Source organism: Coffea arabica, chromosome 4e (assembly GCF_036785885.1).
Source record: "Coffea arabica cultivar ET-39 chromosome 4e, Coffea Arabica ET-39 HiFi, whole genome shotgun sequence".
Taxonomy (NCBI): Eukaryota; Viridiplantae; Streptophyta; class Magnoliopsida; order Gentianales; family Rubiaceae; genus Coffea; species Coffea arabica.
In genome coordinates, this window is record NC_092317.1 from 36,574,036 (window position 1) to 36,646,124 (window position 72,089).

General features: G+C 36.9%; 1 protein-coding gene and 1 long non-coding RNA gene across 2 annotated transcripts in view; one reads left to right on the top strand and one right to left on the bottom strand.

Moving 5' to 3' along the window:
- Positions 1-41,682: 41,682 nt before the first annotated feature.
- On the bottom strand, positions 41,683-44,368 carry LOC140005775 (uncharacterized). The gene is made up of 3 exons (XR_011813342.1): positions 44,189-44,368; positions 42,585-42,644; positions 41,683-41,865 (listed from the first exon to the last, which is right to left on the bottom strand). It is a non-coding gene; the product is annotated as an uncharacterized lncRNA (long non-coding RNA).
- Positions 44,369-71,471: 27,103 nt separating this feature from the next.
- The window catches only part of LOC113741866 (putative B3 domain-containing protein Os03g0621600), a 6,147-nt gene continuing 5,529 nt past the window's right edge, over positions 71,472-72,089 (top strand). Inside the window, exon 1 of the mRNA XM_027269512.2 lies at positions 71,472-71,625. The gene's annotated coding sequence lies outside the window, so the exon portion shown is untranslated. The remainder of the gene's footprint in view (positions 71,626-72,089) is intronic.

Below are 72,089 nucleotides of genomic sequence, written 5' to 3' on the forward strand. Positions count from 1 at the left end.
CTTGCTTTATTCTTTAGTATACATTTGAGAATTATATACCAATCTCTTGTTTCTTCACTTCTTAAGTGCGAAAACCCTAAGGTTTTGTTTTTCACTTTTATATAAATTTGTTGGTTCTTACCTCAGGACTCGAGGGTAATCAAGGGTGTTATCCAAGAACTGAGACATATCGCACGTAACTGTGAGTGTTCCTTGCATGTGTGTGTGACTTGAATAGTTTTGCTACATGTTTACTTCATATCTCTTATGTGTTTAAGTGTTAAGTGCTCCCTATAATTGCTCCTATGTAATTTTCCATCGTTTTAAGGCGAGTGTGTACTTTATCACACTCGACCTACTCAAATAACAAATTTCTACCGTTTACCGGTTTATTTGATTATTTAAGCATGTTGTAAGCTCTTAGCTAAACTGGGCCCTGCCCTTGGTTGCTAATCTGCTCGAGCCAGGATTGGACTCGGTCGGGTAGGTTGGAACCCTGGGTCACCGTTTCGGTATACTCGAGTATTACCACTGGAGGAATAAGGCGATGGCCAGACAAACCGAGAGAATTATTGGAGTTATAAGGTGAAACTGACTGAAATAGTTCCACGTGAACACCGTATCCTTTTAATGTGTGTTTATTTCTGTAAAATGATAAATGTCTCATTTTAATGTGCCAATGTGAAACCTTGAACCATATGTGCGTTATGCTTAATTTACTTGATTTATTAGAACTGCTTGTGTGTTTTGGAACCTCACTGGGCTGTTTACCTGTGCTCACGAATAGTACTAAGTTGTTTTCTTTTGGAGTACTTTAAATGTATATTGAAAATATTTGAAGTATTTCTAGTTTTTAAATTATGGATTGTAGTGAGTCCCGGCGAGAGTTGGGCAGGCAGTTCGTTGACCCCTCTGGTCTGCCTTTGGGAAAAGTGGGGCTGTCACAATGAATACTTGAATAATTGGGGCCCACATCACGAATACTTGAATACTTGGGGCTGTAAGCCCAACCCATGGCTAGTTGGTCGAATCGAGCAAGTAAGGGCTTGGTCGAGGAGATTGACGAATCCTGGGTACTTGATTGGCGTTCGGGCCGGTAGGGGGATGATTGGTGGACGGAGATTACGGATATTATAATTCCATGGTTGACGGAGAGTCAACGGACCCTGGACAAGCTGCTGTGGTACCTGCTCCTGAGAGCAGACTATATCCTTTAATAGGAATGTGATCTTTACCGTACATTATTGGATGATCTATCTGGTTACCTGCTTTGCTATACATTATATCATACTTGCTAGTTTGCTTGCATGTTTTCTTGGAATTTCACTGGGCTTCTAACTCATTCCATAAATTTGTTTTCCTTACAGGGGTAAGAACGTGAGAATGGGAATTGGAGAAGACATAGATTTTGTCTAAATTTTGTTAGTTGCTCGCGCAGGCACTCCTTAGCTCTCTAGCGAGTTTGTTTGGTTTTATTTTGTAAGTTTAACTCCTCTGCTATATCTAGAGATTGTATAGGCATTTGATGTCCACGATTGTATATGTCTAGTGTTGTAATTGTTATTGCTCTTATTGTTGAGGTTGTTATTTTGTAAATTTCATAGTGTGTGAGTGAGTCCTAACTAGAGTTGGGCAGGCGGTCCACCAAATCCTTGGGTACATCCTAAAGGGAGGTGGGGTCGTCACACTTTATGGCTCGAATTATATGAAATATTTTATTTTTTAATTCTTCATACTATTTTTTTTGGTAGGATGATTCTTGGTACTATGGGTCCGTTTCGTTCATGAAGTGAATGAGATGGAATAACTCATCCTCAGATTATTAATGTTGGACTAACTTACCCAGTATCTGGTTGGTCCTGGGTTGGATAGAATATATTGGGAAATAATCCCATCCTGTGTTTGGTTGGAGATTGGATGAGGTAGGGTTATTATTTTAATGACCAAAGCATACCTTAACTTGTAGACTCTTTTTAATAAAATAATTTAATGAAAATTTAATATTTATAACTTTTATTAAAATAAAGTAGTTTGAAACTTTAGAATTATAAAGTAAATCAAGAATTTTGATATATAAAAATTTGCATTAACTCAAACTTAGTCTATTTGGGCCCTTAAAAGTAGATTTTGACCAAGTTTTTGAATCTAAATTTGAAATTCAATTAAATAATGGGCCGAGTTTTGGCTAAATCAGGGTTATATTGATTAAAATCTAACCCATTTAAGAGCTTTAAGTAAGCCGAACTCAAGTTAATATAGAAGATTTTTCTTTGGACTGAGTTTGAACTTATTGAAATCCTCATTCACAAAACCCAATTGATAATGTTATGTATTTATATAAAATTTGGTTTAGAAACTTAGCTTGTAAGAGTAATTTAGTCCAAGGGCAATATAGTCTTTCTATCATGATGTTAGTATGGCAAATTAGTCAAAAATTTTAAATTAATTAATAGGGGGAAATTAGTCAAAATTTTTAAAATAATAAATAGGGGCAAATTAGTCAAGAATTTTCATATAATTAGTAGGGGCTAATTAGTCCGTTTAAGGGGTGCTATCAAGTCGAATCGAACTCGAGTAGCACCATGCTCGAGCTTGAATTCAATCACTACGAGTACTACTTGAGCTCAAAAAAGTTTATAAATTTGAGCTCCAATTCGACCCGACATAATGGAAATTAAGTTCGAATTCGACTCACTTGAACTCGAGTAAACTACAAGCCTTATCAAGTTTGAGCTACTCGAGCTTGAGTTTTGAACTAATCTTTGATTTTTCTTTTCTTGGTTTTAGTTTTTTACATTTTAGATTTATTAGATTACTATTTTGCTATCCATCACTTTTTTTTACTGAACATTACTTCATGTAAAATTATTATAATACGAACCCATAATAGTTATTCCATAATTAAAATATATAATATAAAAATAATTAAAATATATAATATAAATAATATGAATACTCGATTAACCTCATTGAGTACTCGAGTAGTTACTGTTGATGTTCGAACTCGACTCCTTACACGGAACGAGTAGCTCGAGTTCAAATTTGAACTTGGTCAAATCAAGTTCAAGCCAAACTTTTGACCAAGCCATTCGCAAGTTACTCGCGAGCAACTTGACTTGCCTATGCCCCTAGTCCGTTTATTATCATATTATTAAGTGAGAGTATGGTTATATAATAGTTAATATGAATTTGAATCATTCATGAAGGGATATTAGTCCAAATATTGTTATGTTAGTAGTAGGGGCAAATTAATCCATTCATGTTATATTATCATGTGGCGGGAGTAAAGTTATATAATTATAAGAGTATAAATTTGTATTTTTTGTAAAGATAAATTAGTCTAAAATTTTATCATCCTATCTGTTAGTCATCTCAGGATGACTAATACCACATCTCCCATGGGATTATTTTATCCCATAAATAGGGGATTAATTCGGTTAGGTAGAATGTATCATTCCATGCATAAAATGCAATCAAACATGAAATAATACAGGATGATTAATCCAATCCTATATCATCCCATAAACCAAATGAATCCTATGAGTTTGATGTATTTTCTATTGTACGGAGAATACATATGTTGGTTCTTGTATCTTTTTGTTAAATTTTTTTATTGCTAATAAGTTGAATATAGCGCGTTTTAAATAGTATAGTAGGTATTCTAGATTATTGTACATTAAATTGGTGTATTTAACATGATTTTTTTTTATTCTTACTATAACTAGTGTTTATTTCAAAACTTTTTGATAAAGCGTAATTTAGTTTAGATTTGTGGATTATTTAATTCAAATATGTTGGCTATTGCTTATTATTTTTTTATGTAGAGAAAATTCAGGGTTATAATACTTTCCTTGTGCGTTCAAATTCCGGCTTTTTCTGTTTATTTAGATACAGGCTGAACTCTATAGCGAGTCTAAAAAGTTCTTAGAATTAAAATTTCGATGCAATAAGATGTTGAGAGAAAAGTATGCATCACCATCTAATGTGCAAAAACAAATATACATGCTAAAGTGGCACGAAGTAGCTTAATCAGCTATGGCAATGGTAATGGTAGTTTGGACAACTTTTTTCCTTTCTATTTTCACCTTCTCTTCGAAGTAGCACCACTAAAAAAATGAATTTATTGATGACCAAGTTTCACAGGCCAATTAAATTCATTTAGTTTCTTGACTTTGTGTATGGTTCCCTAGGATAATGGACAATTTCTGAGCATTTTATCTTCTTCTCCAAACCTTCAAGAGTTGAGAGTGTTGCATTGTAAACTTCTATCTAGAAAGTATATTTCAATTCATGTCTCAGATTGAAGTTTTGGGGTGAAAATATAGATATTCATGCTGGTAAAACTCACATTTTTCTATTGTTATGCTAATGAAGAAATAAATTATGTACTTCATTTCAATTCATGTCTCAGATTGAAGTTTTGGGGGTGAGAAAAATAGATATTCATGCTGGTAAAACTCACATTTTTCTATTGTTATGCTAATGAAGAAATAAATTATGTACTTCATTTTGTTTCCAATTTGGAAAATTTGTTTCTTAGCTGCAATGATAGTGGTACAGTGCCTCCCATCTTCGTTGGCTGCAAAATATCCAGCTAAAACCTTTTATTGCTTTAGATTAGAACTAATGAAGTTTGTACAGACTTCCACTGTTTTGTTGCTACATTTTTCAGTTTTCTGGTTTTGACAATAGTACATTATTTTGGTAGTTATGATTTGTTTGAACAATAGATTATTTAAAATAATTTTTTGAAAAAAATATTGTAGCGCTTTTTTGACATAATGTATATAAGATAAAAAGATAATTAAAAATGTGTTGATGACGTAAGCAAATAAATTTTGATAAATAATGCAATATCCAAACAAATATGTCTCTTGTATCTGTTGATTTACCTTGAATACATAAATGCCAAATAAATACTTTCAGCAACCATAGGACATGATACTTCTTGATAATATTTGGCTCTAACGACGTCTATGTGATCTTCAATTCTAAAGTTTCTCGAATAAAATTTACCCGTTTCTAGATGCCTGTCAGTTTCTAGAGGAATTTTTGTCTCTTGCTGAATATTTTTGCATCTTTTTCTTCTTATGCTTACTGAAGTCTTTTAGTTTTTTTTTTCCTGTTATTGGCCTTTTACAAACATTCTAAAATAGAAACTTATTATTTTTTAACAAATTGAACTTGCAAATGTGCTTTAAGATGGCACCAACAAATGGCCTCCCTATTCATGTAACGGAACAATATCTCTTGGGATAATTTTAGAAACCTCCCCTGTTCTTCTTTCTTCTTTCTTCTGATGAGGGGCAATGGTGGAATCATATTATATTCTTTTTTTAATATCACTTTTTAATTGTTAGTTGGATCTAGATATTATAAGATAATGAATCTCAGAAAAGGTTAGTATAATTTTCAAAATCTAGAAAGAGGCTAGTGAAATAATTAGAAATCTCAGGGGAGGTTTCTGAAATTATCCCAAATCTCTTACTTTCTAATAAGATAGAGGCTCACTGTGGAAGATTGGACATTTAGCATGGCACATAGTTGTTAATTTATTTTACTCCCTCTGTCCCATTGAAAGTGTCCTACTTTTCATTTGCGATGAGCTAAATTATTTGTCCTGTTGAGAAAGTCAAAATATTTTTTAGTTTTTCTTTCCAATATAGTCCCTCCTTCTAATTCCAAATGCACGTTACCATTCAAATTCAAATTTTGAGTTTGTGGGGATAAAATTGGAAAGAGAAGCACAAACTTCACAATCAAACCACTATTTTTCAAAAGTTAGATTTTCGAAATAGGACCAAATAATTGGAACGAAGGGAGTAGTAATTTTCATGTGAGTTGCGTGCTTGGGATGTTGTAGCTTCCTCTCAGTTGCCTATGAGGTATAATATTAATTCATTTTTGTGTTGTTTAATAAACATGGAAGATATTCAACAAAAAACCTTTCTTATATCGTTTAAGAATATATAACACTTGTTCTTTTTTCAATTCTATTCTATTTTATGTTATTTGAATTTCATATAAAAAGTAGTTTAGTGATGGCTCACAACACAAGCACCAGATAAATTTTAGGAAAGCATGTTGTTATTCATAGTGTTCCAATGTCATTGATATTATTGAGAGTTTATATAGAAGTTGACCTACAAAATTAATAATTACAAAAGATAAAAACTATCAAACTAAAAATCAAATTATAAAATAAAATCCTATCAAACAAAAGTTCAAATTACAAATCAAATAATTTAATACAACAGCTTATCAAATAAAATGTTGTTAAAATTAAAATCTAAAAGCAAACTAATCTTTAATACTTCCCCTCAAGCTGGAGAGTGTACAAATGTAGCTCCAAGCATCTTGAGTTTCTTCAACTTATTGATTCTTGATATTACTTCAAAATGAGGAGGATTAATGGCTGTGAAAAAATGGCACATCATTAAACGGAAATACCTTGATGGGAATAAAATCCATGGTATAACATATTAATTGAAATGGCATGTAACTCAAATTAGAAATATTGCAAGTGGGAATAAGTACCATGCAATATAAATTAAAAAATGAACACTAACAAAGGGATTAATTTCATGCCCTCAAGAGAAGTCTGCAAGATTACGCCCATAAAAAGGATGGCAAACACCATCAAGAGAAAGACAACCACCCATGATATAAATTGTTATACTTGACATCAATTGGAAAAACTGTCAAATTAAGAAAGCCACGAATGGAATTGAAAAACTGTCAAAGGATAATCATTTTGCTACAGCCTTCCAATACCATAATTGTCAAGAAAGATGATTCCTGTATCTCTATCCTTCCATCAACAAAGCATAGATTTTTTTTTTTTGGCTGCAAAAGTAATTTTAACAGCAGTTGTCTAACAAGGAAAATTTTCACCCGTTAATTTTAGAAAACTAAAACTATACCAAGATAGTCAAATGCGTGAAGATAATAGGAAGAAATATGATCGACAACATCAGATGTTGCCCCTCTATTTGCTGATTCTCCTTGATCACTTCATGACGTTGTAAATTAAGTGATGAAAAAATCTTGAGCAAAAGGTCAACACAAAAATACGGATCTTGCTCTGATACTTTGATAAATTTTAGAAAACGGTGTTGTTGTTTATGTTGTTCCACTATCATTGACATTGTTGAGAGTTTATATAGAAGTTGACCTATAAAGAAAATGATTACAAAAGATAAAAACCAATCAAACTAAAAATCGAATTACAAGATAAAATCCTATCAAATTAGAGTTCAAAGTACAAATCAAATAATTTGATACAACTTTATCAAATAAGATGTTGTTCAAATCATATATATATATAATAAAGTCGTATTCTCATTCTTATCCTTTCATGTTTTCTCTTTCCTACGTGGCTTAACGAGACCGCAAGTAGTTTTCTAATAGATTCTTAATAAATCATATATATATATATATATATATATATATATATATATATATAATAAAGTTTTATTCTCATCCTTATCTTTTTAGTTTATCTCTTTCCTACGTGACTTATCGACATAGCAAGTAGGTGCAACGCGCTCTATGAGTTAACCCCTTAATAACCTACGCTATTCTATCTCTCTTTTTTCTCTTGACTTTACAATTCTAGATAATCCTTCCATAATTATCTCTTTCATTCTCTCACCTTTTTTTCCCTTAACCCTAATCGTCAAGCCTAAATTTCCAGGGGATTAGTATAAATAATTTTGAATTATGTTTTTAACTCTCTCTCATCTTCAACTCAAAAGTTCGAAAAATCAATTCAAATATTAGATTATCTTTATCAGATTATCGCTATCGAAGATACTCTACATTTTTACTCATATATATAGTTATCAATCTATTACTTATCACTTTATCAAGCAGTGCAGATGTTTACACTTTTTCACAATGTTTTGGAAATTTTTTTTTCAATGCAAGGACCGGATTTGGAACTTCATTTTTATTCCTTTCAATGCAAGGACCGCATTTGGACTTTGTTTATACTCGCTGTATGTGGTCTGTAATTTCCTACACCTTTTTCATAGTTAGGTCATTGAATTTGAATTTTCTAACTCTTCAAAAGTTACAGTTTGGTTTTTATTTCTGGCAAGGTTTTTGTAATTAATTTGTTATTTCAATTTATGGATTCACTCTTCAATTTAAGTAGAACACATATTGCTTTTTTGGTTAGTGATTTAGAAGTGGCCTTTTAAACTATGTGTTTTCACACGATTTTTTAATTGCCTTTGACAATTTATTAATTGTCTTCAACAACGTATTAATTTTTTTTATTTTCTGGGTTTCTGGGGTTAAAAAAATTTTGTGCAGTTTTCAATGTTTTTTTTTAGACTTTGATAGAAAGCTTCTAAAGAACAAGAAGGTGTCATTGATTACATAAATGGCAAGGCATCTAGTTCATTGTCATACAGCAGTTCATGTCATGCAATATACATCAGACTATTTAGATTTTTTATATTTTTTACTTAATAGCAAAATACATCTTATGTTTTCGTTTTGGTTTCTATTAGCCATGAACAGATTTAGAAGGTAGCTATATTCTTGTGACTTGATTGATTCTGAATTATTATCTTTTATTAATATTTCACTCGACTTCTTTTTTTTCACATTAACCTTTAAGCCATTTATATTAAGTACCAAAATTGATGTTTTGGTAACGGGTTGGCCATTCTTTTATTTACAGAAGATCAGTCAAGATTTGATCTTCCCTATTTTCAAGTTTTTGAATGTCATCATATTGTCGATTTTTTTTTTTACATTTTGAATTATTAATCACTGAATTAGATGTTTAAATATACATTATAAGACTATTTTTTAATAACAATGTATTTAAGAAAGGTTATAATAGATTATACAATAAGTTTGTATTTTATGAAAATATTTTTATGAACTACACTAAATAATTTATTATTTTTAGACAATTCCCATTCAACGAATGGGTACAAAACTAGTTAAAATATAAAAGCTAACTACATTTCAATAAGCACCCCACAGGCTTCACCCTAAAACTAATACTCCCTCTGTCCCAATACAAGAGTGATTTTTTGGGAATTTAATTTTTTATGCAGACATAGTAATCATTATGTCTAGATGAGATGGCATTGGTGAATTTACATATATATCTTTTGGATTCAAAATATTTCCTTGTTAAATGTGTATCAAAATCTTAAAAACTTGCTTTTTCAAATGACAAGATTGAAAAATATGTATTAAATTTAAAATGGTAGCTCTTATTTTGGGACACCAATAAAGTGAAAATATGACGTTAACAATGGAGAGAACGAGTAAAGAATAATCCTATTATTGGTCTTTTTTTTTTTTTTCTAGTTGAACCTATAGGGTGCAAGTCAACGACTACAATTAAACATAGTCAAGTACAATTACCATGGGCTTCTCCTTCATACATTGTATCCCCAAGCTATTGAGATGATTTCAACAAAATCTTCGAGTGTGTAACATCTATTATCTCTTGCCATCTTAGACTTTTTCTTTTATTTTTTTCTATTTCTCTTCCTCTCATTTCTGAATTTCTCTTTACTTACCCTCCGAGTGCCATTTCCGCTTTTCCAAGAAAATCATTCTTGGAAACAAATAAGATAAACAAGCAAATAAGTGAAGAAAGGATCATGGCTGCTACATGACTACTATAATTGTCAATCACAATTATACCCTACAAGTACTAACACTAAATATATATTAGCAAAATCGGTTTATGCATTAAAACAATAAGTGTAAAATAACAATCAATTTTAGCATACAAAAATATATGAAAAATTGTTATTATGTTACACTTGTTGAAGTTAATACATTTTTTTGTTTGTGTTATTATTTACATTTAGTGGATTACAATAACTTTTTTGGCAACGAAAAGTTTGGGAGGGTTCAATTTCGATCATCATCATAGGTTAAGGCATCTCGTTAGACTACAGGTCGCTTACAGATTCTTATAGATCGCCCACTAATTAAACCCTCACATTAACGGTGAAATTCAAACACATGACACATTTTTTTTTAGAAAGTGGCATATTCTTACCAACTGAGCCAATACATTAATCAAAGGAAAAGACAACTGGGTAAAGATCACTCGACAAAGACCAAACATAAAATCTTCATCAATCAATATATAGTCTAAGAGTGAATGCATTTTCCATAAGGTGCGGTTTGAGGTCTGGACTTCTTAACCATTTGGATAAAAAATCAGATGAGAGAGTAAAATCTGGTTATTTGTTCAAGGACTTCTTTTCATTGCATTGTTCTGTGTGCGTTAATGCATTTACATTAAAGCACGTAGGTAATTCTAGTAATGTGATAGGTGGCATATGTGGTTTACGATTTACCAAAAAAGTCAGTAAAGTTAAAAAAGTTAGTTATGCTAGTCCTAACTCCTAAGGCATCTATTGTAAGTCAAAGAGGAAAAGAAAGACAGCATTTAAGGGTACACACGAAATCAACGAGGGCAAAAAAAATCAGAAAATACGAATTGTGATCAGTGAAGGCATAGAAGGCATCCTCGATGAGGGAAGTTAGTGCTCATCGAAGGTAATCTAAGATCTAACAGGCTTGTACTGTAGTTCTGAGACGGAGAAAGCAGGAGGTAACTTGGCAATTTGAAAACTTGTACATTCTGAGGAAGGTATAAGGTTGAACACTAGGCATTTGTGAAAAGTCTCGATTTCACACTCATGTTTATGGCATTTTAAGTATGGCACTAGTGTAATCAGTCTGATCGTGCCTCCTGTTTTTGCAAATAATTCAAGGGAAGGGGATGGATGATGATAGAAATAATGCACAAAATAACAATAACGTTGGAGTGGAAGAACTATCCAACAAGGGGTCAAAGGGAGGTAACAACAAGCGAGTGGGCAGGAGGAGATTGTACATGGAAGGCAGGGGAAGTGGAGGATTGAAACCGAGGCAGAGAGCTATAAATGTGTAATTGTTTGCTCTTGAATTGTCGGATTTAAGCTATTGCAATGTGGGAGGTTTGGAAAAAGAATTTATTTATTATAATGATTCAATGATAGGCTGCGTACCTTGGCATGAACAATGGAAAAGCTAGTGTCGAAGGGTCTGAAATGGAAAATAATGACATGAAGAAGGAAAGTGGTAGTGTAGATGGCCAGAAAAGAGAAAGCTGCCTCGATGAAAGTCAGATAAATTTAAATAGCCTTGACCAACCATGAAAAAACAACACTGCCACTAACAGAAAACAAAACAATTCATTGTGCTTCTTCCTTCCATTATGCAACTAAAGAAAAGTTTTGCTACTGTTTTCGTAATGCATGAGTTTGTATATGGAAAGTGTGTATGATAGAAGTTGCATAGATAGTAAACTGACAAAAAGATTTATTTAAATTCTTTGAATGACTATTTTGGTCCTCTATGAATTATGGAAAACTTAGTTTTGGATGTACGGCATGTAGATGAAATCAAAGAAACCTAACTTGATCTTCGTCTATCAATTAGCACATAGAATTAGTAGATAGGACTTACAAACGAAACATCCATTATTACTAAGCAAAAGAGACTATCATAATGTGAAGTAGAATCCTCTGTTGAGAAATTGTGAAACATTTGTTTAATATTCCAGTTTGTGCTTTTGTTTGCAGGTGACACATTGAAGCATGCTATGCTCAATGCCAACATTGAAGGTAGGGACCGAGAGGGATTAGGATGAGTTCATGAAAGAAAAATCCAGTGGAGGGGAGCAGCTAAAATGGTCATGTGTATCAGAGGTAAAAACTAATGTGATTTAGTGGAGTGAAATAGTTCTGCAAATGAAATTTGCTAAGGACAACTATTTTAACAGGGGAAAGAAATTTCACATTGTCGACAAGTAGAAGGCGATGAGAGAGAGAGAGAGAGAGATAGAAAAGTGTATTAGGTGAGGTACTACATAAGCTGGCAGCTTTGTCTACTATGTTCTCGGAGAGTTAAAAACTTAACTTGTGGATGTATGCAAGGATAGCGGCCCTGGAAAAGAAGGTAGTGGCACAGAATGAGACCTTGAGATGCTTAACTAAGTGAAGAAAGAGTGCTGATGAAGGATCAGGTTTGTGGCCAAAACTAGATGATAAGAAGAGACTATATGTGGAATCTAGTAATGAAGTGAAGGAAGTGGTTGTATGTATGGGGATGAAGAAGCTGAAAAAAATCCCAGGCAATGATCCTGCAAATATGAAAGTGTGCAATTTGATTAGGATTTACTTAAGCTATTTTTAGTTAGGCTTTATGATATGATTTTGGTGTGTTTTTAAGTTAAAATGGAATAATTGAGTTCTTTTATAGTTACTTTTCATACAAGTACTGTTTTTTAACCAAAATACGCCAAAAGTGTGGGCTAATATACAAATTTATGTTGTTTTTGTAGGTTTTGGTATTTTATGAATTGATCCCAATCAATGAAAGATCATTCTACACATCCAAAAGATGATTTAGAGGAGTTTATATGCAATAGAGAACAAGAATCATTCAAATATGATCAAGATTTAAGAAGATAAAATTGATAGTTTTAATACATTTTGATATTTTGACTATATCTTGAGTTATCTTGAGTTACAAGTATCGGATTGAAATGATTCTTGAGCCATTTTGAAACTAATGCATAGGTCTACAATTCTTATGAAAACATTGAAAATCCAGCTCATGAGTTTTTCTAGTAAAAAAAAGTCAAAACACAGTTTGGGCAAATTTACTGTCAAAAGCTAAAACAGGGGATTTATTAGGCAAGGGTATTTTGGTTATTTCTCAATTTACAAAGTTCCAAATGAAATAATTCTTGATGCATTGGAAAGATAAGTCAAAGGTTTACAACTTTTATATTTTGTAAAAATGACAGTTCAGTTTCCATCGTCAAGAAATTTGCAGGTCAAATTGATGCAAAAATAGAATAATTTCTAAAATAATTAGAAATGTGCTAAACCTGTAGAGAAGCAGTTGTGAGGGGCAAAACTTGACTGCCTACCCCGTGTACATCTCATGTAATCTTATGTCAATGCTGCAACTTGCATAGCAAATTGATCAGATTTCTCACAACTTTTCTAACCCATTTCCAACTCATGTCTGCACCAAATTTCAGCTGTGGCTATTCAAGAAAGATTTGGAGAAGTGAAGAATAACTTTATGACAATATTATGAGCACATTTCTCCTCTAAAAATATCTATAAATACCTTCTTGTATCTCATTGATTTGACCAATATTGTATCATGATGAAATAGATGAAAGAGCATAGAAGTAGAGGTAGAAAGTAGTTTTAGTTCAAGTTTTATATTGTGAGTTTCTTTGTTAGTTTAAGAGTTTTGAGAGGAAAGTGAAAGCACTCTTGTACTATGACATTTGAGAGATCAAACTGTGAAAGAATTCAAGAATTCAACCTTCAAAACATTGAACAAGAATTTTTCTTTCTAAACTTTGTCTCTTGGTCTTATTGGTCATGCTTTGTTACAAGTTTGTTTCATATTTAGATATTCTTAATATGATGTCTAGGTAAACTTTTCATCTCATGGAAGTATAAGTATAATCACCTTAAATAACTTTTAATCTTGGCATAATAAGGGATTCTAATCCCTAAGACTCTCTCACTTAATATTTAAAGCAATCCTAATCTAACATATTCTTCACTTTTATTTATTCTCTTGCAACCTACCATCTACATGGTTGGTTCTACTAGCTAATGGTCAGTTTTATATTTATTGTTTATGCTATATGGCCGATTGTACTGCCTACTTAACTTTCTTAAATTTTTATTGTCCAAAAATTAGAGCATGTGATTAAACTCAAGTGATTGCTACATCCTAAGTCCCTATGGAATCGATACCCATTATACCTTTACTCAATAAATGAATTGTACACTTGCGAAATTAGGATAATAAGGCTTCAATATCTAAAAAAAAAAATGGAGCATTTGGTTTTGTGAAAGTGGCAAACAGTATGTTCAGACCAATGGTATCGAAACCGGTGAAGAAAAATATCGAAGTTTTGGCAATGAGAAGGTCAATTAGGTTGAGCAATGCACATGGTTCTGAATCTAGGATTAAAAGGGAGAGACATAGTCAAAATGCAGTTGCATAGAAATTTGATTGGTAGTCAGCATCGGGAGAAAGATATGATTACCGGTTTGGCTGGCAAGCAAAGTCAGGCAAAAAATTTAAGGAAGAGAGAGGGGAAGGTATAGAACATTTTTTTGTGACATGCATATGCTATACAATTGAAATATATGTATAGAGTGCAATAAGATAATCAACTCTAAAATTGGATGCGGGGACAATTGCACCGATGTACCATGAAAAGCAAAGAGAGTGAACCCGATTCATTAGTGAGGAAATTGCAGGTGTATTAAGTTCTTAAGTTACTGTAAAATGAACATAGAAGTAAAGGCACTATCAATGAATAATGAGGAATTGCAAACTAGTAATTGATGATGGTTAAAGCAATAGAATATTGACATGGATGTTTAGTTGTGATTAGGAGATCGGGTAATGGTTTTAATAAATAAGAGATTTTTTTGTTATTTTGTTGAAGCACTATAATATGCACTATGGCTGTCTAATGTGAAGTGTGAAGATAAATAAGTAATTGATTGTAATGACCAAGGCTTGAGCTTGAAATGGAACACGAAAGTTGTCGTGTCAATCGGTGAAGAAGAAATGCTTCGGAAGGCAATGGTGGCCATCAAGCGGAGGAGATGGCTAAGGAGATGGCTATGTTGCTGAAAGTATTGCTAAATGGCTAGAATTGTAAATACTACTTATGTGGGGAATGCATAAACTTGAACAGGGTTCTCATTAGGCAGGTTATAAGCTGTTATGCCGCTGTGAAGACAGCTCGAAAGAGAAGGAATTCATCTTAACATACCACGCCGAATATGGTACTTGCAGACCATACTGTAGGTTCGATACATATCGACTGCACTTGAAAGTGTTCAATAAAATGAATAACATGCATATTTGAAATGGCATTCCATGGTTCTAGTTGGGAAGATCAATGCTGGATGATTGTAACTATTTGACTGAAAAGTATTATGGTGGACCCTTATCAGAGTGTTGAGAAGGTAGTGTCTTCAATTGATTACATGTGAATTATGTTGTAATGTGATGTGTGCTATATGATTGAAAGCTAACCCATTTTATCAGTTGTTCTAGGTATGTTATCCAATTTGGAAGGAGGATGATTGGTACATGTTTGCAATCGATATGATGTTGGATCCTTAATCCAACATTGGATTTACATGTGAATAATTATGTGATGCAAACTGTCAAATAAGGTTAAGTCTAATTAAAGTGATCAAATATGATTTGGACTTAATGTATCTAATAGGATGTGGGTCTTTAATGTGTAGAGACTTAAGGGTATTTTCTATTTCTATGATGGGCTGAAATAGGAATCCAAAAGGTAACAGGAATGTTATCTATAAATAGGGTTATGGTCCCCAAGTCAATCACATTATTCTTATTGTCGTATTTTCTAGTACCGACAAAATAGCTCTTTCCTGATATCTCATCGTCAAGAAAGATATCAGAGAGCAAATAAAGGGCTCTCTCAAAGACTGGCGAATACGTGTTGATCTGGAAGACCAATCCAAAATCTCTAGGGATTCAAGTATCAAGTTTGTCAACATGAACCAAGGTACGCTTTCGCAATTTTTCCTGTTAATTTATTTCTTAATAATAGCCATATAGATTTTGGGTTTAATAGGTGATGATTTTCACCAAAGGTTAAATTTAAACAACTACCTTAACAAGTGGTATCAGAGCAGGATATGGTTGATTATTAGGAAATAATTTAGATTTAGTAATTCATAGTTTTTTACTTTAAAAAAAACTATGATTAATTTTTTTTTTTTTGCACGGCCAAAATTTTGTTCCGTGGCTGGAGTCATGTGCATGATTCGGCTTTGTGTTTTGGCTTCTTGTTTTGGCTTTTCATGATTTAGTCCTGTTTCGTTGCCATTCGTGTTTGGCCTTCATGTCGTGGAAAGTCAGCTTGCGTGAATAGAGATTTTAATGAAATTCATGTGGTTACATTGCATCCGGTGGGCTCCACGGATTGTTAGACATCAATCTATTACTTTGCTATGATTGCTATGTTGCCAACTCACGCCGTTGACCCATTGGATCTTTGTTTCATTTATTGGCCATTGATTGCTAGTTTCGTGTTTCATTGTTTTGGTCACGTGGATTCCACCGTATCCAAACTTTAGTTGGTTGTACTATGATACTTTGATTGGTCAACTTTTTATGTATAACCAAATTGGAGATAAAATCTTGCACGAAGATCCAGACTTTAATTTGAATCTTTATAGGTTGATTTGGTTAATACTTGAATTTTCTTTGATTTGTTTTTTTTAAGAGCGAATATGCATACATTTATGGTAAGGATATTAGGGTTTCTCTAATTTAAGTGAACCCTAATAAAGTTAAATAAAACATTTAAACCTAATAAAGTCCATATGTTTGACCCACTAAATATATAGTTTTATAAGACATTATGGATTTTAAGAAGATTTTTGGGCTTGTATGATAAATTTGGATCAAATTATGGATTTGGACTTTGGGTCCAATAAGTCTTAATCCAATTGACTAGTTTGACCAGGTTTGATCACGTTTTGACCAGAGTTGACCAAAATTGAATTTGATCAAAATTTTTATTTAATTTGTTTAATTTTAAATTTGAATATTGGTATGATTGTATATATTTTGGAATAAATTAATTGAAACAATATGCCACCAAAGTGACCTCTATTGTGAAAATTAATTTATTTTAAAATATAACTAGTTAGGTACTTGTAATTTTATGAATATTGATCAATCCAAAGGAAGGTCAATATTTAATAAAATTACATGTGTACTTGTGGTAATAAATACGTAATGATTATTTGGATTTTTTACATGTGAATTATAAATTGGCCCAAAGGTAAATTTATTTTTGACATGTTATTATTGTCAATGTTTATTACTGCACCAAGATATCACTTAGAAGTTAATATTTTGTCCAAAGATAAAATATTAATGGAACATCTGTATCTTGAAATGGGATTGTCATTATTTGAATTTATTATTTATTTGGTTTATGTGAGCATAGTTTTAATTATTTTATATTTTCTGTTCAGTTGTGAATGATCTTACAAGTATTATTACCAACATTAATAATATTCCTATGTCGAGCCGCACAAATTTCAAGTTCTGGAAAGAGAATCTCTTGATAGTACTTAGAGTAATGGATTTCAACCTTGCGTTAAGGGATGATTCTCCCCCACCTCTTACAGATAAGAGTTGTGACGCTCCAAAAGAATGAGAACGACATTCTACGTTTCTAGGGTTTATTTTATTGTTCGCCCGCCTTTTCGACATTTTTCTTTATTAGAAAATTCCCCAGATAATTTTATTGAGTAAATATAGTTTTTAGATGATTTTTCTAGTATCAGTTAGTTTTTGAGAAATTAAGAACATATATCGGACGTAGGACCCACTAGTGCGGAAAGTTCGGTAAAATTCGGCCAGTTAGGTTAAGTTTTGGATACCGGATTTATTTGACCAGGTGCTAAGAGATAATTAGAGGTTGTTATATGGATGAGAGTGGAGAGACAAAAAGATAAGTTTTAAACCTAAAGGTGACAAGTGTCACCATCCATTCACTCTTGATTTTGACCATTTAACTTTACCTTTACCTTTACCAAATAAATACCACAAATTGGCCAAAACATCCTCTTATTTTCTCCTCTCTTGGCCGAATTTCTTAGAGAGCAAAAGAAAGAAAAGCTTCCAATTTTTGCCTTCATTTCTTGCTCAATCTTGGGATTCAACCGTTAAAATTCCAAATTCCTCCATAAAAGTCACTTGCTTAGGAAAATTGAAGGTAGTGGTGGAGTGATTAGAGAAGGCAAAGGACTAAACCATCACCTTTCTTGATATTTCAAGGTATCATGTCTAGCAATCCTTTCTTTGTTTTTTATGATGTTAAATTAGTGACTTGTGGTGGCTAAAGAGATGTTTTAGTGGAAGATTTCATGATTTTGGTTGAGATTGATAACTTTTTCTATTTACTCATGATTTTTCTGTTTTAATATGATTCATATGGTGTGGCTATGTATGATGATTGGAAATGATATAGAATGAAGCTAGAAGGTGTATTTGGGGGTTAATTGCAAGAAATTTCTGTTTTGAAAGGAAAATTGGAAAACTAGGGTTTATGTTCCTACATTCTGCCCGGTTTTGTAGCTCATAGTTAGAGGCCGAATTGGCCTTGGGTTAAAACATGAAAGTTGTAGGGAATGATATTTTATAGGTACCTACAAAATTGCATCTCAATCGGAGCAGCGTAGCTTGATAAAAGACGGAATTACCCTTGCTGCCCCGGTTCTACCCGAATTTGAGAATTGCTTCTGTAATGGGTTATTTTGGTTGGGAATGCTTCGGAATTGGTTGTTGAGGTCTTCTGATAAATTGTATCCCTGTTTCTTAGCTTTCGGATGGATCTGGAATTACTGGATTTGGACTTAGGTAGGCTGATTTATGATGTTTGCACTAGAATGCGTTCTGTGAATCTGTTTTTGCGATTCTGGTGTAGTAGATTGCATTTGTGACCTGGTTACACTTGAAACTGGGCTGAGTGACCTTCTGTAACATTGTAGGTTTATCTCTTAGCTTCGAAACGGTGTATCTTGTACTTCCATCCGATAATCGTAGTGCCAATGGTGCCAAAACCGTAAAATGATGTCAAAAACTATTTTTCTGGTTTTGAGCTTAACTTTCATTTCTGGACTTTTCCCTAGCTTGAATTGTACTTGTACTACTTGGAGCTTACTGAACGGCTATTGAATGAACTTATTTGTGTGACTTTGGGACTAGCCGAGGAAATAATGAAGCCATGATGGCTGGAAAAGTTAGCAAATTTAGTGGAAGTGCTGTCCGAGCTTTGAAAGGACTTGATTGCATTGAGTTTGTGATCTACGACTTGGATTTGAGCAAGACAATAATATATGATGGATGGTTGCTGAGCCATGGAGGTGAGTGATCCTAAACTGTTTCCAAAGTTACTTGCGAAATGTTTCTTGCATTATTTACTCGACTGCATATCATGCGTGCTTGCATGTGAGTTCATGACATGATTTGGCTTTAATGAGTTCTTGGGGAGTCTTGTGCTGAACACCAACGTCTCCACTCCTGTTTATTGTTCATGACATGACCTGGAGCTCAAAAGGGGCTCCCTCTTATTGTTTAACGCTAAGTGATCTATTTGAGCGTTGGGTGTTTAAGTGCAATGATTTCACTGGCTCACGAGAGCAATAAACGTACATTTGATCTCGGAATCATGACATCATTGAAATACGTCACTGTGAAATATATTGGATGACTGCTTTTACTGGTTACTCACTGAGCTTTTAGCTCACCCCAAAACTATTTTATTTCCCTCCACAGGGCTCGTGGCGAAGGAAGGACTTGTAATACTTATTCACGTGACTGGATAGCCTATATTTTGTACAGTTTAGATATGGAATTCCTCCTGTATAATAGCTGGTATCAAGGATAAGAGAGGCGCAGCGGAAGCGTGGACGCTTCGCTTATGATATGTAATTCTTGGAGAATTTGATGTAAAATTTGAGATTTATATTGCATTTTGTTTGAGGTTTGTAGTGAGTGAGTTCCGGCGAGAGCTGGGCAGGCGGTTCGCCGAACCCTTTGGTACGCCCAAGGGTGAGGTGGGGCCGTCACAGGTGGTATCAGAGCTTAGGATTCAGATTCCTGTAGTGTATCCTAGGTTTGAAGTTTAGGATGCCGGACTGTGGGTTTGGTTTGAAATATTAGTGATTCTTGCGGGATGTCTCGACTTGAATGGTACAAGATGGAATGTCGAGGATGACATTCTTTTAAGGAGGGGAGTTTGTGACGCTCCAAAAGAATGAGGACGACATTTTACGTTTCTAGGGTTTATTTTATTGTTCGCCTGCCTTTTCCACATTTTTCTTTATTAGAAAATTTCCCAGATAATTTATTGAGTAAACACAGTTTTTAGATGATTTTTCTAGTATCAGTTAGTTTTTGAGAAATTAAGAACATATATCGGACGTGGGACCCACTAGTGCGGAAAGTTCGGTAAAATTCGGCCAGTTAGGTTAAGTTTTGGATACCGGATTTATTTGACCAGGTGCTAAGAGATAATTAGAGGTTGTTATATGGATGAGAGTGGAGAGACGAAAAGATAAGTTTTAAACCTAAAGGTGACAAGTGTAACCATCCAATTCACTCTTGACTTTGACCATTTAACTTTACCTTTACCTTTACCAAATAAATACCACAAATTGGCCAAAACATCCTCTTATTTTCTCCTCTCTTGGCCGAATTTCTTGGAGAGCAAAAGAAAGAAAAGCTTCCAATTTTTGCCTTCATTTCTTGCTCAATCTTGGGATTCAACCGTTAAAATTCCAAATTCCTCCATAAAAGTCACTTGCTTAGGAAGATTGAAGGTAGTGGTGGAGTGATTAGAGAAGGCAAAGGACTAAACCATCACCTTTCTTGATATTTTAAGGTATCATGTCTAGCAATCCTTTCTTTGTTCTTGATGATGTTAAATTAGTGACTTGTGGTGGCTAAAGAGATGTTTTAGTGGAAGATTTCATGATTTTGGTTGAGATTGATGACTTTTTCTATTTACTCATGATTTTTCTGTTTTAATATGATTCATATGGTGTGGCTATGTATGATGATTGGAAATGATATAGAATGAAGCTAGAAGGTGTATTTGGTGGTTAATAGCAAGAAATTTCTGTTTTGGAAGGAAAATTGGAAAACTAGGGTTTATGTTCCTACATTCTGCCCGGTTTTGTAGCTCATAGTTAGAGGCCGAATTGGCCTTGGGTTAAAACATGAAAGTTGTAGGGAATGATATTTTATAGTTACCTACAAAATTTCATCTCAATCGGAGCAGCGTAGCTTGATAAAAGACGGAATTATCCTTGCTGCCCTGGTTCTACCCGAATTTGAGAATTGCTTCTGTAATGGGTTATTTTGGTTGGGAATGCTTCGGAATTGGTTGTTGAGGTCTTCTGATAAATTGTATCCCTGTTTCTTAGCTTTCGGATGGATTTGGAATTACTGGATTTGGACTTAGGTAGGCTGATTTATGATGTTTGCACTAGAATGCGTTCTGTGAATCTGTTTTTGCGGTTTTGGTGTAGTAGATTGCATTTTTGACCTGGTTACACTTGAAACTGGGCTGAGTGACCTTCTGTAACATTGTAGGTTTATCTCTTAGCTTCGAAACGGTGTATCTTGTACTTCCATCCGATAATCGTAGTGCCAATGGTGCCAAAACCGCAAAATGATGTCAAAAACTATTTTTCTGGTTTTGAGCTTAACTTTCATTTCTGGACTTTTCCCTAGCTTGAATTGTACTTGTACTACTTGGAGCTTACTGAACGGCTATTGAATGAACTTATTTGTGTGACTTTGGGACTAGCCGAGGAAATAATGAAGCCATGATGGCTGGAAAAGTTAGCAAATTTAGTGGAAGTGCTGTCCGAGCTTTGAAAGGACTTGATTGCATTGAGTTTGTGATCTACGACTTGGATTTGAGCAAGACAATAATATATGATGGATGGTTGCTGAGCCATGGAGGTGAGTGACCCTAAACTGTTTCCAAAGTTACTTGCAAAATGTTTCTTGCATTATTTACTCGACTGCATATCATGCGTGCTTGCATGTGAGTTCATGACATGATTTGGCTTTAATGAGTTCTTGGGGAGTCTTGTGCTGAACACCAACGTCTCCACTCCTGTTTATTGTTCATGACATGATCTGGAGCTCAAAAGGGGCTCCCTCTTATTGTTTAACGCTAAGTGATCTATTTGAGCGTTGGGTGTTTAAGTGCAATGATTTCACTGGCTCACGAGAGCAATAAACGTACATTTGATCTCGGAATCATGACATCATTGAAATACGTTACTGTGAAATATATTGGATGACTGCTTTTACTGGTTACTCACTGAGCTTTTAGCTCACCCCAAAACTATTTTATTTCCCTCCACAGGGCTCGTGGCGAAGGAAGGACTTGTAATACTTATTCACGTGACTGGATGGCCTATATTTTGTACAGTTTAGATTTGGAATTCCTCCTGTATAATAGCTGGTATCAAGGATCAGAGTGGCGCAGCAGAAGCGTGGACGCTTCGCTTATGATATGTAATTCTTGGAGAATTTGATGTAAAATTTGAGATTTATATTGCATTTTGTTTGAGGTTTGTAGTGAGTGAGTTCCGGCGAGAGCTGGGCAGGCGGTCCGCCGAACCCTTTGGTACGCCCAAGGGTGAGGTGGGGCCGTCACAGGTGGTATCAGAGCTTAGGATTCAGATTCCTGTAGTGTATCCTAGGTTTGAAGTTTAGGATGCCGGACTGTGGGTTTGGTTTGAAATATTAGTGATTCTTGCGGGATGTCTCGACTTGATTGGTACAAGATGGAATGTCGAGGATGACATTCTTTTAAGGAGGGGAGTTTGTGACGCTCCAAAAGAATGAGGACGACATTTTACGTTTCTAGGGTTTATTTTATTGTTCGCCTGCCTTTTCCACATTTTTCTTTATTAGAAAATTTCCCAGATAATTTATTGAGTAAACATAGTTTTTAGATGATTTTTCTAGTATCAGTTAGTTTTTGAGAAATTAAGAACATATATCGGACGTGGGACCACCACTGCGGAAAGTTCGGTAAAATTCGGCCAGTTAGGTTAAGTTTTGGATACCGGATTTATTTGACCAGGTGCTAAGAGATAATTAGAGGTTGTTATATGGATGAGAGTGGAGAGACAAAAAGATAAGTTTTAAACCTAAAGGTGACAAGTGTCACCATCCAATTCACTCTTGACTTTGACCATTTAACTTTACCTTTACCTTTACCAAATAAATACCACAAATTGGCCAAAACATCCTCTTATTTTCTCCTCTCTTGGCCGAATTTCTTGGAGAGCAAAAGAAAGAAAAGCTTCCAATTTTTGCCTTCATTTCTTGCTCAATCTTGGGATTCAACCGTTAAAATTCCAAATTCCTCCATAAAAGTCACTTGCTTAGGAAGATTGAAGGTAGTGGTGGAGTGATTAGAGAAGGCAAAGGACTAAACCATCACCTTTCTTGATATTTTAAGGTATCATGTCTAGCAATCCTTTCTTTGTTCTTGATGATGTTAAATTAGTGACTTGTGGTGGCTAAAGAGATGTTTTAGTGGAAGATTTCATGATTTTGGTTGAGATTGATGACTTTTTCTATTTACTCATGATTTTTCTGTTTTAATATGATTCATATGGTGTGGCTATGTATGATGATTGGAAATGATATAGAATGAAGCTAGAAGGTGTATTTGGGGGTTAATTGCAAGAAATTTCTGTTTTGAAAGGAAAATTGGAAAACTAGGGTTTATGTTCCTACATTCTGCCCGGTTTTGTAGCTCATAGTTAGAGGCCGAATTGGCCTTGGGTTAAAACATGAAAGTTGTAGGGAATGATATTTTATAGGTACCTACAAAATTGCATCTCAATCGGAGCAGCGTAGCTTGATAAAAGACGGAATTACCCTTGCTGCCCCGGTTCTACCCGAATTTGAGAATTGCTTCTGTAATGGGTTATTTTGGTTGGGAATGCTTCGGAATTGGTTGTTGAGGTCTTCTGATAAATTGTATCCCTGTTTCTTAGCTTTCGGATGGATCTGGAATTACTGGATTTGGACTTAGGTAGGCTGATTTATGATGTTTGCACTAGAATGCGTTCTGTGAATCTGTTTTTGCGATTCTGGTGTAGTAGATTGCATTTGTGACCTGGTTACACTTGAAACTGGGCTGAGTGACCTTCTGTAACATTGTAGGTTTATCTCTTAGCTTCGAAACGGTGTATCTTGTACTTCCATCCGATAATCGTAGTGCCAATGGTGCCAAAACCGCAAAATGATGTCAAAAACTATTTTTCTGGTTTTGAGCTTAACTTTCATTTCTGGACTTTTCCCTAGCTTGAATTGTACTTGTACTACTTGGAGCTTACTGAACGGCTATTGAATGAACTTATTTGTGTGACTTTGGGACTAGCCGAGGAAATAATGAAGCCATGATGGCTGGAAAAGTTAGCAAATTTAGTGGAAGTGCTGTCCGAGCTTTGAAAGGACTTGATTGCATTGAGTTTGTGATCTACGACTTGGATTTGAGCAAGACAATAATATATGATGGATGGTTGCTGAGCCATGGAGGTGAGTGACCCTAAACTGTTTCCAAAGTTACTTGCGAAATGTTTCTTGCATTATTTACTCGACTGCATATCATGCGTGCTTGCATGTGAGTTCATGACATGATTTGGCTTTAATGAGTTCTTGGGGAGTCTTGTGCTGAACACCAACGTCTCCACTCCTGTTTATTGTTCATGACATGACCTGGAGCTCAAAAGGGGCTCCCTCTTATTGTTTAACGCTAAGTGATCTATTTGAGCGTTGGGTGTTTAAGTGCAATGATTTCACTGGCTCACGAGAGCAATAAACGTACATTTGATCTCGGAATCATGACATCATTGAAATACGTTACTGTGAAATATATTGGATGACTGCTTTTACTGGTTACTCACTGAGCTTTTAGCTCACCCCAAAACTATTTTATTTCCCTCCACAGGGCTCGTGGCGAAGGAAGGACTTGTAATACTTATTCACGTGACTGGATGGCCTATATTTTGTACAGTTTAGATTTGGAATTCCTCCTGTATAATAGCTGGTATCAAGGATCAGAGTGGCGCAGCGGAAGCGTGGACGCTTCGCTTATGATATGTAATTCTTGGAGAATTTGATGTAAAATTTGAGATTTATATTGCATTTTGTTTGAGGTTTGTAGTGAGTGAGTTCCGGCGAGAGCTGGGCAGGCGGTCCGCCGAACCCTTTGGTACGCCCAAGGGTGAGGTGGGGCCGTCACAGGTGGTATCAGAGCTTAGGATTCAGATTCCTGTAGTGTATCCTAGGTTTGAAGTTTAGGATGCCGGACTGTGGGTTTGGTTTGAAATATTAGTGATTCTTGCGGGATGTCTCGACTTGATTGGTACAAGATGGAATGTCGAGGATGACATTCTTTTAAGGAGGGGAGTTTGTGACGCTCCAAAAGAATGAGGACGACATTTTACGTTTCTAGGGTTTATTTTATTGTTCGCCTGCCTTTTCCACATTTTTCTTTATTAGAAAATTTCCCAGATAATTTATTGAGTAAACACAGTTTTTAGATGATTTTTCTAGTATCAGTTAGTTTTTGAGAAATTAAGAACATATATCGGACGTGGGACCCACTAGTGCGGAAAGTTCGGTAAAATTCGGCCAGTTAGGTTAAGTTTTGGATACCGGATTTATTTGACCAGGTGCTAAGAGATAATTAGAGGTTGTTATATGGATGAGAGTGGAGAGACGAAAAGATAAGTTTTAAACCTAAAGGTGACAAGTGTAACCATCCAATTCACTCTTGACTTTGACCATTTAACTTTACCTTTACCTTTACCAAATAAATACCACAAATTGGCCAAAACATCCTCTTATTTTCTCCTCTCTTGGCCGAATTTCTTGGAGAGCAAAAGAAAGAAAAGCTTCCAATTTTTGCCTTCATTTCTTGCTCAATCTTGGGATTCAACCGTTAAAATTCCAAATTCCTCCATAAAAGTCACTTGCTTAGGAAGATTGAAGGTAGTGGTGGAGTGATTAGAGAAGGCAAAGGACTAAACCATCACCTTTCTTGATATTTTAAGGTATCATGTCTAGCAATCCTTTCTTTGTTCTTGATGATGTTAAATTAGTGACTTGTGGTGGCTAAAGAGATGTTTTAGTGGAAGATTTCATGATTTTGGTTGAGATTGATGACTTTTTCTATTTACTCATGATTTTTCTGTTTTAATATGATTCATATGGTGTGGCTATGTATGATGATTGGAAATGATATAGAATGAAGCTAGAAGGTGTATTTGGTGGTTAATTGCAAGAAATTTCTGTTTTGGAAGGAAAATTGGAAAACTAGGGTTTATGTTCCTACATTCTGCCCGGTTTTGTAGCTCATAGTTAGAGGCCGAATTGGCCTTGGGTTAAAACATGAAAGTTGTAGGGAATGATATTTTATAGGTACCTACAAAATTTCATCTCAATCGGAGCAGCGTAGCTTGATAAAAGATGGAATTACCCTTGCTGCCCTGGTTCTACCCGAATTTGAGAATTGCTTCTGTAATGGGTTATTTTGGTTGGGAATGCTTCGGAATTGGTTGTTGAGGTCTTCTGATAAATTGTATCCCTGTTTCTTAGCTTTCGGATGGATTTGGAATTACTGGATTTGGACTTAGGTAGGCTGATTTATGATGTTTGCACTAGAATGCGTTCTGTGAATCTGTTTTTGCGGTTCTGGTGTAGTAGATTGCATTTTTGACCTGGTTACACTTGAAACTGGGCTGAGTGACCTTCTGTAACATTGTAGGTTTATCTCTTAGCTTCGAAACGGTGTATCTTGTACTTCCATCCGATAATCGTAGTGCCAATGGTGCCAAAACCGCAAAATGATGTCAAAAACTATTTTTCTGGTTTTGAGCTTAACTTTCATTTCTGGACTTTTCCCTAGCTTGAATTGTACTTGTACTACTTGGAGCTTACTGAACGGCTATTGAATGAACTTATTTGTGTGACTTTGGGACTAGCCGAGGAAATAATGAAGCCATGATGGCTGGAAAAGTTAGCAAATTTAGTGGAAGTGCTGTCCGAGCTTTGAAAGGACTTGATTGCATTGAGTTTGTGATCTACGACTTGGATTTGAGCAAGACAATAATATATGATGGATGGTTGCTGAGCCATGGAGGTGAGTGACCCTAAACTGTTTCCAAAGTTACTTGCGAAATGTTTCTTGCATTATTTACTCGACTGCATATCATGCGTGCTTGCATGTGAGTTCATGACATGATTTGGCTTTAATGAGTTCTTGGGGAGTCTTGTGCTGAACACCAACGTCTCCACTCCTGTTTATTGTTCATGACATGACCTGGAGCTCAAAAGGGGCTCCCTCTTATTGTTTAACGCTAAGTGATCTATTTGAGCGTTGGGTGTTTAAGTGCAATGATTTCACTGGCTCACGAGAGCAATAAACGTACATTTGATCTCGGAATCATGACATCATTGAAATACGTTACTGTGAAATATATTGGATGACTGCTTTTACTGGTTACTCACTGAGCTTTTAGCTCACCCCAAAACTATTTTATTTCCCTCCACAGGGCTCGTGGCGAAGGAAGGACTTGTAATACTTATTCACGTGACTGGATGGCCTATATTTTGTACAGTTTAGATTTGGAATTCCTCCTGTATAATAGCTGGTATCAAGGATCAGAGTGGCGCAGCGGAAGCGTGGACGCTTCGCTTATGATATGTAATTCTTGGAGAATTTGATGTAAAATTTGAGATTTATATTGCATTTTGTTTGAGGTTTGTAGTGAGTGAGTTCCGGCGAGAGCTGGGCAGGCGGTCCGCCGAACCCTTTGGTACGCCCAAGGGTGAGGTGGGGCCGTCACAGGTGGTATCAGAGCTTAGGATTCAGATTCCTGTAGTGTATCCTAGGTTTGAAGTTTAGGATGCCGGACTGTGGGTTTGGTTTGAAATATTAGTGATTCTTGCGGGATGTCTCGACTTGATTGGTACAAGATGGAATGTCGAGGATGACATTCTTTTAAGGAGGGGAGTTTGTGACGCTCCAAAAGAATGAGGACGACATTTTACGTTTCTAGGGTTTATTTTATTGTTCGCCTGCCTTTTCCACATTTTTCTTTATTAGAAAATTTCCCAGATAATTTATTGAGTAAACACAGTTTTTAGATGATTTTTCTAGTATCAGTTAGTTTTTGAGAAATTAAGAACATATATCGGACGTGGGACCCACTAGTGCGGAAAGTTCGGTAAAATTCGGCCAGTTAGGTTAAGTTTTGGATACCGGATTTATTTGACCAGGTGCTAAGAGATAATTAGAGGTTGTTATATGGATGAGAGTGGAGAGACGAAAAGATAAGTTTTAAACCTAAAGGTGACAAGTGTAACCATCCAATTCACTCTTGACTTTGACCATTTAACTTTACCTTTACCTTTACCAAATAAATACCACAAATTGGCCAAAACATCCTCTTATTTTCTCCTCTCTTGGCCGAATTTCTTGGAGAGCAAAAGAAAGAAAAGCTTCCAATTTTTGCCTTCATTTCTTGCTCAATCTTGGGATTCAACCGTTAAAATTCCAAATTCCTCCATAAAAGTCACTTGCTTAGGAAGATTGAAGGTAGTGGTGGAGTGATTAGAGAAGGCAAAGGACTAAACCATCACCTTTCTTGATATTTTAAGGTATCATGTCTAGCAATCCTTTCTTTGTTCTTGATGATGTTAAATTAGTGACTTGTGGTGGCTAAAGAGATGTTTTAGTGGAAGATTTCATGATTTTGGTTGAGATTGATGACTTTTTCTATTTACTCATGATTTTTCTGTTTTAATATGATTCATATGGTGTGGCTATGTATGATGATTGGAAATGATATAGAATGAAGCTAGAAGGTGTATTTGGTGGTTAATTGCAAGAAATTTCTGTTTTGGAAGGAAAATTGGAAAACTAGGGTTTATGTTCCTACATTCTGCCCGGTTTTGTAGCTCATAGTTAGAGGCCGAATTGGCCTTGGGTTAAAACATGAAAGTTGTAGGGAATGATATTTTATAGGTACCTACAAAATTTCATCTCAATCGGAGCAGCGTAGCTTGATAAAAGACGGAATTACCCTTGCTGCCCTGGTTCTACCCGAATTTGAGAATTGCTTCTGTAATGGGTTATTTTGGTTGGGAATGCTTCGGAATTGGTTGTTGAGGTCTTCTGATAAATTGTATCCCTGTTTCTTAGCTTTCGGATGGATTTGGAATTACTGGATTTGGACTTAGGTAGGCTGATTTATGATGTTTGCACTAGAATGCGTTCTGTGAATCTGTTTTTGCGGTTCTGGTGTAGTAGATTGCATTTTTGACCTGGTTACACTTGAAACTGGGCTGAGTGACCTTCTGTAACATTGTAGGTTTATCTCTTAGCTTCGAAACGGTGTATCTTGTACTTCCATCCGATAATCGTAGTGCCAATGGTGCCAAAACCGCAAAATATTTTTCTGGTTTTGAGCTTATTTCATTTCTTAGTGGAAGTTACTGTCCGAGCTTTGAAAGGACTTCCGATTGCATTGAGTTTGTGATCTACGACTTGGATTTGAGCAAGACAATAATATATGATGGATGGTTGCTGAGCCATGGAGGTGAGTGACCCTAAACTGTTTCCAAAGTTACTTGCGAAATGTTTCTTGCATTATTTACTCGACTGCATATCATGCGTGCTTGCATGTGAGTTCATGACATGATTTGGCTTTAATGAGTTCTTGGGGAGTCTTGTGCTGAACACCAACGTCTCCACTCCTGTTTATTGTTCATGACATGATCTGGAGCTCAAAAGGGGCTCCCTCTTATTGTTTAACGCTAAGTGATCTATTTGAGCGTTGGGTGTTTAAGTGCAATGATTTCACTGGCTCACGAGAGCAATAAACGTACATTTGATCTCGGAATCATGACATCATTGAAATACGTTACTGTGAAATATATTGGATGACTGCTTTTACTGGTTACTCACTGAGCTTTTAGCTCACCCCAAAACTATTTTATTTCCCTCCACAGGGCTCGTGGCGAAGGAAGGACTTGTAATACTTATTCACGTGACTGGATGGCCTATATTTTGTACAGTTTAGATTTGGAATTCCTCCTGTATAATAGCTGGTATCAAGGATAAGAGAGGCGCAGCGGAAGCGTGGACGCTTCGCTTATGATATGTAATTCTTGGAGAATTTGATGTAAAATTTGAGATTTATATTGCATTTTGTTTGAGGTTTGTAGTGAGTGAGTTCCGGCGAGAGCTGGGCAGGCGGTTCGCCGAACCCTTTGGTACGCCCAAGGGTGAGGTGGGGCCGTCACAGGTGGTATCAGAGCTTAGGATTCAGATTCCTGTAGTGTATCCTAGGTTTGAAGTTTAGGATGCCGGACTGTGGGTTTGGTTTGAAATATTAGTGATTCTTGCGGGATGTCTCGACTTGATTGGTACAAGATGGAATGTCGAGGATGACATTCTTTTAAGGAGGGGAGTTTGTGACGCTCCAAAAGAATGAGGACGACATTTTACGTTTCTAGGGTTTATTTTATTGTTCGCCTGCCTTTTCCACATTTTTCTTTATTAGAAAATTTCCCAGATAATTTATTGAGTAAACATAGTTTTTAGATGATTTTTCTAGTATCAGTTAGTTTTTGAGAAATTAAGAACATATATCGGACGTGGGACCCACTAGTGCGGAAAGTTCGGTAAAATTCGGCCAGTTAGGTTAAGTTTTGGATACCGGATTTATTTGACCAGGTGCTAAGAGATAATTAGAGGTTGTTATATGGATGAGAGTGGAGAGACGAAAAGATAAGTTTTAAACCTAAAGGTGACAAGTGTAACCATCCAATTCACTCTTGACTTTGACCATTTAACTTTACCTTTACCTTTACCAAATAAATACCACAAATTGGCCAAAACATCCTCTTATTTTCTCCTCTCTTGGCCGAATTTCTTGGAGAGCAAAAGAAAGAAAAGCTTCCAATTTTTGCCTTCATTTCTTGCTCAATCTTGGGATTCAACCGTTAAAATTCCAAATTCCTCCATAAAAGTCACTTGCTTAGGAAGATTGAAGGTAGTGGTGGAGTGATTAGAGAAGGCAAAGGACTAAACCATCACCTTTCTTGATATTTTAAGGTATCATGTCTAGCAATCCTTTCTTTGTTCTTGATGATGTTAAATTAGTGACTTGTGGTGGCTAAAGAGATGTTTTAGTGGAAGATTTCATGATTTTGGTTGAGATTGATGACTTTTTCTATTTACTCATGATTTTTCTGTTTTAATATGATTCATATGGTGTGGCTATGTATGATGATTGGAAATGATATAGAATGAAGCTAGAAGGTGTATTTGGTGGTTAATTGCAAGAAATTTCTGTTTTGGAAGGAAAATTGGAAAACTAGGGTTTATGTTCCTACATTCTGCCCGGTTTTGTAGCTCATAGTTAGAGGCCGAATTGGCCTTGGGTTAAAACATGAAAGTTGTAGGGAATGATATTTTATAGTTACCTACAAAATTTCATCTCAATCGGAGCAGCGTAGCTTGATAAAAGACGGAATTACCCTTGCTGCCCTGGTTCTACCCGAATTTGAGAATTGCTTCTGTAATGGGTTATTTTGGTTGGGAATGCTTCGGAATTGGTTGTTGAGGTCTTCTGATAAATTGTATCCCTGTTTCTTAGCTTTCGGATGGATTTGGAATTACTGGATTTGGACTTAGGTAGGCTGATTTATGATGTTTGCACTAGAATGCGTTCTGTGAATCTGTTTTTGCGGTTCTGGTGTAGTAGATTGCATTTTTGACCTGGTTACACTTGAAACTGGGCTGAGTGACCTTCTGTAACATTGTAGGTTTATCTCTTAGCTTCGAAACGGTGTATCTTGTACTTCCATCCGATAATCGTAGTGCCAATGGTGCCAAAACCGCAAAATGATGTCAAAAACTATTTTTCTGGTTTTGAGCTTAACTTTCATTTCTGGACTTTTCCCTAGCTTGAATTGTACTTGTACTACTTGGAGCTTACTGAACGGCTATTGAATGAACTTATTTGTGTGACTTTGGGACTAGCCGAGGAAATAATGAAGCCATGATGGCTGGAAAAGTTAGCAAATTTAGTGGAAGTGCTGTCCGAGCTTTGAAAGGACTTGATTGCATTGAGTTTGTGATCTACGACTTGGATTTGAGCAAGACAATAATATATGATGGATGGTTGCTGAGCCATGGAGGTGAGTGACCCTAAACTGTTTCCAAAGTTACTTGCAAAATGTTTCTTGCATTATTTACTCGACTGCATATCATGCGTGCTTGCATGTGAGTTCATGACATGATTTGGCTTTAATGAGTTCTTGGGGAGTCTTGTGCTGAACACCAACGTCTCCACTCCTGTTTATTGTTCATGACATGATCTGGAGCTCAAAAGGGGCTCCCTCTTATTGTTTAACGCTAAGTGATCTATTTGAGCGTTGGGTGTTTAAGTGCAATGATTTCACTGGCTCACGAGAGCAATAAACGTACATTTGATCTCGGAATCATGACATCATTGAAATACGTTACTGTGAAATATATTGGATGACTGCTTTTACTGGTTACTCACTGAGCTTTTAGCTCACCCCAAAACTATTTTATTTCCCTCCACAGGGCTCGTGGCGAAGGAAGGACTTGTAATACTTATTCACGTGACTGGATGGCCTATATTTTGTACAGTTTAGATTTGGAATTCCTCCTGTATAATAGCTGGTATCAAGGATCAGAGTGGCGCAGCAGAAGCGTGGACGCTTCGCTTATGATATGTAATTCTTGGAGAATTTGATGTAAAATTTGAGATTTATATTGCATTTTGTTTGAGGTTTGTAGTGAGTGAGTTCCGGCGAGAGCTGGGCAGGCGGTCCGCCGAACCCTTTGGTACGCCCAAGGGTGAGGTGGGGCCGTCACAGGTGGTATCAGAGCTTAGGATTCAGATTCCTGTAGTGTATCCTAGGTTTGAAGTTTAGGATGCCGGACTGTGGGTTTGGTTTGAAATATTAGTGATTCTTGCGGGATGTCTCGACTTGATTGGTACAAGATGGAATGTCGAGGATGACATTCTTTTAAGGAGGGGAGTTTGTGACGCTCCAAAAGAATGAGGACGACATTTTACGTTTCTAGGGTTTATTTTATTGTTCGCCTGCCTTTTCCACATTTTTCTTTATTAGAAAATTTCCCAGATAATTTATTGAGTAAACATAGTTTTTAGATGATTTTTCTAGTATCAGTTAGTTTTTGAGAAATTAAGAACATATATCGGACGTGGGACCCACTACTGCGGAAAGTTCGGTAAAATTCGGCCAGTTAGGTTAAGTTTTGGATACCGGATTTATTTGACCAGGTGCTAAGAGATAATTAGAGGTTGTTATATGGATGAGAGTGGAGAGACAAAAAGATAAGTTTTAAACCTAAAGGTGACAAGTGTCACCATCCAATTCACTCTTGACTTTGACCATTTAACTTTACCTTTACCTTTACCAAATAAATACCACAAATTGGCCAAAACATCCTCTTATTTTCTCCTCTCTTGGCCGAATTTCTTGGAGAGCAAAAGAAAGAAAAGCTTCCAATTTTTGCCTTCATTTCTTGCTCAATCTTGGGATTCAACCGTTAAAATTCCAAATTCCTCCATAAAAGTCACTTGCTTAGGAAGATTGAAGGTAGTGGTGGAGTGATTAGAGAAGGCAAAGGACTAAACCATCACCTTTCTTGATATTTTAAGGTATCATGTCTAGCAATCCTTTCTTTGTTCTTGATGATGTTAAATTAGTGACTTGTGGTGGCTAAAGAGATGTTTTAGTGGAAGATTTCATGATTTTGGTTGAGATTGATGACTTTTTCTATTTACTCATGATTTTTCTGTTTTAATATGATTCATATGGTGTGGCTATGTATGATGATTGGAAATGATATAGAATGAAGCTAGAAGGTGTATTTGGTGGTTAATTGCAAGAAATTTCTGTTTTGGAAGGAAAATTGGAAAACTAGGGTTTATGTTCCTACATTCTGCCCGGTTTTGTAGCTCATAGTTAGAGGCCGAATTGGCCTTGGGTTAAAACATGAAAGTTGTAGGGAATGATATTTTATAGGTACCTACAAAATTTCATCTCAATCGGAGCAGCGTAGCTTGATAAAAGACGGAATTACCCTTGCTGCCCTGGTTCTACCCGAATTTGAGAATTGCTTCTGTAATGGGTTATTTTGGTTGGGAATGCTTCGGAATTGGTTGTTGAGGTCTTCTGATAAATTGTATCCCTGTTTCTTAGCTTTCGGATGGATTTGGAATTACTGGATTTGGACTTAGGTAGGCTGATTTATGATGTTTGCACTAGAATGCGTTCTGTGAATCTGTTTTTGCGGTTCTGGTGTAGTAGATTGCATTTTTGACCTGGTTACACTTGAAACTGGGCTGAGTGACCTTCTGTAACATTGTAGGTTTATCTCTTAGCTTCGAAACGGTGTATCTTGTACTTCCATCCGATAATCGTAGTGCCAATGGTGCCAAAACCGCAAAATGATGTCAAAAACTATTTTTCTGGTTTTGAGCTTAACTTTCATTTCTGGACTTTTCCCTAGCTTGAATTGTACTTGTACTACTTGGAGCTTACTGAACGGCTATTGAATGAACTTATTTGTGTGACTTTGGGACTAGCCGAGGAAATAATGAAGCCATGATGGCTGGAAAAGTTAGCAAATTTAGTGGAAGTGCTGTCCGAGCTTTGAAAGGACTTGATTGCATTGAGTTTGTGATCTACGACTTGGATTTGAGCAAGACAATAATATATGATGGATGGTTGCTGAGCCATGGAGGTGAGTGACCCTAAACTGTTTCCAAAGTTACTTGCGAAATGTTTCTTGCATTATTTACTCGACTGCATATCATGCGTGCTTGCATGTGAGTTCATGACATGATTTGGCTTTAATGAGTTCTTGGGGAGTCTTGTGCTGAACACCAACGTCTCCACTCCTGTTTATTGTTCATGACATGATCTGGAGCTCAAAAGGGGCTCCCTCTTATTGTTTAACGCTAAGTGATCTATTTGAGCGTTGGGTGTTTAAGTGCAATGATTTCACTGGCTCACGAGAGCAATAAACGTACATTTGATCTCGGAATCATGACATCATTGAAATACGTTACTGTGAAATATATTGGATGACTGCTTTTACTGGTTACTCACTGAGCTTTTAGCTCACCCCAAAACTATTTTATTTCCCTCCACAGGGCTCGTGGCGAAGGAAGGACTTGTAATACTTATTCACGTGACTGGATGGCCTATATTTTGTACAGTTTAGATTTGGAATTCCTCCTGTATAATAGCTGGTATCAAGGATCAGAGTGGCGCAGCGGAAGCGTGGACGCTTCGCTTATGATATGTAATTCTTGGAGAATTTGATGTAAAATTTGAGATTTATATTGCATTTTGTTTGAGGTTTGTAGTGAGTGAGTTCCGGCGAGAGCTGGGCAGGCGGTCCGCCGAACCCTTTGGTACGCCCAAGGGTGAGGTGGGGCCGTCACAGGTGGTATCAGAGCTTAGGATTCAGATTCCTGTAGTGTATCCTAGGTTTGAAGTTTAGGATGCCGGACTGTGGGTTTGGTTTGAAATATTAGTGATTCTTGCGGGATGTCTCGACTTGATTGGTACAAGATGGAATGTCGAGGATGACATTCTTTTAAGGAGGGGAGTTTGTGACGCTCCAAAAGAATGAGGACGACATTTTACGTTTCTAGGGTTTATTTTATTGTTCGCCTGCCTTTTCCACATTTTTCTTTATTAGAAAATTTCCCAGATAATTTATTGAGTAAACACAGTTTTTAGATGATTTTTCTAGTATCAGTTAGTTTTTGAGAAATTAAGAACATATATCGGACGTGGGACCCACTAGTGCGGAAAGTTCGGTAAAATTCGGCCAGTTAGGTTAAGTTTTGGATACCGGATTTATTTGACCAGGTGCTAAGAGATAATTAGAGGTTGTTATATGGATGAGAGTGGAGAGACGAAAAGATAAGTTTTAAACCTAAAGGTGACAAGTGTAACCATCCAATTCACTCTTGACTTTGACCATTTAACTTTACCTTTACCTTTACCAAATAAATACCACAAATTGGCCAAAACATCCTCTTATTTTCTCCTCTCTTGGCCGAATTTCTTGGAGAGCAAAAGAAAGAAAAGCTTCCAATTTTTGCCTTCATTTCTTGCTCAATCTTGGGATTCAACCGTTAAAATTCCAAATTCCTCCATAAAAGTCACTTGCTTAGGAAGATTGAAGGTAGTGGTGGAGTGATTAGAGAAGGCAAAGGACTAAACCATCACCTTTCTTGATATTTTAAGGTATCATGTCTAGCAATCCTTTCTTTGTTCTTGATGATGTTAAATTAGTGACTTGTGGTGGCTAAAGAGATGTTTTAGTGGAAGATTTCATGATTTTGGTTGAGATTGATGACTTTTTCTATTTACTCATGATTTTTCTGTTTTAATATGATTCATATGGTGTGGCTATGTATGATGATTGGAAATGATATAGAATGAAGCTAGAAGGTGTATTTGGTGGTTAATTGCAAGAAATTTCTGTTTTGGAAGGAAAATTGGAAAACTAGGGTTTATGTTCCTACATTCTGCCCGGTTTTGTAGCTCATAGTTAGAGGCCGAATTGGCCTTGGGTTAAAACATGAAAGTTGTAGGGAATGATATTTTATAGGTACCTACAAAATTTCATCTCAATCGGAGCAGCGTAGCTTGATAAAAGATGGAATTACCCTTGCTGCCCTGGTTCTACCCGAATTTGAGAATTGCTTCTGTAATGGGTTATTTTGGTTGGGAATGCTTCGGAATTGGTTGTTGAGGTCTTCTGATAAATTGTATCCCTGTTTCTTAGCTTTCGGATGGATTTGGAATTACTGGATTTGGACTTAGGTAGGCTGATTTATGATGTTTGCACTAGAATGCGTTCTGTGAATCTGTTTTTGCGGTTCTGGTGTAGTAGATTGCATTTTTGACCTGGTTACACTTGAAACTGGGCTGAGTGACCTTCTGTAACATTGTAGGTTTATCTCTTAGCTTCGAAACGGTGTATCTTGTACTTCCATCCGATAATCGTAGTGCCAATGGTGCCAAAACCGCAAAATGATGTCAAAAACTATTTTTCTGGTTTTGAGCTTAACTTTCATTTCTGGACTTTTCCCTAGCTTGAATTGTACTTGTACTACTTGGAGCTTACTGAACGGCTATTGAATGAACTTATTTGTGTGACTTTGGGACTAGCCGAGGAAATAATGAAGCCATGATGGCTGGAAAAGTTAGCAAATTTAGTGGAAGTGCTGTCCGAGCTTTGAAAGGACTTGATTGCATTGAGTTTGTGATCTACGACTTGGATTTGAGCAAGACAATAATATATGATGGATGGTTGCTGAGCCATGGAGGTGAGTGACCCTAAACTGTTTCCAAAGTTACTTGCGAAATGTTTCTTGCATTATTTACTCGACTGCATATCATGCGTGCTTGCATGTGAGTTCATGACATGATTTGGCTTTAATGAGTTCTTGGGGAGTCTTGTGCTGAACACCAACGTCTCCACTCCTGTTTATTGTTCATGACATGACCTGGAGCTCAAAAGGGGCTCCCTCTTATTGTTTAACGCTAAGTGATCTATTTGAGCGTTGGGTGTTTAAGTGCAATGATTTCACTGGCTCACGAGAGCAATAAACGTACATTTGATCTCGGAATCATGACATCATTGAAATACGTTACTGTGAAATATATTGGATGACTGCTTTTACTGGTTACTCACTGAGCTTTTAGCTCACCCCAAAACTATTTTATTTCCCTCCACAGGGCTCGTGGCGAAGGAAGGACTTGTAATACTTATTCACGTGACTGGATGGCCTATATTTTGTACAGTTTAGATTTGGAATTCCTCCTGTATAATAGCTGGTATCCAGGATCAGAGTGGCGCAGCGGAAGCGTGGACGCTTCGCTTATGATATGTAATTCTTGGAGAATTTGATGTAAAATTTGAGATTTATATTGCATTTTGTTTGAGGTTTGTAGTGAGTGAGTTCCGGCGAGAGCTGGGCAGGCGGTCCGCCGAACCCTTTGGTACGCCCAAGGGTGAGGTGGGGCCGTAACAGGTGGTATCAGAGCTTAGGATTCAGATTCCTGTAGTGTATCCTAGGTTTGAAGTTTAGGATGCCGGACTGTGGGTTTGGTTTGAAATATTAGTGATTCTTGCGGGATGTCTCGACTTGATTGGTACAAGATGGAATGTCGAGGATGACATTCTTTTAAGGAGGGGAGTTTGTGACGCTCCAAAAGAATGAGGACGACATTTTACGTTTCTAGGGTTTATTTTATTGTTCGCCTGCCTTTTCCACATTTTTCTTTATTAGAAAATTTCCCAGATAATTTATTGAGTAAACACAGTTTTTAGATGATTTTTCTAGTATCAGTTAGTTTTTGAGAAATTAAGAACATATATCGGACGTGGGACCCACTAGTGCGGAAAGTTCGGTAAAATTCGGCCAGTTAGGTTAAGTTTTGGATACCGGATTTATTTGACCAGGTGCTAAGAGATAATTAGAGGTTGTTATATGGATGAGAGTGGAGAGACGAAAAGATAAGTTTTAAACCTAAAGGTGACAAGTGTAACCATCCAATTCACTCTTGACTTTGACCATTTAACTTTACCTTTACCTTTACCAAATAAATACCACAAATTGGCCAAAACATCCTCTTATTTTCTCCTCTCTTGGCCGAATTTCTTGTCGAGCAAAAGAAAGAAAAGCTTCCAATTTTTGCCTTCATTCCTTGCTCAATCTTGGGATTCAACCGTTAAAATTCCAAATTCCTCCATAAAAGTCACTTGCTTAGGAAGATTGAAGGTAGTGGTGGAGTGATTAGAGAAGGCAAAGGACTAAACCATCACCTTTCTTGATATTTTAAGGTATCATGTCTAGCAATCCTTTCTTTGTTCTTGATGATGTTAAATTAGTGACTTGTGGTGACTAAAGAGATGTTTTAGTGGAAGATTTCATGATTTTGGTTGAGATTGATGACTTTTTCTATTTACTCATGATTTTTCTGTTTTAATATGATTCATATGGTGTGGCTATGTATGATGATTGGAAATGATATAGAATGAAGCTAGAAGGTGTATTTGGTGGTTAATTGCAAGAAATTTCTGTTTTGGAAGGAAAATTGGAAAACTAGGGTTTATGTTCCTACATTCTGCCCGGTTTTGTAGCTCATAGTTAGAGGCCGAATTGGCCTTAGGTTAAAACATGAAAGTTGTAGGGAATGATATTTTATAGGTACCTACAAATTTTCATCTCAATCGGAGCAGCGTAGCTTGATAAAAGATGGAATTACCCTTGCTGCCCTGGTTCTACCCGAATTTGAGAATTGCTTCTGTAATGGGTTATTTTGGTTGGGAATGCTTCGGAATTGGTTGTTGAGGTCTTCTGATAAATTGCATCCCTGTTTCTTAGCTTTCGGATGGATTTGGAATTACTGGATTTGGACTTAGGTAAGCTGATTTATGATGTTTGCACTAGAATACGTTCTGTGAATCTGTTTTTGCGGTTCTGGTGTAGTAGATTGCATTTTTGACCTGGTTACACTTGAAACTGGGCTGAGTGACATTCTGTAACATTGTAGGTTTATCTCTTAGCTTCGAAACGCTGTATCTTGTACTTCTATCCGATAATCGTAGTGCCAATGGTGCCAAAACCGCAAAATAATGTCAAAAACTATTTTTCTGGTTTTGAGCTTACCTTTCATTTCTGGACTTTTCCCTAGCTTGAATTGTACTTGTACTACTTGGAGCTTACTGAACGGCTATTGAATGAACTTATTTGTGTGACTTTGGGACTAGCCGAGGAAATAATGAAGCCATGATGGCTGGAAAAGTTAGCAAATTTAGTGGAAGTGCTGTCCGAGCTTTGAAAGGACTTGATTGCATTGAGTTTGTGATCTACGACTTGGATTTGAGCAAGACAATAATATATGATGGATGGTTGCTGAGCCATGGAGGTGAGTGACCCTAAACTGTTTCCAAAGTTACTTGCGAAATGTTTCTTGCATTATTTACTCGACTGCATATCATGCGTGCTTGCATGTGAGTTCATGACATGATTTGGCTTTAATGAGTTCTTGGGGAGTCTTGTGCTGAACACCAACGTCTCCACTCCTGTTTATTGTTCATGACATGACCTGGAGCTCAAAAGGGGCTCCCTCTTATTGTTTAACGCTAAGTGATCTATTTGAGCGTTGGGTGTTTAAGTGCAATGATTTCACTGGCTCACGAGAGTAATAAACGTACATTTGATCTCGGAATCATGACATCATTGAAATACATTACTGTGAAATATATTGGATGACTGCTTTTACTGGTTACTCACTGAGCTTTTAGCTCACCCCAAAACTATTTTATTTCCCTCCACAGGGCTCGTGGCGAAGGAAGGACTTGTAATACTTATTCACGTGACTGGATGGCCTATATTTTGTACAGTTTAGATTTGGAATTCCTCCTGTATAATAGCTGGTATCAAGGATCAGAGTGGCGCAGCGGAAGCGTGGACGCTTCGCTTATGATATGTAATTCTTGGAGAATTTGATGTAAAATTTGAGATTTATATTGCATTTTGTTTGAGGTTTGTAGTGAGTGAGTTCCGGCGAGAGCTGGGCAGGCGGTCCGCCGAACCCTTTGGTACGCCCAAGGGTGAGGTGGGGCCGTCACAGGTGGTATCAGAGCTTAGGATTCAGATTCCTGTAGTGTATCCTAGGTTTGAAGTTTAGGATGCCGGACTGTGGGTTTGGTTTGAAATATTAGTGATTCTTGCGGGATGTCTCGACTTGATTGGTACAAGATGGAATGTCGAGGATGACATTCTTTTAAGGAGGGGAGTTTGTGACGCTCCAAAAGAATGAGGACGACATTTTACGTTTCTAGGGTTTATTTTATTGTTCGCCTGCCTTTTCCACATTTTTCTTTATTAGAAAATTTCCCAGATAATTTATTGAGTAAACATAGTTTTTAGATGATTTTTCTAGTATCAGTTAGTTTTTGAGAAATTAAGAACATATATCGGACGTGGGACCCACTAGTGCGGAAAGTTCGGTAAAATTCGGCCAGTTAGGTTAAGTTTTGGATACCGGATTTATTTGACCAGGTGCTAAGAGATAATTAGAGGTTGTTATATGGATGAGAGTGGAGAGACGAAAAGATAAGTTTTAAACCTAAAGGTGACAAGTGTAACCATCCAATTCACTCTTGACTTTGACCATTTAACTTTACCTTTACCTTTACCAAATAAATACCACAAATTGGCCAAAACATCCTCTTATTTTCTCCTCTCTTGGCCGAATTTCTTGTCGAGCAAAAGAAAGAAAAGCTTCCAATTTTTGCCTTCATTCCTTGCTCAATCTTGGGATTCAACCGTTAAAATTCCAAATTCCTCCATAAAAGTCACTTGCTTAGGAAGATTGAAGGTAGTGGTGGAGTGATTAGAGAAGGCAAAGGACTAAACCATCACCTTTCTTGATATTTTAAGGTATCATGTCTAGCAATCCTTTCTTTGTTCTTGATGATGTTAAATTAGTGACTTGTGGTGACTAAAGAGATGTTTTAGTGGAAGATTTCATGATTTTGGTTGAGATTGATGACTTTTTCTATTTACTCATGATTTTTCTGTTTTAATATGATTCATATGGTGTGGCTATGTATGATGATTGGAAATGATATAGAATGAAGCTAGAAGGTGTATTTGGTGGTTAATTGCAAGAAATTTCTGTTTTGGAAGGAAAATTGGAAAACTAGGGTTTATGTTCCTACATTCTGCCCGGTTTTGTAGCTCATAGTTAGAGGCCGAATTTGTGACGACCCCACCTCCCCCTAAGGCGTACCAAAGGGTTCGGCGGACCGCCTGCCCAGCTCTCGCCAGGACTCACTCACTATCTCAATCGAGTCATGTACACACATCCATGAACCATAAATAACATTCACAATTCAAGCTTATAATTTACATTGATAGGAATCAAGGTACAAAGTCTTAATACATCAAACTAGTTCAAAACGTATACAATCCCAGTACAACATGTTCCATCCGAGAAATAGCGCGAGTACAAGTCAAAAAAATCAAACAACTAGTCTATGCTAGACTTTACATATCTCACACCTCGCTCGTACCCCTGAAAGGAAAACAAATGGAGTGGAATGAGCTAAAAGCCCAGTGAGGTTCCAAATAGCAAATTGACCATTATTTATAAGTACGAGTTTTCGATATAGCAAAGTAACGAGTATAAAGAGTTCATAAATGTGAACAGTAACATGTCAAGTAGCAATCTTAAAATGAGCGAATGTAGAGATTTTTCAAAAGAAACAATAATCCAAAAAATAATAATCACTCCAAAGTATAAGGATACGGATGACTCTCAGGAGCCAAATTCCCATGGCATTACCAGAAGCTTGATCCCGTAGTAGTTGACACTCCGTCAACTTTCAAGTAAGTAACCAATCCAGTAGAACACCACTTACACGACTCTCCGTCCACCGTTCAAACCCCCAGCTGGGCCCAAAATCCTCAATAAACACGGGTGGTAATACTCGAGTATACCGATTAGTCGAGGAGATATCACTCCACTCGACAATACAAGAGACCCAGGGTTCGTTACCCAATCGACCAAGCCCTTGCCGGCTCGACTAGAGTAACTCGCCACAGGGTTTCTGGAATTCCAGGAAGTGCGCGCACCACAATCAAGTATATCAAGTCAATTGCAATCCATAAACAAGTACAAGTCACGTAAGGGCAAGTGCGATAAAGTACACTCTTGCCCTATCAATTCACGTATATAACATGTACTCATATTGGTCACGTATCAAGTTCAATTCGGTATTTGAAAGCACTCACCAAAAGATATAGTGCTTCAAGTATTCACGTTCAATTACACTCCAGGCTTGGAGTCCAGATCTGCGATAAAAATTCCAGTTTGAGAACTTTGAAACACGAGTCGAATTCGAAACGTTAACATTCCATTCATTAAAAATCGACCAATTGAAATTCATTTGAAAGACACTCGCGAAACACTTGCTCGCTTTTCAAATCATAAGGTTTTGTAGCATAAATACTTGGAAATAACACTTGAGTTGAAAGTACATGGAAATACAAGTTTACATTGGCCATTAAGTCTTTTCCTCAAGGTACGAGCTCGACCAAGTCTTAACATATAACACTCAAGAAACATAGTAGCAAAGGTCTTTACTAGTTCAAGTGATAAATACTTAACCTTCACTCAAGTCGCTAATATAGTTTTCTAGTCCTCGAGTAAAAATTCGGGCAGCATGCCCTTTGTGTTTACCTAATTTTCCAGCCTTTTAGGCTTCATTGATTTTCTCAAACACAACCCAACATTATACATATCAGCAATTCATGTCAAGAGCCGTTCCATAGGCTCACAATATCATAATAACAAGAATCGTATTAAGTACAAGTGCAGAAATTCAATTTAGTTCAAAACAGATTTGACGTACAAATGCGGAAATAACATATCTGAGGCTACGCTTATCGGATTAAAATGAAACCTATGCCGTTTCGAAGCTAAGATACAGAGCTACAATATTCATGAAGGTCACTTAGTCCAGTTTCTAATGTAACTTGGTCAAATTCTCGAATTACTAAACCAGAAACCAATTCGTCGGCTGTTTAAACGCAGAACACTGTAATGAACATAACTCAGTGTACAAAAATCCAATTCAGGTGTTCTTAGAGGAATTTTAAAGCTACTTCAGAACACTACAACTTTCATGAAGAGCACTCAGTCAAATTTTCAATGTAACCTGATCAAATTCCCAACTCATGTAACCTGGTTTCAACTATTCGGCTAATCAGCCGCATTTCACTCAAATGACCATATCTCAGTCTACCAAGATCCAATTAAGGTGTTCTTGGAGGCGTTACGAAGCTAAGACAGGGTACTAAAACTTTAATGTTTCGGTGAAAGGATAAATCTAAACGGATCATAGTGAATAAACTCAATCAAAAGGACTGAACTGTCCACGCGGAATTCTGGAAAGTGACCTAGATCAGCGAGGGTATTTTCGTCTTTTCACAAGCTACGATGCTCCAAATGAGCTGAAATTTTGTGGGCACCTATAAAATACCATTCTGAACAACTTTAATGTTTTGACCAAAGGCCAATTCGGCCTCTAACATAGGGCTACAAAAACGGGCAGAATGGAAGAACAATTTTCCAGATTTCTGGGATTTTCAGTTTTTAATGTAACTTTCCTCAATTTCTTGTTCTAATCACTACCAAAACCCTTTATATAACCTTAATTACAACATATGTGAGTCACACATCAAGTTTGGCAGCAAATCCCCAAAACCCTGATTTGATTATTTCATCCAATAATCATCACAATCACTTGCTCATCTTGAAATCAAGCCAAAACTTAAGCTAAATAACATCTTAACACAAGATTTAAAAGATCAAGGACCATGATCAGATTGAATACCTCAAAAACAAGGCTTGGATGAGTGATAGTTCACTTCCTTTGAAATTTCTTGGTTCCTTAGCTTCCCAAGCTTCCAAACTTGCAATCAATCGGTTTAGATTTCTAGCTTAGCACTTGGTTGGTGTGAATCAAGAAGGAATGTGGTTGCTCAAGCTCTCACTTCTCTCTCTCTCTTGGTCGGCTGGAATGATGCAGAAATGGAAGGAAATGAAGCTAAGTTTGTCTTATAAGAAGATGGAAAGATAAGAATTAATTCTAGCCACAAGTTTGGCTAACACTTGGTTTAATCTCAACCACAAAATTTTCTCTTTCTTCCTTGCATTTTCTAACTTCAATTTCTTGGTCAAATCTGATGTTAATTAAGGAGATATTTTATCCAAGAGTCAATAAGTTTGTTTGGTAAGAAAAATGGTAGGCAAGTGGTGCGTTCAATCGGTAGTGCGCGGGACCCGTCGGTTCGCGCCGTTTTTCTTAAAAACTCACGTACTACTGTTTTTTTTCTTCCCATTCACTAACCTTATATCATTGCTACTACTCACATATTATTTCTCACTTAAAAGTCACTTTTAATCTCCAAATTTAATCCTTACTTTGTACCGAAAATTCATCCGGTGAAAAATTGCGAAAACCCTAATTTTACTCCGATCTTAAAACCAAAGGTGAAAACCTACTTTCTAGGTTCATTTACACTTATCGTGGAATAAATGGGGTAGCAAGCCTTAATAAAAATAATAATTTCCAAATAAAGGGACATTTTTAAAATAACATGAGGGATTTTCCAATTCCATAAATTGAATTTAGAGTTTCTATTAAAAGATGAGATATTGAAGGAAACCAGTTAATCACAAGTAAACTAGGGTTTTTGATTAAAATTTTAGGGTTTCTAATCTTTTTAAAACAAAATAAGGTTTTAAATCAAACCCAAAGAAATACACTTTAGTATCTTATTTACAAACAATCTCCTAATTTTCGGGGCGTCACAGAATTGGCCTTAGGTTAAAACATGAAAGTTGTAGGGAATGATATTTTATAGGTACCTACAAAATTTCATCTCAATCGGAGCAGCGTAGCTTGATAAAAGATGGAATTACCCTTGCTGCCCTGGTTCTACCCGAATTTGAGAATTGCTTCTGTAATGGGTTATTTTGGTTGGGAATGCTTCGGAATTGGTTGTTGAGGTCTTCTGATAAATTGTATCCCTGTTTCTCAGCTTTCGGATGGATTTGGAATTACTGGATTTGGACTTAGGTAGGCTGATTTATGATGTTTGCACTAGAATGCGTTCTGTGAATCTGTTTTTGCGGTTCTGGTGTAGTAGATTGCATTTTTGACCTGGTTACACTTGAAACTGGGCTGAGTGACATTCTGTAACATTGTAGGTTTATCTCTTAGCTTCGAAACGCTGTATCTTGTACTTCTATCCGATAATCGTAGTGCCAATGGTGCCAAAACCGCAAAATGATGTCAAAAACTATTTTTCTGGTTTTGAGCTTACCTTTCATTTCTGGACTTTTCCCTAGCTTGAATTGTACTTGTACTACTTGGAGCTTACTGAACGGCTATTGAATGAACTTATTTGTGTGACTTTGGGACTAGCCGAGGAAATAATGAAGCCATGATGGCTGGAAAAGTTAGCAAATTTAGTGGAAGTGCTGTCCGAGCTTTGAAAGGACTTGATTGCATTGAGTTTGTGATCTACGACTTGGATTTGAGCAAGACAATAATATATGATGGATGGTTGCTGAGCCATGGAGGTGAGTGACCCTAAACTGTTTCCAAAGTTACTTGCGAAATGTTTCTTGCATTATTTACTCGACTGCATATCATGCGTGCTTGCATGTGAGTTCATGACATGATTTGGCTTTAATGAGTTCTTGGGGAGTCTTGTGCTGAACACCAACGTCTCCACTCCTGTTTATTGTTCATGACATGATCTGGAGCTCAAAAGGGGCTCCCTCTTATTGTTTAACGCTAAGTGATCTATTTGAGCGTTGGGTGTTTAAGTGCAATGATTTCACTGGCTCACGAGAGCAATAAACGTACATTTGATCTCGGAATCATGACATCATTGAAATACGTTACTGTGAAATATATTGGATGACTGCTTTTACTGGTTACTCACTGAGCTTTTAGCTCACCCCAAAACTATTTTATTTCCCTCCACAGGGCTCGTGGCGAAGGAAGGACTTGTAATACTTATTGACGTGACTGGATGGCCTATATTTTGTACAGTTTAGATTTGGAATTCCTCCTGTATAATAGCTGGTATCAAGGATCAGAGTGGCGCAGCGGAAGCGTGGACGCTTCGCTTATGATATGTAATTCTTGGAGAATTTGATGTAAAATTTGAGATTTATATTGCATTTTGTTTGAGGTTTGTAGTGAGTGAGTTCCGGCGAGAGCTGGGCAGGCGGTCCGCCGAACCCTTTGGTACGCCCAAGGGTGAGGTGGGGTCGTCACAGGTGGTATCAGAGCTTAGGATTCAGATTCCTGTAGTGTATCCTAGGTTTGAAGTTTAGGATGCCGGACTGTGGGTTTGGTTTGAAATATTAGTGATTCTTGCGGGATGTCTCGACTTGATTGGTACAAGATGGAATGTCGAGGATGACATTCTTTTAAGGAGGGGAGTTTGTGACGCTCCAAAAGAATGAGGACGACATTTTACGTTTCTAGGGTTTATTTTATTGTTCGCCTGCCTTTTCCACATTTTTCTTTATTAGAAAATTTCCCAGATAATTTATTGAGTAAACATAGTTTTTAGATGATTTTTCTAGTATCAGTTAGTTTTTGAGAAATTAAGAACATATATCGGACGTGGGACCCACTAGTGCGGAAAGTTCGGTAAAATTTGGCCAGTTAGGTTAAGTTTTGGATACCGGATTTATTTGACCAGGTGCTAAGAGATAATTAGAGGTTGTTATATGGATGAGAGTGGAGAGACGAAAAGATAAGTTTTAAACCTAAAGGTGACAAGTGTAACCATCCAATTCACTCTTGACTTTGACCATTTAACTTTACCTTTACCTTTACCAAATAAATACCACAAATTGGCCAAAACATCCTCTTATTTTCTCCTCTCTTGGCCGAATTTCTTGTCGAGCAAAAGAAAGAAAAGCTTCCAATTTTTGCCTTCATTCCTTGCTCAATCTTGGGATTCAACCGTTAAAATTCCAAATTCCTCCATAAAAGTCACTTGCTTAGGAAGATTGAAGGTAGTGGTGGAGTGATTAGAGAAGGCAAAGGACTAAACCATCACCTTTCTTGATATTTTAAGGTATCATGTCTAGCAATCCTTTCTTTGTTCTTGATGATGTTAAATTAGTGACTTGTGGTGACTAAAGAGATGTTTTAGTGGAAGATTTCATGATTTTGGTTGAGATTGATGACTTTTTCTATTTACTCATGATTTTTCTGTTTTAATATGATTCATATGGTGTGGCTATGTATGATGATTGGAAATGATATAGAATGAAGCTAGAAGGTGTATTTGGTGGTTAATTGCAAGAAATTTCTGTTTTGGAAGGAAAATTGGAAAACTAGGGTTTATGTTCCTACATTCTGCCCGGTTTTGTAGCTCATAGTTAGAGGCCGAATTGGCCTTAGGTTAAAACATAAAAGTTGTAGGGAATGATATTTTATAGGAACCTACAAAATTTCATCTCAATCGGAGCAGCGTAGCTTGATAAAAGATGGAATTACCCTTGCTGCCCTGGTTCTACCCGAATTTGAGAATTGCTTCTGTAATGGGTTATTTTGGTTGGGAATGCTTCGGAATTGGTTGTTGAGGTCTTCTGATAAATTGTATCCCTGTTTCTCAGCTTTCGGATGGATTTGGAATTACTGGATTTGGACTTAGGTAGGCTGATTTATGATGTTTGCACTAGAATGCGTTCTGTGAATCTGTTTTTGCGGTTCTGGTGTAGTAGATTGCATTTTTGACCTGGTTACACTTGAAACTGGGCTGAGTGACATTCTGTAACATTGTAGGTTTATCTCTTAGCTTCGAAACGCTGTATCTTGTACTTCTATCCGATAATCGTAGTGCCAATGGTGCCATAACCGCAAAATGATGTCAAAAACTATTTTTCTGGTTTTGAGCTTACCTTTCATTTCTGGACTTTTCCCTAGCTTGAATTGTACTTGTACTACTTGGAGCTTACTGAACGGCTATTGAATGAACTTATTTGTGTGACTTTGGGACTAGCCGAGGAAATAATGAAGCCATGATGGCTGGAAAAGTTAGCAAATTTAGTGGAAGTGCTGTCCGAGCTTTGAAAGGACTTGATTGCATTGAGTTTGTGATCTACGACTTGGATTTGAGCAAGACAATAATATATGATGGATGGTTGCTGAGCCATGGAGGTGAGTGACCCTAAACTGTTTCCAAAGTTACTTGCGAAATGTTTCTTGCATTATTTACTCGACTGCATATCATGCGTGCTTGCATGTGAGTTCATGACATGATTTGGCTTTAATGAGTTCTTGGGGAGTCTTGTGCTGAACACCAACGTCTCCACTCCTGTTTATTGTTCATGACATGATCTGGAGCTCAAAAGGGGCTCCCTCTTATTGTTTAACGCTAAGTGATCTATTTGAGCGTTGGGTGTTTAAGTGCAATGATTTCACTGGCTCACGAGAGCAATAAACGTACATTTGATCTCGGAATCATGACATCATTGAAATACGTTACTGTGAAATATATTGGATGACTGCTTTTACTGGTTACTCACTGAGCTTTTAGCTCACCCCAAAACTATTTTATTTCCCTCCACAGGGCTCGTGGCGAAGGAAGGACTTGTAATACTTATTCACGTGACTGGATGGCCTATATTTTGTACAGTTTAGATTTGGAATTCCTCCTGTATAATAGCTGGTATCAAGGATCAGAGTGGCGCAGCGGAAGCGTGGACGCTTCGCTTATGATATGTAATTCTTGGAGAATTTGATGTAAAATTTGAGATTTATATTGCATTTTGTTTGAGGTTTGTAGTGAGTGAGTTCCGGCGAGAGCTGGGCAGGCGGTCCGCCGAACCCTTTGGTACGCCCAAGGGTGAGGTGGGGCCGTCACAGGTGGTATCAGAGCTTAGGATTCAGATTCCTGTAGTGTATCCTAGGTTTGAAGTTTAGGATGCCGGACTGTGGGTTTGGTTTGAAATATTAGTGATTCTTGCGGGATGTCTCGACTTGATTGGTACAAGATGGAATGTCGAGGATGACATTCTTTTAAGGAGGGGAGTTTGTGACGCTCCAAAAGAATGAGGACGACATTTTACGTTTCTAGGGTTTATTTTATTGTTCGCCTGCCTTTTCCACATTTTTCTTTATTAGAAAATTTCCCAGATAATTTATTGAGTAAACATAGTTTTTAGATGATTTTTCTAGTATCAGTTAGTTTTTGAGAAATTAAGAACATATATCGGACGTGGGACCCACTAGTGCGGAAAGTTCGGTAAAATTCGGCCAGTTAGGTTAAGTTTTGGATACCGGATTTATTTGACCAGGTGCTAAGAGATAATTAGAGGTTGTTATATGGATGAGAGTGGAGAGACGAAAAGATAAGTTTTAAACCTAAAGGTGACAAGTGTAACCATCCAATTCACTCTTGACTTTGACCATTTAACTTTACCTTTACCTTTACCAAATAAATACCACAAATTGGCCAAAACATCCTCTTATTTTCTCCTCTCTTGGCCGAATTTCTTGGAGAGCAAAAGAAAGAAAAGCTTCCAATTTTTGCCTTCATTTCTTGCTCAATCTTGGGATTCAACCGTTAAAATTCCAAATTCCTCCATAAAAGTCACTTGCTTAGGAAGATTGAAGGTAGTGGTGGAGTGATTAGAGAAGGCAAAGGACTAAACCATCACCTTTCTTGATATTTTAAGGTATCATGTCTAGCAATCCTTTCTTTGTTCTTGATGATGTTAAATTAGTGACTTGTGGTGGCTAAAGAGATGTTTTAGTGGAAGATTTCATGATTTTGGTTGAGATTGATGACTTTTTCTATTTACTCATGATTTTTCTGTTTTAATATGATTCATATGGTGTGGCTATGTATGATGATTGGAAATGATATAGAATGAAGCTAGAAGGTGTATTTGGTGGTTAATTGCAAGAAATTTCTGTTTTGGAAGGAAAATTGGAAAACTAGGGTTTATGTTCCTACATTCTGCCCGGTTTTGTAGCTCATAGTTAGACGCCGAATTGGCCTTGGGTTAAAACATGAAAGTTGTAGGGAATGATATTTTATAGGTACCTACAAAATTTCATCTCAATCGGAGCAGCGTAGCTTGATAAAAGACGGAATTACCCTTGCTGCCCTGGTTATACCCGAATTTGAGAATTGCTTCTGTAATGGGTTATTTTGGTTGGGAATGCTTCAGAATTGGTTGTTAAGGTCTTCTGATAAATTGTATCCCTGTTTCTTAGCTTTCGGATGGATTTGGAATTACTGGATTTGGACTTAGGTAGGCTGATTTATGATGTTTGCACTAGAATACGTTCTGTGAATCTGTTTTTGCGGTTCTGGTGTAGTAGATTGCATTTTTGACCTGGTTACACTTGAAACCGGGCTGAGTGACCTTCTGTAACATTGTAGGTTTATCTCTTAGCTTCGAAACGGTGTATCTTGTACTTCCATCCGATAATCGTAGTGCCAATGGTGTCAAAACCGCAAAATGATGTCAAAAACTATTTTTCTGGTTTTGAGCTTACCTTTCATTTCTGGACTTTTCCCTAGCTTGAATTGTACTTGTACTACTTGGAGCTTACTGAACGGCTATTGAATGAACTTATTTGTGTGACTTTGGGACTAGCCGAGGAAATAATGAAGCCATGATGGCTGGAAAAGTTAGCAAATTTAGTGGAAGTGCTGTCCGAGCTTTGAAAGGACTTGATTGCATTGAGTTTGTGATCTACGACTTGGATTTGAGCAAGACAATAATATATGATGGATGGTTGCTGAGCCATGGAGGTGAGTGACCCTAAACTGTTTCCAAAGTTACTTGCGAAATGTTTCTTGCATTATTTACTCGACTGCATATCATGCGTGCTTGCATGTGAGTTCATGACATGATTTGGCTTTAATGAGTTCTTGGGGAGTCTTGTGCTGAACACCAACGTCTCCACTCCTGTTTATTGTTCATGACATGATCTGGAGCTCAAAAGGGGCTCCCTCTTATTGTTTAACGCTAAGTGATCTATTTGAGCGTTGGGTGTTTAAGTGCAATGATTTCACTGGCTCACGAGAGCAATAAACGTACATTTGATCTCGAAATCATGACATCATTGAAATACGTTACTGTGAAATATATTGGATAACTGCTTTTACTGGTTACTTCACAAGTTTCCTTCCCAGGTATGCCTTTGATCACCGACTCGTCCTAAGAATAACTAAGGTAAAACAATTATGATTTCCACATCCACAACCTAGTGAATGGAGCTCATAAATAAGACTCGATTACGAGTCATATACCTATCCAAATGAACTACTAATGCAAAGCAAAAATGTGGTTTCGGAGTGAAAAGGTAACAGTTGGTCCTAAAGACACGAACAACCCCAAAACCCTTCACTTCTACCCAAAACCATACCTACAATGATTTACCAACTCCAAACTTAAAGTGGGAAATAGAAGTAAGAACTGTTCTAAGAAAATAGAATTTTTCAGTTTTGCGCAATACTATTTGAAAAATCATATCTCAAGATTCTTAAGTCCAAAATTGATAAACTTTATACCATCAAAAAATAAACACAAAGGGTTATAATTTCCCAGAAGACACATTTGTTAGATTCAATCCACAAGTTAATCCAATTCGAACCTCAAATTGCTGCTTCATCCAGTAAAAGACAGAACAGGTATGCAATTTCAGTCAACTCTGAAAAATTACAGATATTCATGAGAATTAAGAAAAAGGCTGAAATTTTCATGGTTGATAATACTCTGACTCTAGTTTCAAACACAACAAACGGAACTTAATTCTGACTATTCTACAACAAGATATACCAGATTTCCCAAGACTGGCCAAGGTTTCCTGCGGACAAATTTTCAGCAGCACCTCCTTTGTTTTTACTAAGTTTTTCCAGCCAATTCAAGGCTTCATTCTTACCCCAAAACAACCTCAACTCAAGCATATACATATCAAGCCAACAACTCATCAAATCAAGCATATAACCATCACCTACTCAAGCTAGCAAATGAAACCCTAAACTGAAATTTCGACTCACAAGCTGGAATTTTTCGTAGGCAAGCAAAACTAGCATATAAAAACTCAATATTATACATAAAAAAAATATCAATCCATGACCAATGCTCAAACATCAAATAAGAGCAGAAAATTCACCATAAAACTGAAATTTTCCATGTCACCACCTCAACTCATGGAATATTGCATAAAACTACACATTTAACAACCCTAAGCCACAAATATGCAATTATTGGAAGCAAAAAGGGATTTCTTTGGCAAGTTACCTTAGAAACACTAGAAAGATGGTAGCTTAGCGCCTTTCCCTCCAAAATTACTCCACCAACACCTTTAAACTTCCTTAGTGAGCACTTGTATGGAGTAGTTTCTAAAACTAACGGTTAAAACTCAAGATTCAAGCTTGGAATTGCTAAGACAAGATGAAGCTTTCTCTCCTTATTTTGCTCCTCAAGCTTGGAATTGGTAGCAAAATGAATAATGTGGTTGTTGAGGCAAATTTCTTCCTCTCTTTCTTGGCCCAAACTTCTTTTTGCACTCTTAATCCACTAAATACATTCTAAAACTTCTCATTTTTCCAAAATGATATTTTTAAGGTTTTTTTTCTCATGCGTTTCATAAAGCCATACATTATTTCAAAATGGTATTTAATGTTAGATATAGATTATGGGCTACGATGTTTTCCAATCTCTTCGTTATTTGTTGATAAATTATTAATTAGCCACATTATTCAGTTTTTAATATTATCCCTATTATTTCTAGCTAAAAAAATATGTTCTTACACACCATAGGGACAAATTTTCCTATCCTTTTCTGCTACTTCAAATAAAATATCCAAATCATCTCACACAAAGTATCAAATAATGGCATACTTGTCCTATATCTTCTACATCTATGCAGCCATTCACAACAAACCATTTACTTGTGCACAAAAATGTTGCAATCAATACCATTTCCACCATGGCTCATTTCCTATCCCTTTTCCCTGAACATGTAACTACTCCCGCCGGAAGTTATGTCTTCATTATATTCGACCATGCCAAAGAAACCACACGTATGAAATTACTATCACTTAATTAAAGTTCGCATAATATTAAAAAACTTTTATGTTAACTTTCACATTACCTATGGGCTACCAATTTCAATGGTCAAATTGCTAAAGTTATTCTGAACTCCATCCATCCAAACCTAACTTGTTTCAACACTCATTTGAGTTATTGCGCTTTCATACCTACTATTCATTTGAGAGCACTCTACAAACCATAATTGCAAGTCAGATATAGGTTATGGACTATGATACTTTTCAACCTCTTCATTATTTGTTGATAAATTGTTAATTAGTCACATTGTTCAGTTTTTGATATTATCCCTATTATTCTAGCTAAAAAAAATATGTGCTTACACACTACAGGGACAAATTTTCCTATTCTTTTCTACTACTTCAAATAAAATATCCAATCATCTCACACAAAGTATCAAATAATGGCATACTTGTCCTCTATCTTCTACATCTATGTAGCCATTCACAACAAATCATTTACTTGTGCACAAAAATGTAGCAACTAGTACCATTTCCACCATGGCTCATTTCCTATCCCTTTTCCCTGAACATGTAACTACTCTTACTGGAAGTGTATGTCTTCATTATACTCGACGATGCCAAATAAACCACACACATGAAATTACTATCACTTAATTAAAGTTCACGTAATATTAAAAAACTTTTATGTTAACCTTCACATTACCTATGAGCTACCAATTTCAATGGTCATATTGCTAAAGTCATTTTGAAGTCTATCCATCCAAACCCAACTTGTTTCAACACTCATTTGAGTTATTGCACTTTCATTGTGATAGTCCAATCTTCCCCAAGGGCGTACCCTAAGGTTAGTAGACTGCTGCCCAACTCTCGTCAGGACTACTAAACCGAAAACACGATTACCAAACCATATGGTGTTGTAGAATTACAATGAATAGTTCCAACGAAAAGCGAAATGAACTGCAGCCACGCCACAATCCGGCCAAGAGTTGGCCGGATTCAAGGCAGTGGCCTTGAATAAAATTTTTTCCAAATGCCCTGCTAATCCAGCCAAGATTTGACCGGATATATGGTCGGATTTGCTAAAAAATTTTCCCGCCAAAATTTTCTTTCCTTGTTCAAACTCCGCACTCGTCTGATTCCTCAACAGATACAAGTAAAGTTCACACAAACCCAGAGAACGTGCATTCTCAAACAAATACACGGATGAGACATGAAAAAAAACACTTATATACATACATGGGAAAAACTTCAACAATTCAACTTGAAATACAACCAAAATATCCCTAATGATACCGATCCAATTAGGGTTTTCTATTACAGAGGAGTTTAACAAAAAAAATATCTATACTAGCTCGACTCTTTCTTCCAAAAAGCATGATTCCAAAATATTGTTCCTTGTAAGAAAAACAAAGGTAATGGGGGTGAGCTTTCGCTCAATGAGGTACCAACAGGTCAAGCAATCAGGAATCACGGAAGTACACTTGAAATCAGTCGAATAGAGACATCAAATAGATAGAAAGGAACATCACAGTTAAACAGGAAGTAAAAGGATACAGATGGCTCTCAAGTGCCAATTTTCCCTTTTTGCATTACTTGATCCAAACCCGTTGACCCTCCGTCAACGTTTGAAGAAATGACCATGACCGTAGATTTCACATTACACCAATTTCCATTCACCAAACATACCCCTTATCGGACCCGAACACCTCACAGAAATAGAGGGGATAATACTCGAGTATACCGATTAGTCGAGAAGATAACACTCTATTCGATAAAACAGAAGACCCCAGGTTCGTTACCTAATCGACTAAACCCTTGCCGGTTCGACTCGAGTAACTAACCACAGGGTTTGGGCTAAGAAGTCACAGCAGGGTCGTTGGATACAAGCCTCCAAACAACATCAAATCATATGCAAGTAACAGATTCAAATGTATACAATAACCAGTCAAACAGACGAGAGAAACGAGTGTAATAAAGTACACCCTCGTTTCGTCCAGAATAGACAGAAATCACAAATTGCATGTACAAGGAAACCAGTTAAGCAACAATTCATGCGAGTGGTACACTTACCAATCAAGCAAAATAACTTCACAAGTTTCCTCCCGAAGTACGCCCTTGATCACCGACACATCCTAAGAATAACCAAGGCAAAATAATTATGGTTCCCACATCCAAAAGTCAGACTCGATTATGAGTCACATGGCTATCCAAATGAACCACTAATGAAAAACAAAAATGTGCCTTTGGAGTGAAAAGTAACAATTGGTCCTAAAGACATGAACGACCCCAAAGCCCCTCATTTCTACCCACAATCAATCCAAACTCGGAGGAATCAAGTAGCCCAAAAATTGGACAGCACTTCCCCTCAATTTTCTTATTTTTCCATCCTACAATCAACATCAAATCTCCTCTCAATTCAACCACAAAACATAAACTACCGAATACACTTAATTAGGGCCACAACACCCTTCAAATACAACCAAATAAGAGCTCCAAAACCAACCATAATCAAGCCAAATTAAAAATCCTAAACTAAAATTTATGCACCCAAGCTGGAAATTTCTTTAGGCAAAGTAAACTAGCACATAAACACTATATATTTCACATGTCAAAGCTAGTAAATCATGGCCAACCCTTAAGCTTCATATATGGGCAGAAAATTCACCAATAAAATTGAAAATCTACATATCACCACTTGCAATCATAAAATTTCTGACAAAACTACACATTTAACAACCCTAAACCACTAATATGTAATTATTAGATGCAAAGAAGGATTTCTTGGCAAGATACCTTAGAACCACAAGGAAGATTGTAGCTTAGTGCTTTCCCCTCCAAAATACTCCACCAACACCTTGAAATCTACCTTAGTTAGCACTTTTATGGAGTATTTTGCAAAGTTGATGATTGAAACTCAAGATTGTATCAAGAAATTGAAGTACAAGATCAAGTTCTCTCCCTTTCTCTCCCTCAAGAGGTTCGGCCAAGCAAGAAGGAAAAATAAGGGAATTTTGGTCAAATTTTGAGTTTTAGTAAAGTTAAGGCACCTTGGTCAAAGTCCAATTTCTAATAGTTTCATGACACATGGCCTTCCTAAAGTTTAATCTCATCCTCTTGTCTTCCAATGGTTAATCTATCTAGCTAACCTCTAATTATCTCCTAACACCTTGTAAAATAATATCCCTTTATGAAAAATTTCACCTAGTCGTCAAAATTTATTGCACTTAATGCACTAGCGGGTCCCACATCCAATATACACTACTAACGTCACATGAACTAATTTATACTAGAAAAATATTTTAAAAACTTGATTCCCTTATAAAAATATCTAGAAAATTAATATAATAAAGGAAAGTATAAAAAATGTATGCAAGGAAATAAAATAATGACTAGAAAATAAGAAAATTTTCGGGTCCTCACACTCTCTCCCCCTTAAAAGAATTTCGTTCTCGAAATTTCTCACCTTGATTAACAAACAGCTCAGGATATTTCCTTTGCATCTCTTCTTTCACTTCCCAAGTTGTCTCTTCCACTCCGTGATTTCTCCACAAGATCTTTACCAATGGAATTTACTTGTTTCTCAGTTCCTTAACCTTTCAGTCAAACAACTGCATAGGTTTCTCCTCATAGGCGAGTGACTCATCTATCTCAATTTTTTCTGGTTGTAAGATGTGAGTCAAATCGGGACGATACTTTTTGAGCATCGATACATGGAAGACATCATGAATCCTGGATAAACTCGATGGTAGCTCGAGTCGGTACACCACATTTCCGACTCGTTGAAGAATTTTGAAGGGTCCTACAAATCGTGGTTGAAATTTCTTTCCTCTACCCGCCGTGACACTTAGCATCGGTGTGATCTTAAGAAATACAAGGTCTCCAACTTCGAATTCCAAATCCTTCCTTCGATTGTCCGCGTAACTCTTCTACCGACTTTGAGTTATTTGAAGTCTTTGACGTACCAATTTGACATTTTCATGTGCATCCTCCATCTATGGCACTGTGGTTGGATCTAAAACCTTTTTCTCTCCCACTTCATACCAATAAATTGGTGTTCGACACTTCCTTCTATAAAGAGTTTCGTATGGTGCCATTTGAATAGACGAATGGTAGCTATTATTGTAGGTAAATTCCGCTAATGTCATGTGCTGGCCCCAACTGCCTCCAAAATCTAAGATACATGTCCTTAACATGTCCTCGAGGGTTTGAATGGTTCTTTCAGATTGTCTATCCGTTTGGGGGTGATATGTGGTACTAAGGTTTAGTTTAGTCCTTAAGGCTTCTTGCAACTTCTGCCAAAACCGAGAAACAAATCGAGGATCCCTATCAGAGACTATACTCACTAGGACTCCATGCAATCTTACGATTTCATCCATATACAATTGAGCTAACTTTTCCATGGAATACTTCATGCTCACGGGCAAGAAATAGGCCGATTTGGTTAACCTATCAACGATTACCCAAACGGTGTCATGACCTCTTTGCGTCCTTCGCAAACCGGAGACAAAGTCCATTGTGATGTTTTCCTACTTCCATTTAAGTATCTCAAGAGGTTGCAACAAATCAGAGGGTTTTTGGTGTTCAGATTTTACTTGTTGGTAGATGAGATAGGTTTGAACATATTGGGCAATTTCCCTTTTCATATTATCCCACCAATATAACCCTCTTAAATCCTGATATATCTTACTACTACTCGGATGGATCGTATATTTCGACCAATAGGTTTCTTCCAGAATCTCCTTCTTCAATGTTTCATCCTTGGGCACCACCACTCAGTTCCGATACTTCAAAATTCCTTCGGGACTCAAATTGAAATCAGCAATTCTCCCTTTTTCACCTTTTCTATCCACTTTTGTACCATCGAATCCTTCTTCTGAGCCTCTTTAATTCAATCTAGTAAAGTGGATGTCACCCTAATATTTCCAAAAATCACCTTCGACGTTCAAGATGTGAGGACCCGCAAAATTTTTTTATTTTATTTTATTTCTTCGCATGCATTTTCTTCACTATACTATATTATATTATTTCTAGAGATTTTTATAAGTGAATATAATTTTTAAATTATTTTTCTAGTATAAGTTAGTTCATGTGATGTTAGTAGTGTATTATGAACGTGGGACCCGCTAATGCGGTAAGTGCGATAAATTTTGACGACTAAATGAAGTTTTATACAAAGAGATATTATTTTACAAGGTGTTAGGAAATAATTAGAGGTTAGCTATATAGGTTAGTCTTGGAAGACAAAGGGATGAGAATAAACATAGGAAAAGCCAAGTGTCATGAAATCAATGGATGTTAGACTTTGACCTAACTTTCCTTCACCTTTACTAAATACAAATTTGAGCAAAAATCATCCTCATTTTCTTGCATCTTGGCCGGCCCTCTTGAGAGAAAAACCAAGAGACAAAACTTCATTTTCCAACCTCAAACTTGCTTCAATCTTGAGTTCCAACCAATAAGTTTATCAATTTCTCCATAAAAGTTGTTTACTAAGAAGGTTTAGAGGTTTTGGTGGAGCAATCTTGGAAAAGAAAGCACTAAGCTTCCATCTTTCTTGGAGAAACAAGGTAACCTTGGCTAGAATCTTCCCTTTTCTTCAATTCATTGTCATCTAGTGGTTTAGGGTTGTGATTTTTGTAGTTTTATGGGAAAATTTCATGGAGAAAGTGGTGACATAGGAAATTTCAATTTTATGGTGAATTTTCTGCTCTTATTTGATGCTTGAGCATTGGCCATGGATTGATAGCTTTGTTATGTGTAATATTGAGATTTTATATGCTAGTTTTACTTGCCTACAAAAAATTTCAGCTTGTGTGCCTAAATTTCAACCTTAGAGTTTCTAATTTGAGCATGATTAGGATTAATTTTGGAGCTACCAATTGGTTGTATTTGAAGGGTATTATGGCCCTCATTAGGTGCATGTAATAGCTTATGATTTGTGGTTGCTATTAAGGTAGAATTGATATAAGTTTTGGTGTTGATTGTAGGGTGAAAAATAAGAAAATTTAGGGGAAGTGCTGTCCAATTTTGTAGTTACTTGATTCCTTTGAGTTTGGATTGATTTTAGCTAGAAATGAAGGGCTTTGGGGTTGTTCATATTTTTAGGACCAACCGCTACCTTTTCACTCCGAAATCACTCTTTTGTATCCTTGCATTCGTAGTTCATTTGGATAGGCATACGAGTCGTAATCGAGTCGCACTTGTGAATTTCGTTTACTAGGTTTCGGTTGCGGGAACCATAATTATTTTACCTTGGTTATTCTTAGGACATGTTGGTGATCAAAGGCATACTTTGGGAGGAAACTTTTGAAGTTATCCTTGTTTGAACTAGTGAGTGTACCACTCGCAAGACTTGTTGCTTACTTAATTTACTTATACCTGCAATTCGTGACTTGAATGACTGTAATATTTGTTTATTCTGGACGAGACGATGGTGTACTTTATCACACTCGTCTCTCTTTCTTATTTGACTGTTTACTGTATAAACTTGAATCTGTTACCTGTGCCTGATATGATGTCATTTGGAGGCTTGTATCCAATGACCTTCCTATTAAATCTGAACTCAACCTCATGGGTAGTTAATTGAATTGAGCCAGCAAGGGGCTTGGTCGAGGAAAATTGACAAACCATGGGGGCCTGTTTCTTTGGAATCTTTGAGTATTGGAGACTCTCGATTCCTGGTATACTCGAGTATTACCATCCCTATTCCTATTGAGGCGTTCGGGCCCGGTAAAGGGTATTTTTGTTGGACGGAGTTTGGTGTAAAGTGGTGCTCTACTGGACTAGATACTTTACTTGAAAGTTGACGGAGTGTCAACTACTACCTGATCAAACTCTGGTAAAGTAGTGGGCATTCGGCTCCTAAGAGCCATCTGTATCCTTTCTATTTGAGATGTTTATTCATTTCCTTATTTGGTGTGTATATTTGACTGATTAAAAGTAAAGCTCCATGATTCTTGACTGCTTGTACTTTTGGTACCTCATTGGGGAAAACTCATCCTCGTTACCTTTATTTTCCTTACAGGGAACAATATTTTGGCATCATGATTTTGGAAGAAAGAGTCGAGCTAGTATAGATATTCTTTTGTTAAGCTCCTCTGTAGAGAAAACCCTAATTGTACTTTGATCAAGTATCACATTTTGACTTGTAAAGTTCCAACGTAGGTATATAAGTGTTTATTCATGTCTCCTTCGTGTATTTGTTGGTGAATGTACATTCTCTGGGTTTATATAAAGTTTACTTGTATCTATTTGGGAATCGGTCGAGTGCGGAGTTTGGACGAAAAAGGAAAAAAATTTGGCAGGAACACTGTTCAGGGAATCCAGCCATATATCCGGCCAGTTCTTGACCGGATACATGGCCGGATTAGCAGGGGAAATCAAAAAAATGGAGTTGTTCATTGCCTTGAATCCGGCCGGATTGTAACGTGGCCGCAATACAGTCAATTTCCGGTGGTTTGTTCTCTCGTCATTCTATCGCGCGTTATGTAGGGTTTTCAAGTGTTTTGACTCCGTAGTCCTGACAAGATTTGGACAGGCAGTTCGCTAACCCTTGGGATAGGCCCTAGGGGAAGGTGGGACTGTCACACAAGACGAGGGTTCCACTCACTAATTATTTCTAACTTTAACCATTAACCTAGTTACTTGAGCCTTTCGACTTAAGACATCAGCTACAACATTAGCCTTCCCAAGATGGTAGTTAATTGTACAATCATAGTCCTCCAAAACTTTCATCCATCGCCGCTGCCATCTTGGGAAGGCTAATGTTATGGGACTGTCACACAAGACGAGGGTTCCACTCACTAATTATTTCTAACTTTAACCATTAACCCAGTTACTTGAGCCTTTCGACTTAAGACATCAGCTATAACATTAGCCTTCCCAAGATGGTAGTTAATTGTACAATCATAGTCCTCCAAAACTTTCATCCATCGCCGCTGCCTCAAGTTCAATTCCTTTTGAGAAAATAGGTATTTAAACCTCTTATGGTCAGAATAAACCTCAAACGTTACCCTATACAGATAATGTCTCCACTTTTTTCGGGGCAAAGACAACGGCTGCTAACTCCAAGTCGTGGGTCAGATAGTTTTGCTCGTAAGATTTCAATTTCCTAGAGGCAAAAGCAATCACATTCTTATTTTACATTAGAGAACACCCCAATCCTTTCCTCGAGACATCGGTATATACGGTAAAACTATCCTTTCGGTAGGCAAAGCTAGAATTGGTGACATGGTCAACCTTCTCTTCAATTCTTGAAAACTAGCCTCACACCTAGCATCCTACATAAAACAGCCATTCTTCTTCATCAAATCAGTTAAAGGATCAGCAAGTTTTGAGAAGTCCTTAATAAACCGACGATAGTAACCTGCCAACCCTAGAAAACTACGAATCTCAGTAGGATTTTCTGACCTCTTCTACTCAGTTACTGCCTCCACCTTCGCCGGATCCACAGTGATACCCTCTTTTGTAATTACGTGCCCTAAGAAAGAAATTTTTTCCAGCCAAAATTTATACTTACTAAACTTGGCATATAACTGGTGTTCTCTTAGGATTTGTAAGACGAATTTTAAATGCTGCTCATGCTCCTCTCGGGTTTTTGAATAGACCAAAATGTCGTCGATAAACACAACTACAAATCGATCCAAGTAGGGTTTAAAAACCCGATGCATCAAATCCATAAAGGCGTCAAGGGCATTGGTCAATCTAAAGGGCATAACTGTAAACTCATAATGCCCATATCTAGAATTGAAGGCAGTCTTTGGTACATTCTCCTTCCTAATTAGCAACTGATAGTATCCCTGTCAGAGATCTAACTTTGAAAATATCACTGCTCCTTGCAGCTGGTCAAACAATTCATCAATATGGGGCAGTGGGTATTTATTCTTAATTGTCATATTTTTCAATCCTCTATAGTCTATATACAGCGTCAAACTTCCGTTTTTCTTCTTAACAAATAGTATAGGAGCTCCCCATAGAGATCCGCTCTCTCGAATAAACCCTCTCTCCAACAAGTCTTGCAATTGTAACTTCAACTCCTTAAGTTCAGCAGGTGCCATGCGATATGGGGTCTTAGAGATGGGTGATGTCCCCGGTAACAAGTCAATCTTAAATTCTAACTCCTTTTCTGGCGGTAAGGTCACTAACTTATCAGGAAACACATCAGGAAATCCTTGCGCCCTTTTACTCGGTAATTTTCTAGCCCGAATACTCGAAATCAGTGCAGATGAGGCTAATCTACCCCTTACATCTAGCTTTAAAGTCGCCTCCTCAGGTATACAAAATTCTATCACTTTTTTCTTATAGTCAAATTGAGCATCATACGTAGCCAACCAATTCATATCCAATATAACATCGTACCCCTTAATGGATAAACTTATTAGATTCCCCAATAATTTTCTCTCTCCTACCCAAATTTCGTAATTCTTATATACCATATTAGTGATCAAACGTTGGTCACCCGTAGGAGTACTAACTTCCAAATCATATGGCAATCTAACAGGTTTTATATCAATATCACACATAAAATCGGGGATGACAAAGGAATGGGTAGCACCAGGGTCTATCAAAATCTTAGCTAAATAGTGGAATACAGGGATCGTACTTTCTACGATTTCGGACGAGTCAGGAACCTAATGTTGCTCAAGGGAGTACACCCGAGCTGGCACCTTCGGTCTCGTCCTTTCCACCTTGGACTATCCAGGGTTAGTCATTGTTAGTTGCTGGGTCCCTCTCCCTTCTCGAGGTAGAACCAGACAATTAACGATTTGATGGTCGACGCACCCACAGCGCAAGCACTTTCCTTCTTTTCTTTAGTGTGGTTCGACCTCCCACAATGCCACAGGGACCACGAGAAGCAGAAGCCGAGCTTCCATGTGAGGCACCTGTCTATTGACCTCGCCCGACTAGACCACCCCTTGACGGGGCTCCTCTTGACATCTCCGGAAGTCTCACTCCTCCAGTTCCCCTTCCAGACTTGGGAGGGGTACTTTTATCCCCTTGCCCCGAAATACTTTCAGGAAATCCCCGTTTCTTTGATTGGAAAGTTCTAACTTGCGACATCGCATTTTCAACTCGCAAGACTTTCTCCACCGCATCATTAAATGTATTAATTTGGGCTAACGCTAGATCCTTTTGAATCTCAACGTTTAACTCTTGAACAAATCGCCGTATCCTCCTCTGCTCAGTCACAATAAGTTCAGGAACGAATTTAGATAATCTAGTAAACTGGCTCTCATATTCTGCCACAGTTTGAGCCCTTTGGCGAATCCTAAAGAACTCATCCTCTTTCTTCTCCTAAGCTAGAGGTGGAAAGTACTTAGCATTAAACTCTCTCATGAAGTTTACCCACATCTTTGGTGTTTGCTCTCTTTCCCACTTCGTTTTAATCACATTCCACCAAGAACGGGCTGCCCCCTCTAATTGAAAGACAGCAAAAGTCACCTGTCTCTCCTTCGTACAATGCAAAGCAGCGAAAATGTCAATCATCTTCTCCAACCACCTTTCGGCCACGTCTGGGTCTGGTCCTCCAAGGAATTTTGGTGAGGAGAACTTTTGGAATCGTTCGAGGGCTCTATCCTCACCCTCTACATGATTTCCAGGGTTTCTAGGTTGATGCATAGGGTTTTGGCCCTGATGTTCTACTACATGAGCTAAGAGATCAGTCATGCGTTGGATAGCGGCGGCTACCTGAACATTAGGATCAACCTCTGGTCCAGGATTCTGTTCAGGTATCGGTTCATGATTACCCTCTTCATTCGATGGTTGCCTAGATCTGTGCCCACAGCCTCGTCCACTACGGGTACCCTCCATTTGGTTTAACCAATCTAAGGTCGAAGCATGAACATAACATTAAAGAGAGATAAATCATGAACAAGTTACAAAAGTATATACAAGTCAAAACCAATCAGTCAACACAACTTTAGCATATATATATCACACAGTAGCAGTCAAATACAAACAAAAGTAATCCCATGAAAGTAGAGGGGTTATCCAAAAGTATAATGTACAAACCAGGACAAAAGTACAAAAACAGCTAACTGAGAGCTTTCCCTAACTGCCCCTCACACGGAATCAAAATATGGCTCAAAGGAACTCTAACCTAGTTCCCAACTGAGCCAACGGACTCTCCCTCATGGCTAGAACTAGGGGCGCCTCCCTTTCTAGGAGCTCTGTAGCCCGGAACCTCTACTGTACATTAGCACCAATCACTCCCTGGATTAGCACCTCACACTCATTAATAATGCCTCCAAATCGGTCTCTAACCTCCCTGATCACCTTAGTGAGACGATGTGAGACGATCATTAACTCCTTGTAACTACTCTCTAAGAGCATTCGTCCTCTCTTGCTCCATTGCTATATCCCCTTGGAACTCTCGAATCCGGTCCGCTTGCATCCTCATGATGCCCCTCAACCTCACCATCTCAGTTTGGTCTCTAGCAGTGGCACGCCTAAGCCTCCTCATCTCGTCTAGTACCGCCACGATCACATGGTCGATATAAGAATAGTTCTACCAATGGCTACAGCATCGAGTCCAACTAATAGTACTCCAATGCCGGATTGGTTCTCCAGGCCTCTCCTCGTAATCTATAATGCGAAAGTACCTCCGAGACGGCTCACCTCCGCCCTCTCCACTAGTTCTGTCCATAACCTATAAGATAACACAGTAGTTTATATCTTAGACAGGGTTAATCATATTTAATGACACCCTAAGACATTCCCCGAAGGTCCTGAGAATCAAATTTCTAGTTCACCAAGTCATTTCTAACCTAGGCTCTGATATCACCTGTGACAGCCCCATTTTCCCCTAGGGCATACCCTAAGGTTAGCGGACTGCCTGCCCAACTCTCGCCAGGACCACTAAGCGGAAAACACGATTACCAAACCATACGGTGCTGTAGAACTACGATGAATCATTCCAATGAAAAGCGAAACGAACTGCAGCCACGCCACAATCTGGCCAAGAGTTGGCCGGATATCCGGTCGGATTCAAGGCAGTGGCCTTGAATAAAATTTTTTCCAAACGCCCTGCCAATCCAGCCAAGATTTGGCTGGATATACTGCCAGATTTGCTAAAAAATTTTCCCACCAAAATTTTCTTTCCTTGTTCAAGCTCTGCGCTCGTCCAATTTCTCAACAGATACAAGTAAAGTTCACACAAACCCAGAGAACGTGCATTCTCAAACAAATACACGGATGAGACATGAAAAAAAAACACTTATATACATACATGGGAAAAACTTTAACAGTTCAACTTGAAATACAACTAAAATATCCCTAATGATACCGATCCAATTAGGGTTTTCTATTACAGAGGAGCTTAACAAAAGAATATCTATATTAGCTCGACTCTTTCTTCCAAAAATTATAATTCCAAAATATTGTTTCCTGTAAGGAAAACAAAGGTAGCGGGGGTAAGCTTTCGCTCAATTAGGTACCAACAGGTCAAGCAATCAGGAATCACGGAAGTACACTTGAAATCAGTCGAATAGAGACATCAAATAGATAGAAAGGAACATCACAGTTAAACAGGAAGTAAAAGGATACAGAAAGTGCCAATTTCCCCTTTTTGCATTACTTGATCCAAATCCGTTGACCCTCCGTCAACATTTGAAGAAACGACCATGACCGTAGACTCCACTTTACACCAATTTCCATCTACTAAACATACCCCTTACCAGGCCCGAACACCTCACAGAAACAGAAGGGGTAATACTCGAGTATACCGATTAGTCGAAAAGATAATACTCCATTCAACAAAACAGAAGACCCAGGGTTCGTTACCTAATCCACCAGACCCTTGCCGACTCGACTCGAATAACTAACCACAAGGTTTGGGCTCAGAAGTCAGAGCAAGGTCGTTGGATACAAGCCTCTAAACGACATCAAATCATATACAAGTAACAGATTCAAATGTATACAATAACCAATCAAACAGGCGAGAGAAACGAGTGTGATAAAGTACACTCTCGTTTCGTCCAGAATAGACAGAAATCACAAATTGCATGTACAAGTAAACCAGTTAAGCAACAATTCATGCGAGTAGTACACTCAGCAATCAAGCAAAATAACTTCATAAGTTTCCTCCCGAAGTACGCCCTTGATCACCGACACGTCCTAAGAACAACCAAGACAAAACAATTATGGTTCCCACATCCAAAAGTGAGACTCGATTACGAGTCACATGCCCATCCAAATGAACCACTAATGCAAAGCAAAAATGTGGCTTTGGAGTGAAAAGTAACAATTGGTCCTAAAGACATGAACGACTCCAAAGCCCCTCATTTCTACCCACAATCAATCTAAACTTGAAGGAATCAAGTAGCCCAAAAATTGGACAGCACTTCCCCTCAATTTCCTTATTTTTCCATCCTACAATCAATATCAAATCTCCTCTCAATTCAACCACAAAACATAAACTACCGAATACACTTAATTAGGGCCACAACACCCTTCAAATACAACCAAATGAGAGCTACAAAACCAACCATAATCAAGCCAAATTAGAAACCCTAAGCTGAAATTTATGCACCCAAGCTGGAAATTTCTTTAGGCAAAGTAAACTAGCACATAAACACTATATATTTAACATGTCAAAGCTAGTAAATCATGGCCAACCCTTAAGCTTCATATATGGGCAGAAAATTCACCAATAAAACTGAAAATCTACATATCACCACTTCCAATCATAAAATTTCTCACAAAACTACACATTTAACAACCCTAATCCACTAATATGCAATTATTAGATGCAAAGAAGGATTTCTTGGCAAGATACCTTAGAACCACAAGAAAGATGATAGCTTAGTGTTTTTCCCTCCAAAATCACTCCACCAACGCCTTGAAATCTACCTTAGTTAGCACTTTTATGGAGTATTTTGCAAAGTTGATGGTTGAAACTCAAGATTGTAGCAAGAAATTGAAGTACAAGATGAAGTTCTCTCCCTTTCTCTCCCTCAAGAGGTTCGGCCAAGCAAGAAGGAAAAATAAGGGAATTTTGGTCAAATTTTGAGTTTTAGTAAAGTTAAGACACCTTGGTCAATGTCCAACTTCTAATAGTTTCATGACACATGGCCTTTCTAAAGTTTAATCTCATCCTCTTGTCTTCAAATGGTTAATCTATCTAGCTAACCTCTAATTATCTCCTAGAACCTTGTAAAATAATATCCCTTTATGCAAAACTTCACCTAGTCGTCAAAATTTATCGCACTTAATGTACTAGTGGGTCCCACATCCAATATACACTACTAACGTCACATGAACTAACTTATACTAGAAAAATATTTTAAAAACTTGATTCCCTTATAAAAATATCTAGAAAATTAATATAATAAAGGAAAGTATAGAAAATGTATGCAAGGAAATAAAATACTGACTAGAAAATAAGAAAATTTTCGGGTCCTCACATTCATACCTACTATTCATTTAAGAGCACTCTATAAACCGTAATTGCAAAGCATTGTCTGCTACTCTTGTTCCTTCATTGGTATACTTGCTAATCGTATCTTTTTCACTCTTTCTATTTGGATACGTCCTAGCATTATGCCCATCTCTCAATCTAAAAACAAATTATTTTTACTGTAAAATATAAAGACAAATAATCATGTGACAAAACACATGAATACTGCTCATAATACTGAATAAGGTAAAATATTACCCAAACTCTCCACGTTTCTTGTGCTTGCCCTTTTGCTGAATCTTGTGATAACATTTCATCTCGTGTGATTTGAATCTAACACCCAAATCTTTTTTTGATTTGCTAGCATTTCATGCTCACAAAATTCTGAGTAGTGGTCTCCTATACTTTCATCAATCTATTGCTATTACCAAGTACAAGTCTTTTTTTGAACCATCTTCCTTGTTTATCAAAAACCATCTTTCAAAGCTGATGCACAAAAGCATATTGCCTTGCATTCTTGAGTGAGTATTGTACATGACCATTCTTGTCAATTCTTCTAGAAAAATACCTTTTACCGATTACACCAAGTATTTCTGACATTTCTTTGCTCTATCTCATCCATCTACACATGAATTTGGAATTTAACCATTTGTTCACATATCATTATCCTATATGAAGGCATGATAGTCACTTTGATGCATACTTTAAGTACGAGCACCTAATTTCTCCACTACTCCTGTTGGCTTCAATAGCCTATTCTCTCTCATTGCCTTTATACTTTATGAATCAATAAATACATCAATCTTCATATGATTCCACACCTATTTCAATAAGCAAACTCCGCCTCCTTTGATGTTTCTTCACCCTCTAAAATATATTTATTGTGTAAATGTGAGCAATAGTACTCTCGATCAGTTTCATCTTCATTGTCATGACAAGTATTTTATCCATTGTTTTGTGGATTGCTCTAGACTGTATGCATTACATGTGTGAAAATGCTATCTCATATGTTCTTACATAATCATACAACCTCATTTTGAATTTCAAAAAACCCTTCAGATATGCATTCATACTTTTACACATTTGCGTACTCTTCATTCCTGCAAAAAATTCTTCCTTAAAATAAGCCTCTATCCATATACTTCACTGCCTAAACATCTTGTTTACCCATGCATTCCTCTCCAGCCCATGCTCCTCAACCAAACTTCTCTATCTGAATTTAAACGCATTAGTACTACATTTCATACCCATGAGACGGATAAATCTACTTGTGAATGTGATCGTCTTGACATTGCTGCTACAATTTTTATCTAGATGCCATAAGCATAGTCTATGATAGTTCTCAGGAATAAATTTCTTTATTGCTCTCTATATTGACCTGTACTTGTCCATCATTATAACTATTGGCTTCATTCCATTCATTGTCTAAAGAAATGTTTTTAACACCCACACATAAGTTCCTACGTCTTCATGTGCCATCAATGCACACCTAAATACGGTGTTGCAATAGTGGTTATTCATCTTGGCAAATACAACCAACAAGCTCCCTTAAGCATTCATTTGGTATGTGCTATCGAAAACTAGAACATCTCCAAAATGATTGTAATCTATTTTTTATCTTGAGTCTACCCAAAAATGAGCTTAACCTACCTTTATCATCTTGCAGATATTTGAAATAAAACATCTTGTCTTTATCTTGTAAGCATGACATATAGCCTAGTGTTCTTTCTGCATAACCCAAGTCAATCACCTTCTTCTTTTCCTCATTAATTTTATTATATAGGTCTTTAGCCATGAATCCAACATTATTATAACCACCAGATTGCATAGCAAGATACTTCACTATTTGGGACATTTTAATTCTACTATTTTCATTATCTTCGCTTATGCATAATCTACTCTATCCACCTTCCAGTGTGACCTCAAGGACTTAATACTGGTTTCAAGTGTCAAATCATGATTGTGCTCTGTTACAAATTTCGTCACGACATACTCGCTTCTACCTCCATCATACTTCACCCCAAAGCATACTTTATAGCCACATCTAGTTTCACCTTCGAGTTCCCTCATCCTATTATACATATTATTCTATTTTTCTTCTTTGTACCCCTAGTAGGAGCAGATCCACAATTTATAAAGAATTGTGCTATTTTTTCATATGTACAATTATATTTTCTGATGTTGAACAACATGCCTTCAATACCCATTGTAGAATTCTTCTACACCCTCTAGACTCTGAAACACCATGCTTATGACTTGTGTCCTTAGTTTCGTATCTCCATCTCCATACTTCCCACTATTATAGCTTTTTTGCTTAGGATGTTCTTCTTTCCTTTTATTGTCGTTCCGGTCTTTATATCTCGCAAATTCTTCTTCATCCCCTATATACTCATCATTAAGGTCAATGTGAATACCCTTTCTTTGTTTCACCATCATTCTCCTGCCAAAGACCCACAAATGTACAACAAATTTTAAAACCCATAGGCGAAAAACCTTACTCAACAAGTTACATTCCTATATTTCTTGCCTTCTTCATTTCCTCTTTTAGCATTGTTCACTAAAACGCAACACATCTACTAGTTAATTGAACAAGTATTTTATAGCGTATTATGACCATTTTATTTCTATTTTCATTACGAGAAAATAAACATGTTTCATTACTAGAAAATGACACTAACCTCTTCCAATTAGAATGGCATTTCAACTTCACTAGTGTGTTTCTTTCCATCTGACTGCCCTTTCTTTTCATCTGACTGCCCTTTCTTTTATGTTGCTATTTCCCCAACTCTTGTGCCTTTCCATGTTTACAATTTCCTTGTCCTAATGCCTCTTACCTTTCACTACATTTATTTCAGTATTAGGTTAACCATCTTTCATATTCATGTTTTTGCCAATCATCTCATCTACCAAATCATTACTAGGTTATGTAGTCACAATCAAGTCTCCACCAGTAACCAGGCCTATCAACTTTTATGGCATCGACTACTCGTCCCAAAGGTTCATATGCCTACAGTTCATTAACTTTGCATTTTATTTACACATGTGGTGGCCCTTATAATAGCACTCCTACTATCATGTATGCACAATTTTTATCCTTTTATGCATCATTGGTTGATATATTAAACACTTAAAACAATTGTTACATTTATCTTACATAATTTTTTGACCAAAATATTGCATTTACACTTTTTACTGTTTGTAAAATTTTATGTATTCTTTATCTTTTCCTCGATCTTTTCTGTCGATCATGTTTATTTGCAATGCTACTATTACGTTGTAACAGTTACTTAACAAATTTTTCTAATATGTTTTACATTTCCATTTCAATTCACACATCTTCTTTAAATTCTTTATACTGCATTAATTCATGCATCACGTCCTACTCAAATTGCATTCTTTATTTGCCAGAAATTCCAAGCCCAATACCTGTTTTAAATTACTAAGTCTATTTATTGGACTAATACCACTTAAACTTCTATTAAAATGGGTCCCACTAATTTGAAAACCATTATAAACTGGTGGGCACGTGCTCCCATTCTATCCCTTCCACGTTACTGATGCATACACGCGTCAACCACTGTACCAATGTTTAGCCTATATTTTCAAAATTAATACACCTGCGTTGATTTTCATTAACGCACTACAGAATATCCGTCTTTTCATAGTCAGAATTTTCTTTTCTCCACTCCTCCACTCTTCGTACAATCTCTCAGTTGAAACAAAGAAAGAAGGAGAAATTACAGAGAAGATCACCAATTTATCTCCATCATCTGCGGTACCTCCAAAATATAGTCACAAACTCAGGTATTCTCTTCCCCATCTTTCATGTTCCATTTCTTTTCTGGTCATTTTTATCTGTGATTTTTTTCATCTCTACAACTAGTAACTACATATATATACACACACACACACACACACACATATATAACACCAAGGGAAGAGGGTCTTTTACAAAAAAGACTAGAGAAACTTGTATGTGGAGTTTTTATCTAATTTAAAGGTTTCATTCTTTCCTTTTTATATTGATTTTTTTGTTATTTTAATTTTGAAATTGTTAATTAATTTTGCTAATTTATTAGATTGCTTCAACTTGATCTATGGGTATATTTTAGTTAGTCCCTACAAAGTAGACCAAAGTGTTAATTCAAGCCCTAAAAGTGAATTAGTCTTAATTAAACCCTCTAAATGGGAAACTTTGTTCTGGGTGAGCCCTTTCATCAACTCAGATATGGTCAATAGCTTTATACAATTTTTAATGGTAATGTGAA